The sequence below is a fragment of the Daucus carota genome, chromosome 6, assembly GCF_001625215.2.
Source record: "Daucus carota subsp. sativus chromosome 6, DH1 v3.0, whole genome shotgun sequence".
In the NCBI taxonomy this organism is placed as follows: domain Eukaryota; kingdom Viridiplantae; phylum Streptophyta; class Magnoliopsida; order Apiales; family Apiaceae; genus Daucus; species Daucus carota.
In genome coordinates this window covers 14336412-14407742 of record NC_030386.2, presented here as the reverse complement: position 1 = coordinate 14407742, position 71331 = coordinate 14336412, and the positions used below count along the sequence as shown (strand labels likewise).

Below are 71331 nucleotides of genomic sequence, written 5' to 3'. Positions count from 1 at the left end.
TCTGACCTTACAGCTTTGACTGGCACACCTTTATCCAATTCAACTAACTTTATATGATCAATCACTGTCAACGGGGTTTCATCCTTAGAAGCCAGGAAGTAAACCCAAGTAAATTTTGAGAAGTCATCCACAATAACCGAGGCATATCTTCCTCCATCAATGGATGCAACATTTACAGGGCCAAACAGATCCATATGCAACAAATGAAGTGGATCTGTAATGGTATTGATGGTTTTGCCTTTGTGAGATGCTCTCTTCGCTTTTCCTTTCTGACAAGCTTCACAAAGATCATCAGTTGAGAATTCCAGGGAAGGCAACCCTTTCACTAGATCTCTCTTGACTAGAGAGTTCATGGTTTTGAAGTTGAGATGTGAGAGCTTCTTATGCCATAACCAACTATCTTCAGCAGACGCTTTGGCGTAGAAACAGTGAACTTCGTTTCCTGGTCCTGAAGATAAATCAGCTACGAATATATTGCCTTTCCTTATGCCACATAGTGAAGGACGCTTATCCTTGATATGTTTAATGATACATATCTCCTTTTCAAAATGAACATAATATCCTTTGTCACAGAATTGATTGACACTTAGGAGATTATGTTGAAGTCCTTCAACTATTGCAATATCTTCTATGATGATCCTTCCAATTTTGTACTTGCCATATCCCACAGTACGACCTTTGCTATTATCAGCAAAACTGACTGTAGGGCCAGCTCCTTCTCTTATGTCTTCTAGCAGGGATTTATTGCCAGTCATGTGCATTGACGCTCCACTGTCAAGCACCCAGGTAACACGAACAACTCCACTGGCACCCTGCAAAAGACAACTTGATTAGATAGTCTTTGGGACCCACACTTGATTGGGTCCTGCAGTCTTAAAGAACTGATTTCTATTAGGTAATACAACAGAGCCTCTTGGACTGATACTTGGTTCAGATTTGACTGAACTTACTTCCTTAACAACAGCCTTATAAACCTTGGTTTTAGGCTTTGGAACATAAGTCTCCTTCCTAACACGAGGAGGACTAGCAGTCTTTGATCTAGCATGCTTGTGGTTTGTGTGTTGTCTTGGTGTCGTGTTTTCATTTTTAGCATGCAAATTATTAAAATAAGCAGACATAGTATTGAAAGCACAGAGCATACAGTTATCAACACCACAGAATTTATGACATGAATCAAATGTAGGAGCAACAGGAATATCAGTCATCACAGTAGGAACGTCAACAGATTCTAATCTAACTTTGTTAACAGTTTTAAAGTTCTCAGTAGAATGACATCTGTTATCTCTGTTCTTACTGTTCACAAAACTATTAGGCTTGTTGAATTTGGTTCTTTCAGAGTTGACACCTAAACCAGCTTTAGGCAACCTAACATTGCCTTTCACTTTGATTGGTTTCAGTGATGTCGGGATCTCATCTTTCTTCTCATTACTCTCTTTCATTTTAAGGTCTTCCTGTTTGAGTTCATATTTAATGACAACAGGAGTTTCTAACAGAGGTTCAGCTTCTGAGACCTTAAACAAAGGTTGAGGGGAATCTTTCAAAACAAAAGGAATTCCTCTCTCCTTTGCACTCTTCTTAAAGGGAGTAATGTTACTAGCCTTACCTACAGATTTGTTATAGTCAAAGCCTATTCCAACAGTTCTCTTGATCTCTTGTTTATCATTAAGTTCTTTGACTATCATGGAGGCATCCTTAAAGGCTTTACACTTAACTTTCTCTTCGTCTAGCTGAAGTCTTAAAGCAATCTCACCTTTCTCTAGAACTTTGACTTTAGCACTTTGAAATCCTAAATCCATAGTCAATTGTTCTATTTTAGGTTTTAAAACTTTCATCTCATTCATTTTATAAGCATGAATATCTAAGACTAAAGTATCAATTTTAAGATTGGCAGCTTTCAACTTTTTAATAGCATCATCTCTTTCAAGTCCTAATTGCATAAACAGTTTAGGGCATGTAGGATCTACCTGAAAGCTTCCAGCAGGAGGAGGTGAAGATGATCCAGCATCAGCCATGAGAGCAACATTCCCAATCTGCTCTTCTTCATCACTATCTGTATCATCCCAGCTTTTCCCTTCTGCTAGATATGATTTGCTCTTGAAGCTTTGACTTCCAGAAGTACCATGATGCTTTCTTACTAAGGCATCATACTTCTGCTTCAGCTCATCATACGAATCCTTTCTCTTTCCTTGAACCTTGGGCTGCTTGCACTCAGTTGCAAAGTGTCCAGGTTCACCACAGTTGAAACATTTAAATTTACTTCTGTCCACCATCCCAGTCTTGTATCCTCCTTTGCTTGTTGAAGATGAATAGCCTCCCTTCTGAAACTTATTAACAGTAGGTTTGTATTTATAGGAAGGGTTCTTCCGGAATCTCATGTTTCCAAACTTCTTGGCAAACAGGGATAGAGATTGATCTTCTAACAGTTCAAGTTCTTCCATTGTATAGAACTCTTCGTCACCACTGGAAGAAGCAGTCTGACCCATCTCAGGTACAACAAATTCCTGAGTAGTCTTAGAAGGAACAACAACATCCTTCTTTTTTTCTTCCAGTACAGGTGACTCAACAACTAGAGCTCTCGAATGGTTCTGTGTTTTACCCCAGCCATATCTCTGTTTACTCTGAACTTGCTCCAGTTCATAAGTTTTCAAAACTCCGTAGAGTCTTTCCAGAGAAATCTCATTCAGATCTCTGCTTTCCCTGATGGCAGTGATTCTGTGTTCCAGATGTTCAGGAAGGGTTAAGAGAAACTTCATGTTGACCTCTTTCTTGTCGTAGAATTTCCCATTCAGATTTAAATTATTTATCAAATTATTAAGTCTGATAAATACTTCTGAAATCCCTTCACCGGGATGAGAACCAAACTGTTCATACTGAGCCATCAGTATCTCTTTCTTGTTTTCCCTAACTTCCTCTGAGCCTTCATTGATAATCTCTAACGTATCCCAGATTTGCTTGGCGTTCGTACAATTAACAACAGCATTGTACATTACTGGATCTAGAGATTCCACCAATATTAGTTGGAGAGCGTCATCTAAGTTCATCTGTTCACTCTCTTCATCTGTGTACTCAGAAAGTTCTTTCGGAATGATCTGATGAGGTATTAACACACCATCCTCTTCGTGTGCTAATATGACATTCATCGGAGTAGTAACACCTTTGTCCAAGATCCCGATGTATTTTCGGTTCGCGGTGCGGAGGAATAGGAACATGTGCCTCTTCCATAGGCCAAAGTGTTCTTTGCTGAACGGTGGGATTTTAATGCTACTGATCTTTTGTGTACTCATATTTAAGGATTTGAAGTGAATAGTGTTTGGATGAGATTTGGATTTTTGAAAGAAAAATATTTTAAATCAGAATTAATTTTTGGAATAAAATTAATTCGAATAAAAAATATTTGGACGTTACAGAGTGTGTATAGGATCTGATACGGAAAAATGGTATCAACCGCTCTGATGCCAATTGTTAGGTCCTGAAACGATTGTAGAAGGGGGGGTTGAATACAATCGTCACAAAATAATCGCGGCGGAATAATCTGATTTGAATTAAACTTGTTAATCAGATTTTAATTAATTAATATAACAATGTTTTAAGTCGTTATATAATTAATAAGGTTCGTTTTAATGTCCACTAAAGTTCGTAGAATAAATTCGACAGGATGTATTCTAACTTAGTGATTAAAACAAACGAGTGATCAAAGCACAGAAAACTGTGGATATAACAATTGCAAGTTACAAACAACTTGAAAGCTTTTACAATGCAATGAACACTTGAAAATGAAGAAGTGAAGCCATATTTATAGGCAAGCACTTTGAACTAGGTATGACATTGAAAGGAATGACTTTTAAGCTTAGGAATGACATTACAAAGGAAGATATGACATTGTTACACAAAGCCATGCCCTAAAACAAGAAAGGAATGACATAAACAAGTAATGTCATACTGCATAGGCACGGTATGACATTCTATACTTGGCCACTAAGTCATTCGGTATGACTTTGAACACAAAAGACATTCGGTTGCCTTCAGTATGACTTTTTCAAGTCATACAAATGCAAGTCATACACACAACTGCCAAATGCCTGAGTGGATGACACGGTATGACTTTATTAAGTCATACCAGTGAATGTCTGATACCAACAAACGGTATGACATTCACAAGGTCATATCAGCTCAAGTCAGAATCAAGTACACGGTATGACTTTTAATTAGAAAGTCATACCGATTGATTAAGCCATGCAAAGTGTGTCAGAATGACATTATAAAACCATGCTGAGAAAGCCTACTCAACTGACACGGTATGACATTCTCTAAGAATGTCATACCGAGCCATTTAAGCATTAAATCAGTTGTTTTAATATCTATAAATATTAGATAATTACTCACTTAATTATATTAATTATATAAATTCATAAATTAAATTAATTCGAAGGTGAATCAATTTAATAAATAGATTATATAACCAATTTAATTATTTTGATTAGTGAGATAATTAAATAAATACTTATAATATTGTATATCTTCATCTGCAGAGACTTCGGGCTTGATTAAACTTTGTAGATCTTTGTCTTGATCAAACGGCCACTTGTAGTTGATGCAGAACACTTAATCTGAGTAGCTGACACACAAATGTACTGTCTGGTTCATCTGTATCTAGCTGAATTAAATATTCTTTATCAAATAAACATTCGAAACGAGGCTTGTTCGTCGATTCTTTGTCTTCGTAGTTCTTCTTCATTAGTAACAATAGTATGGAATCTTCTGAATAAATAAAGTATTAAAACTTTATACCTTCTGGACTTCTGGACGTGCTACAAAAGATTATTTGTACACTGAGGCTTGAACATATTAATGAACTTCTTCCAGTGGTGTGTAGCATCATCCTGAAATTCTTCAGACATATAATTTCAATAAATCACTTGACGTTCTTCGTATGGATTCCTTCAACAGTACTTGCTATTTAACTTGCTTTCTTATCAGAGTTGAGTTGGTACCTCTTAATTACAAATAGGCTAAACATATGCCTTTCAAAACTAATTATCAGATAAATATGTAAAATACTGGATGCACTTTGTAAATTCACAAATCCTGAAAATATGAACATTTTAAAACTTGTGAACTTACGAACAAATTGCAGTTATTTCTTGTCTAATTAATTAGACATATTTAACATCCCAAGTTCACCAACCAGTCTAGAGAAAGTGGATTCGTCTAGTGGTTTAGTGAAGATGTCTGCAATTTGTTGATCAGTAGGTACAAAGTGTAACTCTACTGTTCCATTCATGACATGCTCGCGAAGGAAATGATACCTGATATCAATATGCTTTGTCCTGGAGTGTTGAACAGGATTGTTGGCAATGGCAATGGCACTCGTGTTATCACACAGAATCGGAATTTTATCCAACATGAGTCCATAATCTTGTAGTTGATTCCTCATCCACAAGATTTGAGCACAGCAACTTCCAGCAGCTATGTATTCAGCTTCCGCTGTAGACGTAGACACGGAGTGTTGCTTCTTGCTATACCATGACACCAACCTTCGTCCAAGAAACTGACAGCTTCCTGAAGTACTTTTCCTATCAATCTTACATCCTGCAAAGTCAGAATCTGTATAGCCAATCAGATTAAAACCTGTATCTTTAGGGTACCAAATCCCTAGATTGGGGGTTCCCTTAAGTTACCTAAAAATACGCTTAACAGCTATAAGATGTGACTCTTTAGGATCAGCCTGGAATCTAGCACATAAACAAGTTGCGAACATGATATCTGGTCTACTAGCAGTTAAGTATAAGAGAGAGCCAATCATACCTCGATACTTCGTGATGTCAACTGACTTACCAGATTTGTCTTGATCAAGTTTGACAGCAGTTGGCATAGGAGTTTTGGCAGGAGATGCTTCTTCCATTCCATATTTCTTCAGAAGATCCTTGATGTATTTAGATTGGCAGATAAAAATACCGTCAGGCTTCTGAATGACTTGAAGTCCTAGGAAGAAGGACAATTCTCCCATCATGCTCATCTCATACTTGCTCTGCATTAACTTAGCAAATCTCTCGCACAAAAGATCATTAGTAGAACCAAATATAATGTCATCGACATATACTTGTACAAGAATTATATCATCCTTATGCTTTTTATGGAAAAGAGTTTTATCGATGATACCTCTGGTGAAACCATTTTCAAGTAAGAACTTGGAAAGAGTGTCATACCAGGTTCGAGGGGCTTGCTTCAGGCCATAGAGTGCTTTGAAGAGAAAGTATACGAAGTCTTCAAATTCTTTGTCTTCAAACCCAGGGGGTTGTTCAACATAGACTTTCTCTTCCAGATCACCATTCAGGAATGCACTTTTCACATCCATCTGATATACTTTGAAGTTGGAGTGTGCAGCAAATGCTAAGAACATCCTGATTGCTTCAATCCTAGCAACTGGAGCATAGGTTTCATCATAATAAATTCCTTCTTCTTGTGAATAACCCTTTGCAACCAGTCTTGCCTTATTCCTCGTAACAATACCATCTTCATCCAGTTTGTTTCTAAAAACCCATCTAGTGCCAACTATAGATTTTCCTTTAGGTCTTGGCACCAGCTTCCAAACTTTCTGCCTTTCGAATTGATTGAGTTCTTCCTGCATTGCAGATACCCAATATGGATCACTTAGAGCCTCTTCAACTTTCTTTGTTCTATCTGAGACAAGAATCCAGCAAAGTTGCATTCATTCTGAGTTGCTCTTCTAGTCTGCACTCCTGTGTCTGGATCACCAATGATTTGTTCAACAGGATGGTCTCTACTCCATACCCTTTGTCTTGGCAGATTCAATCTTGATGATTCACCAAAATCATAGTTGTGTTGAGTGTGATGACTAGTAGATCCACTTTGACTTACTCCCCCTGAGCTGATGTAGATTCTATTTGATGATCCTCCACTTTGACCACTGTGACCATGATGATCATTTGTATTGTTACCAATACTTCCTCCAGATGGTTCAGGATCAGCATTTCCTTCATTTGTATTAGGTTCCCTTATATCAGCTTCAGGTTGATCTTCTCCTAAATAGATATCTTCTAAATTCTCAAATTCCAGAGAATCAGATTCATTTTCTTTTTGGAGACTTGGGAGTTTGGTATCATCAAATCTTACATTGATGCTTTCAATCAGTTTGTCGTCATTGATCAGATAAACCCTGTAGGCCTTAGACTCCAAAGAATAACCCAGAAATATGCCTTCTTCAGCTTTGGCATCAAACTTTCCCAGATGCTCTTCTTTTAACACAAAGCATTTTGCACCAAACACATGAAAGTAACTCAGTGATGGTTTTCTGTTGGCCATTACTTCATAAGGAGTCTTATCCAAATCCTTGTTAATCAGGGTACGATTTTGAGTGTAGCAAGCAGTGCTTACAGCTTCAGCCCAGAAATAGATTGGAAGTCTTGATTGACTAATCATAGTCCTTGCTGCTTCAATCAAGGTTCTGTTCTTCCTTTCTACGACACCATTTTGCTGTGGAGTCCTTGGAGCTGAATACTGACGGGAGATGCCCTTATCAGTACAGAAGTCATTAAGAACAGCATTACGAAATTCTGTTCCATTATCTGATCTGATTGCCCTTACTGGCAGATTTGCTTCCTTTTCAATCTTCTTGATATGATCAATGATGACGAGTGCTGCTTCATCCTTGAATGTAAGAATAATACCCATGTGTATTTTGAGTAGTCATCGACGATCACAAGAGCATATCTTTTCCTTGATATAGAAGGAATGTTGACTGGTCCAAACAGATCCATATGAATCAGTTGAAGGGGTGAACCAATATCAGTCATGCCTTTGCTCCTGTGTGATGCTTTCTTTGACTTCCCTTTTTCACATGCATCACAGAGTCCTTCTTGACAGAATTCTTTCTGTGGCAATCCTCTCACAAGTTCCCTTTTGACTAAAGAGTTCATAGTCTTAAAGTTCAAGTGTGAGAGCTTCCGATGCCATAACCAACTATCATCAGCAGAGGCCTTGGTGTAGAAACACTTGACCTCCCCCTTACTTGCTGAGTCTATGTCGGCTATAAACAAACTTGATTTTCTTACACCACGGAGTGTAAGATCCTTGTTCTTCCAGTTCTGGATTAAGCAAACTTCCTTCTGAAAGATTACGTCGTATCCTTTGTCACAGAACTGACTGATACTCAGTAAGTTGTGCTTGAGTCCTTCTACCAGAGAGATATCTTCAATGATGACATTTCCAACTTTCAGCTTACCATATCCCGTTGTAAATCCTTTGCTGTCATCTCCAAAGATTATAATTGGGCCGGTTCTCATCACCACATCTGTGAGCAGGGACTTTTCTCCAGTCATGTGTCTTGAGCAACCACTATCAAGAACCCACACAACTTTACTTTTCCTTCCTGTGCCCTGCATTAAAAAATGGATTAAACTTTCTTTGGTACCCAGACGTTCTTGGGTCCAGGTGATTTAGTAGAGACAGGATTATCAACAGAAACTGGTTTAACATGTGCTTGTTCAGGGGTGACTGGACTCTTCTCCTTTTTAGTCTTAGCAGAAGTGCTTTTAGACTTGGAGTTGGGAGTTTCCTTCTTCTTAGAAGGACTAGCAGTCTTTGCCACAGGTGTGACATCCCTCAAATCCGGGGGTCTGGATTTGGAGCCACTAAAAGAAAAACAATTTAAAACCTGTATTTCTAAAAGAAGTTAAAAGCAATTATTTCGAAACCTGGAAATTTCTAAAATGATTTAAAGTAGAATTCAATTTCACCCCCTGAAAACAGGATCGCATACAGGCTATAGTATTGAAATCAGAAAATCGAAAATATAAATCTTATTACAACATATTCTACATTACCAGATAAACTTCGACAAGAAGAATAACTGATAACCAAAACTTAAATCTGCTTTACATCTGAATCAAAATTATACTATCTTAATCACAACTAGTTCCCTTGACATCTTCCAAAATACTTCACCTGACCATCGAGGTCTGACATACTCACTTGGAATCCTTGCCTAGCGTTATTCTTAAGCGCAGCCCAAACAGGCGAACCATCTTTGTATCTAGCTGAAAGGGTTAGATAAACAACAGAATGAGCTACAAAAGCTCAGCAAGTAACTATGGTAAATAAATAAGTCAACGGTTCAACGGAATAAGATAGGAGGTTCTGATTATAAGCAAAGATACAAAATTTTCAACATAGGTTCCAAAATTAAGGATCATTCCAAAGAAACCAATTTATAAACCATAAGTTCATAAAAACCATTCATTCCTCATAACTTTCATATAATTTCCCTTTTCATAATATATTCTTTCAAAACGCTCCATTCATTTAAGCTTCATTTTCAATCTCGAAAATCACCTCATTTTCAAAATAGTCCAATTACATGGATATTTATTTTCATAAAACATTTTACTCGATTGGAGTGTATAACGCTTTGGATTGCACGGGTGATCAGCCACGTACAATCCCCATACCGGACTTTACAGCCCCTCTGGACGTGAATAGGGTACCCGAAAGGCAACTATCATTTGGCCTTTCAAATGCCAGCCCTCACTAGTCTTCATAATGTGCCAGCCCTCACTGGTCTTCATAATCAAATAGTTGGACCGGCGTTACTCGGCCACTTACGCCTCCAATCAATAGAATTCCGTGGAAAACCATTAAATTGGAAAACTTTCTTCTTTTAAAAAAAACATCTTTTATTTTAAACTTACCAACCTTTCAAATCATTAGGACACTTGCAATCACTTGCAAGTCTAAAATCATTCTTAGTTTCATTTACCGAAACAAGTGTCATATTCTTGTGGGGTCAAGTACATGAAAAGAAAACATCATTCGATCAAGTGAAAGATATTTCAAGATAGCAATATACCGGATACAAGAGCATGATCATCATGAAAGAGCTTGTATTCAAAAGTGAGACATCATATTCAATGAGAAAGGAAATCAGGCTTTCATAATTCAAAAGGTAGTTCAGGTTGACAGAACTTATCATCAGTCATCAATAAGTTGCATGAGAGAGAGAGAGAGGAAAGTTACTTGCCTTATTCGCTTTCCTTCTTGTTCAAAGAACCTATTTTCCTGTCACCTAGTAGAGCCTTTCCTATACTGTTTATTCTCGCTTTGCTTTGAACAAGATTCCATCCACGACATAGCTTCGTCTTATCAGATCATTCCAGATTCGACTTGATTTGCAATTCGACTACTTATTAACGTCCTCGATACGCACGTCTAGGTCGGTTCATTCGGCTTTCCATGGTCTCGAACCACCACTGCTAACAGCGTCTCCATCCACAGACATGTACATACACACATATATATACGCAGACCCAGCCATCGCCGTGAACCCATTCCCCCTCGTGAAACTCAACACTGCCGCTTCCGATTGCTACCTTTCATGCCTCACTGACGCCGGAGCAAATGACCTCAATGACGGCAAGGCAACCGCCGCCTCCTTCTGGCCACACCAGACCCTCCGATTGCTCCTTTCCTCACTATCAATTGACAAACCCTAGCTTACCCCCTTTTTCCCCAATCTCTTTTCTCAGCTTCTCGTTCTTTTCCCCGACTCTCCACCCATGTACTTCATTTCATTTTTTTTATCGGTTTGTACTATCGATGTAAGTACAATTGTAGTACAGTCTATTTTCTAATAAAAATAATTGTATAATTAAATTGTTTATTTTTTTAAGGAAAATAAATCTATATTTATCGAAACTTCTAGCCTTGATCTCGTATGGAAGCCAGATCGACTTTAGATAATATATCATAGGCTCAGAAATATTTTCCAATATTAAAATAATATTTCCCAAATTTAAAATATACATTGAATACTAAAATCACACAAGGTACAAACACATAAAGTGTATTTAACAATTAATCACATTAATTTCACATAACTTGCACATAATTTTTATTACTCACATAATCACATAAATAGATTCATATTCGATATCCCACTGACCCAGAAAGTAATTAAATAAATAATTTTAGAACTCATCAAATTGGAATAAAATATAAACTTTTATTCCTCCTTTTCTTTAAAATCATGAATATAAAATATATTACATAATTTCTGAAATCCGGATCGTCACAACAGGGGCAACATAAGGTGCATGCATATTCATATTCATGGCAGATGGTGCAGAAAAAGATGCATTCAACATGGTAAAACATGCAGACATCATATTCATAGCACATAGCATGCAACCTACTCTACCACATGGCAAATGAACAGCATTCATGTTAACAGTATTAGGCATGCTATACACAGAATTATCTACTTTAATCACTTTACATGCATGAGTAAGATGATTAGTAGAATTGCAATTATTACAAACCTTTCTAGCATTAGAATTCCTAGAATTGGTGTTCTTAGGATCTAACTTGCCATTCTTGTTGTTCTTCTTTTTGTTGGAACTAGTACTTCCTAATCCAGTTTTATCTGAGTCATCTCTGACTTGGGAATTAGAAGGTACATCATGTGATTCCTGTTTTACTTGAGGCTTAACAACTTCCTCATTTTTCAACTCTTCCTTAATGACAAGGTCTTCTTCTATCAGAGGTTCTGTTTGTGCCTTTCTAAAGATAGGGGTCTTGGTGTTCTTCAGAATTTTAGGTACATTTGTTCCTTCAGGAGCATTCTCAGTTCCTGCTGAAACAAATATGCCTTCATTCTCTTTTCTCTTCTTTCTTTTAGACCTTTCCAAAGAACTATAGTCAAGGCCAATAGCAATCTTCTTATCAACCCTTTGACTATCCAAGATCTCTTTCTGTAGAAAAGCAGAATTCTGATAGGCCCTAAGCTTAGTTTCTAGGTCAGCAATCTGAGACCTAAGGGACTCTTCAATTTCTGCACTACACTTCTCCTTATTCTCTAGATATTCAATTCTATCTTTAAGGTTAGTGTTCATGAGTTTCTCTAAAGCTATTTCATCTACTCTTTCTTCAAGTTTAGCTATCTTTAGAGAAAGACTACAGTTATCTGATTCTGAAGCTAATAAACTAGTGTGCAAGTTATACATCTCTTGACCTAGTTCATTTATAGTCTTTTTATAATCAGCAGTAGTCATGTCATCAACAGAAATTTCAGGAGATACCTGAGATGGAGATTCCTCGACAGTGTCAGCCATTAATGCAAATGCATAATTGCTCTGAACAGGTTCATCATCAGAATCTGTGTCATCCCAGCTTTTTCCCTCAGCAATGTAAGCCCTTCCTTTGTGCTTGGCCACCATTGCTTCCAACTTAGCTTTTAGCTTCTCATTCTCTTTCTTCAGATCCTCATAAGAATTCTTCTTATCATATGAGTTGCTTCTGACAGGAGCCGATTTGGGTTTCCAGCACTCTGTTGCAAAGTGCCCTAAGTCATTGCAGTTGTAGCATCTGACCTTGCTCTTGTCATACATGTTTGGTTTGAAACTGCCAGTACTCTTTGACCCTGACCCTGAGTATCCTCCTTTACCCTAAAACTTGTTCCCTGAAGCTTTCTTGTACCGGGGGTTCTTCCTGAACTTGATATGCTTGAACCTTGCAGCCATATAAGCCATTGACTTATCTTCCAACTGCTCCAGCTCTTCCTGAGTGTAGAACTCATCCTCCGGTTCTCCAGAAACTTCATCAATTTCAGCTTCTACAATCTCAGTATTGGTAGAAGGATAGTCAGCTTTGATGGATGAACAATCACTCTGAGCAGCAGTGTGATCATTGATACCATATTCAACTAATTGTTGATAACCAAAGTATGGTTGATCAGCAATAAGTGCAGTGGTCTTCTGTAAGGCTATATTCTTGGATTCTGTTGATCCACCACCATATATAATCTTTCTTTGTTCAAGTTCCATCTCAAACGTCTTCAGTTTCCCAAACAGCTTTTTCAAAGTCATAGTTCTGAAGTCGCTTCTTTCCCGGATGGTCTCTGTCTTTACAACTAGATGGGGTGGCATCACAAATGAGAACTTTCTGTTAATCTCTATCTGTGGATAAGTCTTTCCATGCAGGGTGAGTTCATTCAACAACAGCATGGACCTTTCATAGATTTGAGAAATGTTCTCTCCAGGTATTGCCTGAAATGCTTCATATCTGGCAATTAGCATATCGTATCTATTTTCCCTGACTTCTTCAGATCCCTCCATCAATGCCTCAATAGTGTCCCACATCTGCTTTGAAGTTTTCAGACTTAGTATCAGATGTGTCATAGTCTTGGTCATTGATTCAACAATTATGAGTTGCAGATTATGGTCATGTGCAACATATTCCTTATCAGTGTCAGTGTATTCACTTTTCTCTTTGGGAACAGACTTCTGTGGAATACGAACACCATTTTCAACAGATTCAGGAATAATCTTCATAGGCACAAACGGACCATTTTCCAGAATCCCAATGAACATGGGATTAGCAACTCTGATGTACAGCAACATCTTCATCTTCCAGTTGTTGTAGTCATCCTTGTCAAATGGAGTTACTTTGATTCCTAACTTGTGTGTCGACATTGTTATCAGATAAAATTACGATTGTACGGACAGCTAGCTTTTCAGATTGGTTACGGATCTCAGATCTGTATATCGATCAACTAAGCTCTGATACCAATTGTTAGGTCCAATCAGACGTAGAAGGGGGGGTTGAATACGTCGTACCAATTTCTTCGATTTAATTTAATTGCGGATAATCTTTGTTTCAGTCCATGTTAAATCAATCGTAAATAAATAACTCCAGCAAGTCGGGGAATATTCTTGTATTAGAAATAATCCTCGGGTGCTACAAATTCCAACACAAGTGTCGGCTGCAGAGACTACAATCACTCTATTACAAACTCTCGATAAAGACGATCTTCTAATTTAACTCTCGAGAATGTGTATAGTGTGTGCACTTACAAAGTGTGTAGTTAGTTTCAAATGAAACTACAAAGCTCTATTTATAGGCTTTCCAACAACTAACCATGGTTAACGAGTTCGTCCTGGACGACTTGAGTTCGTCCTGGACGGATTCGATTTATCAGAAATAAATCTAACTCCAATGAGCATTGTAGATGGCGCCACTTTCATATACACATATATATATATAAGTATATGTATATGAAAGTTGCGCTCCACACACATATCCTTTCTCCACTGTGGTCAAACTTGGCGCTCCAGTCAACGTTGGCGCCTGTACAGTGTCCAACAGTGTGAGTGACTTGGTTTTTCAGTGGTGCAAAGTTGCGCCAAGGGAGAGTCGAGTAGAGGCGCAACATTTGACTGGGTCAAATGTTGCGCTTCTCCATTGTTGTCCTTCCACTGTGAATGAGTAAGGGACTTAGACATTTTTGAAGAGATTGACCCAAGTCAAAGTTGGCGCTTTGACTTGGAGTCAAACGTTGCGCCATTCCCTTCACTGTATGCACCCCTGTACACTGATGAGTACTTAGACAGAAAAACCGAAGTTGCGCCTTGGAACAAGTTTTGGGGTCGCAACCTTTGACTTGGTCAAAGGTTGCGCTCCATCAGTGGTAACATATGCATAGACTTAGATTTTCTACTTAGAGAAATCTTCGAGTCATTCCATTTTGCACAAATTAAATATATACATATATATATAATTAATTGTGATAAATTAATTACTTGAATTATTTAAATTCAAATAATTCACAATAAATATATGTATACATATATATTTAATTAATGTGTCTTTTGGCAATATATTCTGGAGTAGCTCGATTGACTTGATCAATTAATTCGTTGATCGAATCCACTGAATACTTTCGTATGTTCTGACGTCCTGTGCACTGGTCTGGTTCACGAACGACTCGAACTGAAATAATTCTTTGAATCCTTTGCTTGATAATATACTTGATCAGTCATCCGGGTTAGATGTTGCTTCGATAAATTTGATTATAAATAATCAAATTAAATATACTGGAATCTTCTGGTCTTTGATACTTGATCTTCAGGCAATCTTGATAGCAGACACATTGAACTTTATTCTTCACTGAGGCTTGAACATATTAATGAACTTCTTTCAGTGGACGGATGCTCGTCTCAGATATCTTGATTGTCTTTGTCTGTTCGTATCGAATCTCCAACCTATAGATTCCTGTATTATACTTACGTATTGTTTCCTGTCTTTTGTTGTGTTGAGTTATCGTAATTACACTTACGTTACATTATGCTTTACACAAGATCAAATTGACATGAAGATGGGAAAAGGATTTTCACATGTTGATATTCTTTAAAAGCTTCATGTAACATTATTTTCAAAATCTAGTATTTAAAGTAGTTTATTCCCTATTTTATCAAATTATTATTTTCCGGGATAAATTAACCTTAATTACTTAAAAATAAATCTTTCTATCCAAAAATCATTTTCTATCCAAAAGAAAGATTTACTCCTACATCTCATTAATATTTGGCCTTACAAATATTAATATTCATTTTTATAACCTTGCGAAATATTTTCTCTTCGGTCTCTCAAATTACCAATTTTTGGAGAAAAATATTTTAATACTTAGAATGCTTTCCAGAATTATCAAAATCATGATTTATCATGAATTTCAATATTCTAAGTATTTTGGTTTCAAAAATTAGTCAAGGGTCTACTCGTTTTGACCAAATACTAATTTTTCCGATTTTCATATATTTCCTTATTTTTCGAAGGAAATAAATTTAAATACTCAAATATACTTCCCAACACTCCTAACTATTTTATCTTTGAGGGAATATAATTATAGTATTTATTCAAGTCAAAACTCTTGTCAAAATCCGTTTACAAATCGTCAAAAGAATTTTCGTATTTTATCGTATCCCATAAAGCGGTTTTTATCGTTTTAATTCCGGATAAAATACTTCTACTTGCTAGAATGACTTGAAACTTTGGGGATGTCATTTTTATATGTATAAGCATGTTAGGTAAAAGTTTCGTAATTTTTAGAGAACTTTCGTTTCGTAGCGTTTTTCTATCTGTCGTCTCGAACTTCGAGTGAGCGTTTGACCAAGCTAGAGTTGACCAAAAATCACCAAACTTCACAGAATTTCATTTTCCAATATTTGGAGAATTATCATATTTTTGGTTGAATTTATTGAAGATTTTCGGAAATTCGTCATCTATACTATACTATAAAAAGCCAACATAGGTATAATTTGTAGTCGTACAAAATTTTGGTTTGGTACTCTCCTCTAAAACTAAAAGTCTACAACATGTAGATAGCTATTAAACAGTTTCATATACTAAAAACACTCCTTATGTATATTAATATCTTTTTTAATATAATTTATAATTAGTTGAAAAAGATGAAACTACTGTTAATAACATATATTAATATTAAAAAAAAATTATAGATAAATGTATAACTAATTATAAATATACAATTTTGAATATCTTTTGTCTAAAATACATATAAATAATTAGAGACGCTACTTTTTAATCATAACGTATTCTACTCGAAATTTAACTCTAACGTGTTCTATTTCATTACAAACACGAACCATTACGTAAAATATGAAGATATATGAAATATGAAAATTTTGATTTAAAATTAATTGAATAATAAACTATCACATATTAATATCAGAAAATAATTATAGATAGATAATAAATTGTGAAAGTTAAATTTCCGTTAGAAGATATAATCAGTGGTTAATATAATTTAACTAAAATCCAAATTATTAATACTAAAATACTAATAAAATGGTGTTAAGATTTAAATTATAATTAATAAATTACGAGTTATATAAGCGCCCGTGCTTTGCACGGGTTAAAGGCTAGTATTTATTAAACGATACGTGATACGCATTTAATTGCTAAACCGAAGCGTTTCTATTGTTTAATATATATTCAAATCTGATGAGAATTGTGGCACATGCTTGAAATCCCCACCAAACAAGAACTTGGCTCACAATTGGCCACATCACTCTCAATCTCACCATACACTTACATTTAATCCTAACCCTCTATTCAACCTAACCCCTCCTATAAATAAACCCCCACCCCCACCCATTTTTCTCAAGCTAAAAGCCATAGAAGTGCTGAGATTTTTGAAGTATACACTCTCTCTTTCATCTACAAACACTCTCTACAAATACTTCTTCTCTAAAACCTCCATTCTTATATATATATACATATATACACAAGGTTTTAGTTATACAAGCTTTTGTTTATCCAACCAAGCTTTGTCTCACCACTTTAGGTCTTTAACCACTACCATCTTACCTCCCGAAGGGCTGCCCAAATTCGTCCGTGTGCTTATAGTCCTACCGAACCTCCGGCGAATTTTTCCGGCGAACTTTCCGATCGTTCTCGTGAGTGGTCATATTTTTAGCTTCATTAATCCGTGTCTTAACCGACCATCTTATTTATACAAGAGCTCGTTATTATCATCGATCTACTCTCTACAAAATCTCTTCATCTCATATCTCTAATAAAAGAGATTTCTTGTTTCGAATAAATTAATTACACGAACTAAAGATTCGTGATATTTGAAATATACCAACACGAACTAACGTTTCGTGAAATATTCTAACGAACTAAAGATTCGTTATATTTGAGTTATATTATACAAGAATAACCTTTATATCATACGATCTAATACTCTCAAATATATATTATACAAACGAACATTGATTCGTATTATTTTGTATGCGAACTAAGAATCGTGTACATCTTGAAAAAGAGATTCATATTTGACCACGGTCAAATCTATTACATCAAGCTTGATCTAATTCCCTACTAGCACCTTGTGTTCCGTTGGGAAGAAAAAGATCTAAAAAGCTATTTATTTTCTTTAACGTTTATTTAGCACTTATCTCGCCAACTTATTTAATCTAACTTTCCGCAATTAACTTAACTTGTTATTGTTGCCTGGTTAACATCCTACTAGCCCCTTTAGCGCTCCGTGGGAACAATAACCGGATAGGCCTATTATACGTATTTATATACTTTAAGCACTTTATAGTTGTTATCATTATAAGTGTATAAATATTGTATTGTTGGTTTTGCGGAAATATTATTGGCTTGTGCTAAAGTTAAAGAAACTCTTGACTCTCTCTCTACGAACTCTAATTGATTTAATTTAGTCTCGAAAGACTACATAAAAGAGGAGAGTTATATTGAAAAGAAGCAAAGACTTCTCGATTATATTACTTCAAAAATAGACGTATTTTCATATAAAGAAGTAATTATATAAGTCTTGTGCCTTCGAGCCTAAATAGACTTAAAACTCCGAATATAGTTTATTCGATCTACACGGAGTTTATAAATACAAGTATTCTTTGAATCTTCAAGATAGCATATTTATCAAAGAAAAAATACTTTTACTCCACCCATATATTATTTATTTGGAGTAAGACATAACGTATACTTCGATTTAATATTTATCATTCGAAAAGTATACAAGTTATAAATATTCATTATTGAATACTACTACACTCGGCCTAGACATTTCTAGTCCAAAACCCTTTTTATAAAACCCAAGTTATTTGTCGTAGATATTGTTTTCTGAATTTTGTAGTGAGGAAAAGTGAAGTGAGGTGATCTTCGTTTCAAGACCCAAGTCCTAAACGGATAACGGGGAGTTATTCGTTTTCGCACCGTGAGGAAGAGGAAAGACCCAAGACCTAAGACCTTGTCCAAGACCCACAAAAGTTTAGAAGTTCAAAGACTACACCCGGGGTACAACGACTTTGAGGAGGTGACGGGGAGTTACGCTCCAAGACGAGTCTTGTAAGTTTACATTTATAGTGAGGAGGTAACACGAAGTTACGCTCCAAGATATATATTTGTAAAGGCTTCTCCGCCTGCTATAAAGGAGTTTCTTTATAGTAGAGAAAATCTCGAGTCCGGGGAGGAGCTCGGGGACTGGAGTAGGGGTGAGTGGACTCCAAAGGTTGAGTTAGCCACCGCGAACCAGGATAAAATCCTTGTGTGTGGATTTTTACTTTCTTTGCTCTTAGCTTCCGCACATATTAACTGCTCATACTCTCGATACAAGTTTTAAAAAGGGGATAAACTTTTTATTACATCACATCAATTTTTAAATTGGTGATTAAGCTATTCAACCCCCCCCCCCCTTCTAGCTTAATTAACCTCGTATCGGACCTAACACAACTAAATCAACCTAGAAACACGCATGAAAGTCAGCCTGCGAATTTCTTTTTAGAATCCAACTTATTTTAGAAAATGAGATGTGTTTTTCAAGAAAGCCATTAAAAACACTATTATTGTTGGGTTTTGTGATTAGATAGATACTGGGTCGGCTCCAACCAATAGAAGGCCTTATGCAAGTATAGAAAAAGGTGATTCATATACCGAAATGACTAAATTTAACAAAAATAATTTTTGATTATCTCCAATTACAAAAAACTCCTCTTTGCTGAAAAATAACAACATTAAACAACCGAAATTCAAGAGCAAAAGAGGGTCAGGAGGGGTGGTCGGTGTTTGATTTTTCAATTTAGCAAGTTTAGATTGTATATTATACTATCATATCCACAATTACTAATCTGAAAATGTGCCCCTTCCCAAGCAGGCCCCATGCCATTGCATGGCTGGATAGGATCAAAGCCGGGCTGTGATAGATCATATCGTGTGTATTGAGAGAGAGAAAAGAAAAATTTTGTGAGAGAAGTTGAGTAAGGATTGTAAAGATTCACTCCAAGTTTGGGAGATTTCTTCAAATTGTATTTTCTTAACTTTATACTCTCGTGACATGATTCCAGTTATATATATTATATGCGTTTTTTTAATTAAAGTAGATTTTTTTTAATAATTAATAAACGTGACCAGATAATATATTGTTGTTGGATGTATTATTTAAAATGTTGAATAAATTCTTGATAGTTAGATTCTCTATAAACAAAAAATCTATTAAAACATTATGAATTTAAGAACACCAAAGAACACCTACTAAAATATTTTTTTTTTTTTTTTTTTTTGAAAATACCTACTAAAATATTTAGTGTGTTTTAAAAGAAGGATTTTTTTTAAGACACATTAACACATACTTTTTATTTATTTAGACGAAGAATTTTGATTGATGAAAATTTTTGTGCATACAAAAGGTCATCATCATTAATAAAATTAGAAACAATAAATATCTATTATTTAATTAAAAAGTGGTTATTACACAGGAAAATCTGTTAAAAGAATACTACTCCCTCCATTCCAAAATAATAGTCGCTTTGACTTTTTGCACGTATTTTGAGGTGGATAAAAAATATATTTCTAAATATTATTTTTCAAACTTTCTTTTTTTAATAAAAATAAAGATGTTAAACTTTTATTCAGAAAAAGAAAAATTTAAAAATAATGTATGGAAGTATGTTTTTTTTACACCTCAAACTACGTGAACAAAGTCAAAACGACTATTATTTTGAAATGGAGGGAGTAGTAGAGATAACTTGTCTACTTAATTTAGACCAGCACGACTACACTGCTTTGGCATCTGAAACACAAAGTGCTTGACTATTTTGAACAAAATTACAGAGCACTTCTCTGAAAAGTCAACCATATCCCGCTTGACCACGGCCTTGCTCTTGCTCTTTCTTCGTGCATGGAGTATAATTTAGAATATATACCAGGTCAACATAAATTTATTTTTCTGAAATTACCGAGTCAAATGTTTGATAAAAAAGAGTTTTATTTTGAACTCTATTAATTTTCTCCGTAGGATCTACTACGCACATAATATGAGTTGAGATACTCCCTCCGTTCTTTTATATTAGTCGCTTTGACATTTTACACGTATTTTGATGTGCAAAAAGAAACATATTTCTACATATTATTTTTCAAAATTTTCTTTTCTAAATAAAAATATATATGTTAAACTTTCATTCAAAAAAAAAAAATTAAAAAATAATACATGAAATATGTTTTTTGTGCATCTCAAATTACGTGCACAAAATCAAAGCGACTCATAAAAATGAACGGAGAGAGTAGTAAACTTGCCAAGTACTTAAATACGAAGAGCGACTTTTTATCATAGAAGTCGCGTTTTTTACCTGGTCAATTAGCGAGGGAAGTAGTTACTCTAGTGTGTCTTTGGGAATAAATTATGAAAAATGTAAAGTATTTTCGGTTTTCACTCGCACTGAGGGCGTTTAGTTGGAGGTAATTAAGAAAACAAAGCAATAATTACCTTCTTTATAAATATTCCTTCCATCCCATTTTAAAGTGTCTTTTAATCAAATTTTGACTGAGATTTACACATATTATATAATTTTTAAAAGTAAAAAAATATGTCATTATAAAGTACATACAATATACTATAAAATGTAATTTTAGTTTTCTAAAATAATATCGAATTTTTTCTTTATACTCGATCAAAAATTGATCAATTGGATCACTGAAAGTCAAAACAAAACACTTAAAATGGAATGGAGGGAGTATATGTTTTATGATAATAGTAATTTCCTTCCTCTTTTTTAGGTTTAGTTTATCCAATCAGTCATCATTCATTCACCACTGACCACCCCACTTATTTGATTGATCTTTCCTTATTTATTCTTTTCATTTTCATTCCTAATTTAATTCAGAAATCATTAAAAAAACAAAAGTGATATTTCCTCCGTCCCATTTTATATGACCTCATTTCCTTCTTGGACGTCCCAAAAATAATGAACCTATAATAATTACTATTCTTGAACACTACTTTTCACTATTACACCAACTACCTTTATATTTTATACTCTTTTTTATGAAATTAACACTATTACACCCACTACTTTCCTCCACTATCTCAAACATATTATTAGATATTGATAGGTCCCACCACTTTGCCCACTTTTCAACCACATTTACTATCTTTTTCTTAATATCCGTGAAAGTCAAACCAGCTCGCATAAAATGGGACGGAGAGAGTATATAAATATTTTTTAAAAAATAAAAAATAAATTTTAATTTAGTTTTTATAAATGAAAATAATTTAATATAATTTACAAGTCAATTTATTTAATAATAATATTTTGAAATAATAAATTATATTTATTTTTAAAATAAAAATAAACTATATTACTATAAACATAAATATCATTTACTTTTTTGAAATTATATAATATTTGAAAAATCATATATATAAATAATCATAAAACTTTTGATTCCGTTTTCCGATTAAAACCAAACAGATAGTACAATTCAGCATTATTATTTTCTTTTCTCTTGATTTTCCTTTCAGGATTCTATTCCGTTCCCCCGAATCAAAACAAATGGCCCCTAATAATAATGGACATATATAAACATTCAATTAAAATATCTATCTATTTGAGTGTTTGTTATGATGGGGAAAAAATTGAGACAATATTTGGTTTAAAGCATTAATCATAATTATGATTAATTAAAAATATATATAAAAATATTTGCACTTGCACTCACATGAGAACCGCTGTTATTGTCATTATCAGATGTGAAAATCAATCTTAACCATTTAATTTATATCTTATAGCAATTTCTCACCACACATTAATTTTTAATATTTAAATATTTCATCATCATCTTTTTTCTAATTCCACCACCTGTCACCTCAAATCACCGAACTCCATTTTCGACCACAACCACTTCCGGCGGTCACTTGAAAAATCACCACCGACAAACATAAAATCACCACCGTCAAACCAAAAATCATCACAAGAAAATAAAAAAATACCATCAGAAAACGAAAATCACCATATCCAACCACTATTTTGCCCACAAGAAAATTACGTAACTTACAAGCTAAACTGCGAGTGATGAATATCAAAATCATCACTATTCGTCGACTCTAAAATCGGGTGTCAGTCTTCCTTAACATACCGGCGTATCATCACCATGATCAAGTCACCGGCCATTGAGTCTGGTGACATGATCACCATCCTACATTCCGTTGCACAATCACGTTTAACAACAGCTTCGTCAACTTCATCGGCTTCACCTCCAACGAAGATACTCCAACAACTCTTCATCTAGCGGGCGCGGGCCGATGGCTAATGATGGATGGATGTAGGGATGTGTAGTGAGGTGAACGAAAAAGATGAAACATTGAATAAAAATTTAAACGTGCAATTGTGATTTAGTTTAAGGATAAAAATGTGTGGTTGAGATTAGATCCCTTATCCTCACAATAATGTTGGTTCTCATTTGAGTAAGACCATATATTTGAAATCCGTCGGATTAGAATCCGTTATTCATATTTGGATATTTTCTACATTTGGATCGGGTTTGGATATGGATAAAGAATTCTGTTTTGAATATAGATTATGTCATATCCGACCCCGATCCAACCTAACTATCATCAAAAAATGTAAGAGGCGGACAAAATAAATCACATGATATACCAAATATTTATATAAACAAGTATAGTTCTTGTTTTTAGAATTGATGATTAATAACAAATTAACAATAAATTATTATTCACTAATTTATTGAATGATTTAACTATTTTTTTGATTAATTTCTAATTCAATCGATTATTTTTTTCGTATGCACATCTTAATTCATATATTTTATTATGTGTCTTCACCGATCTAGTCTGATTGATGTTTTGTATAATAATGCTCCCTTCATCCCATTTTAAGTGTCCACTTTGCCAAAAAAATAAATTCCCAAAATATGTGTCATATTTTTTAACCCATGCAATTTTTTACTGGTTCCAATATGGTATTAAATACAACCAACTAGTTCCAATATGAAGAAAGGTCAAATACAAAGTAGGAGTGGTGCTATACGTAATTAATATTTATACCAAGGTGAATAGGTGTGTGAAGATAATGATAAAAACATTAAATTAATTGTTTCTTAAGATGTGTGAAATTTGCAAAGTGGACACTTAAAATGGAATGGAGGGAGTATTAAACATGAAATTTAATCATAAAATACGAGGAGGGTTCGATTATAAGCTATATGCAAAAAATAAAAGATGGGATATATATTTGAAAAAGACCTTAAAAAAGTAGCTAAACAATAACATAATGACAATAAAATAAAGGCATGTGTCTGTGTTGATAATTACCCGCTGCGTTCACCTCCAACCCGAAAATGAGAGAGTATTTTTACCACCGCCTAGATAGATTGAGAAATCAGAAATGATTTGAGCAAATAGGAGCTTTCCGTACTCATATCCTTCTCCTCCTCCTCTTTATTACCATCGTATCAAATCAATCATAAATTAGGGCTTTTATTCGTAATAATTATAATTATTATTATTCTCCACCATCAATTCCATTCCATTCCTCCCTCCGATTCCTCCCAATTTAATTAACCGATTCCCCCGATTCCAGTCGTGATGAAATCAGTTCAACCACCGGTTCCCGCCGCCGCTAATCGACCACGCCCACGACGTCGTCCCGATCTAACGCTCCCGCTGCCTCAGCGCGATACATCAATCGCGGTGCCGCTCCCGCTGCCGCCTAACTCGGCGCCTTCCTCCACCACGTCAGCTTCCGCCGCCGCGGCCGCGCAGCCGATCAACTTCTCCGAGCTGGACCGCATCAACCGTATCGGCAGCGGCAGCGGCGGCACGGTCTACAAAGTGGCGCACCGGCCGACGGGGAGGATGTTCGCGCTGAAAGTGATCTACGGGAATCACGAGGAGTCGGTGCGGCGTCAGATCTGCCGCGAGATTGAGATTCTGAGAGATGTGGATAATTTGAATGTTGTGAAATGTCATGATATGTATGATCACGCTGGCGAGATCCAGGTGCTGCTTGAATACATGGATAGAGGCTCTCTGGAAGGGATTCATATCACGAATGAGGCGGCGTTGGCGGATCTGACTAGGCAGATCTTATCTGGAATTCATTACCTTCATCGAAAGCGGATTGTTCATCGGGATATTAAACCGTCTAATTTGCTGGTCAACTCCAGGAAGCAGGTCAAGATTGCCGACTTTGGAGTGTCTAGAGTCTTGGCACAGACTATGGATCCGTGTAATTCATCTGTTGGGACGATTGCGTATATGAGTCCCGAGAGGATTAATACGGATCTTAATCAGGGACGATATGATGGTTATGCTGGTGATATTTGGAGTCTCGGTGTCAGTATACTTGAGTTTTATATGGGGAGGTTTCCGTTTGCTGTTGGTAGAGGTGGCGATTGGGCGAGTTTGATGTGTGCAATTTGTATGTCTCAGCCTCCCGAGGCCCCGCCTACTGCTTCCAGGCATTTTAGGGAGTTTATATCTTGTTGTTTGCAGAGGGATCCTCATCGGAGATGGACTGCCAATCAGTTGTTGCGTCATCCGTTTGTTACACAGACTAACAATGGTACTCCGCCTAATGGAAATGGAGGAGGTAGTCAGGTTAATCAGGCTCACCAGTTATTACCACCTCCTCCGCGTCCTCATCCGTCTTCTGCTTGATATGATACAATAACTGTTGCATTTCTCGTTGTGGATGTTGTTACATTTCTTTCTCTGGCTATGTGTTTAGTTGTGTAATTTGAATTGTATGATGATGGTTCCAATGCTGGATGGATGCATGGATTTTCAGGATTGAATTGGAGAAATGGACTTCCGGATAGTAATCAAATGAATCTTGTTATTATTGTTGTCAACTGAATTTTCTTCAGGATAATGTTTACCAGTAAAGTGAATCTTATGTTCCAAATGTTAGTGTCTTGCTCTTTTTAGCAGTTTCGTATGCTAGTTTCATTAAAGCAGTCGGCACTATTCTGAGTTACCCTTATTATCAATCATCATCATTGGTGTCCTCCTTCGGTTTATTATGGTATGATCATGGTGCATTTAATTGTCCAGGTTGCTAATCTGGATATAGTAACAGCCCTTTTGCCATAATAGGGTTATAGCTTGGAATAACTATGAATCATTAGCATCATACTCAAGTGTAAACTTGTTTTTAGTAAAAGAAGTGTTTCAGTTGGTAGATACTAGATAGTACCATAGCATTTTCTCCCTTAGGACTTGTTGCTGCAAAGAGTAGGCACGGCTGTGATGATTCTATGGAAGAGTTTTGTATGATGTTTAGATGCGAAGTCCTTGCCTTGGAGGAAACTTTACTTGTTCATTTATATTATTGCCATAATGTTAATTATCATCTTGCTTTTAGAGCAAGTCCAACAGTGCCCTATAATGGTGTCCTAAGTTAAAATTTAAGGCATTTGACGTAAAGATGTAATCCAACAGTGTCCTAGTGGTGCCTTAAAACACTAGGACACACTACATGTGCCTTATTTATAAGGCACTACCACACTTGTCCTAAACCATTTTAATCCATAAAATATTCACTTTCTCTCTCTTTCCACACCTTTTCATACTTGACTTATATATAGTTGTATTCAAATATATTAATATTTTAATATTAAGACATGAAGATAAGGCATATTGTTGGAGTAGATGTATGTGTATAGTGTCCTAAATCACTAGGACATTATATTTTATTATATATATAGGGCTTCTACTAAGACACTGTTGGACTTGCTCTTAAGTCTTTAAGCTTTTATGCTGGAGGATGGGCATGATTATTATGTGATGAGGATCCTGTCCTGCATCATCCTGTTGTAAAGATGCTTCTTGCTACTCCATTATGAACTTGTGTATGTATGTTGTTTCCTTTCCTTTTTCCTTTTCTCATGGTTGTAGTCTATCATTATTTTGTGCTTTATTAGGCTTGCATAAAGTAAGAAACCCATTATTGATATCCTCTTAATCTGTTCCAATTATTAGTTCCTTGCAGTTTTTTTAACACTGGGGGACAGTTTGTTCTCCGGCTTAGAACTTGTACTGTACAAGTAGTGCATATTGCTATTTGCTAAGTTATTGTGCCAACTGTTATTGTTGTCTTGTTGGCGTATTCATATGTAAATGTAATGCAACTTTCCAAGCAAATGTTTGGAGTTTCTGTAAGTCAACTGGGGGGATCACAGGTTACCTCTTGAGGTGATCTAAGCAGTGACATTGGCTCCATATTTCCTATTATAAGTCTAAAGGATAGGGAGGAACGTTCATCCTATATATTTTACGTCTCGCCTTTTTGTTCGGCCGAATATCTGGTAAAGTATAACGCTTGTGGATGGGATTATGGCTGGGGAACGGATGAAAGTTACAATAGAGGTGCTTCTAGTATCTCTTTATCCATAATTACTGCTTTTGCCTTGTCTGTAATCTAAATAAGCCACACTTGTGAAGGGAATGGGTTTTGGGTCCCCTGCTTACAGACAACGTAGAGTGGAGGGAAGAGGGAGATTATGGTTCCAAGTTGAATTATGTTTTTGTCCCGCCCCTCTAATACTAACACTGCTCCATTTATAATGACAGAGAACCAGTCCTTCCCAAATAACTGTCAAACAAGAATTTTTTTTTATAAAAATAGGACTCCAAATTTCCTAAAACCGTGTTTTATATGCTTATATTCATATGATTCTTTTACCAGTAACGTGACCAAACTGTTGACAATTTAATATAGTCCCAAGTCCTTATGTCTTTCTTAAAGTTTCGACGTTATTTACATAAACGAATAGAAATGAAATTTACATAAACGAATAGAAATGAGAAGACTGTGAGAAAACTGTGCATACAGTCGTACCAGGACATTATCCCTTCGTCCTTTGATGCTCAACGATCATGATTCATGAATCAGAGGACGCGAGATAAGAACAAGGTTACACTACAAGATGTTCAACTCTGGTTTTTGTTTCATTTGAGAACTTCATGTGTACTCCCTGATACACCGATTTCTTTACGTTATTTTTTGACATGCATTTTGAGATTCCTGTAAAGTATAATTACATAATATTTTTTTAGAATCTCTTTTCCCGAATAAAAGTTTGACGTTTAAACTTGTATTAAAAAAATATGTTTAAACATATTGTGAAACTATATTTTATGGGAGTTTCAAAATACATGTAAACACTGAACTTAAACATCCGTAAACATCCTGAGACGGACAGAGTACAATTTAGGGGGTCGCAGAGAGTAGATGTCTGTCCTTGTACCCTTTTTTGCTAACTCTCCCCTTTGTTCTTGCTAATAAATTGCCTAGGCAAAATGAAGACTTTACCACAGGAAAGTGCAACATTCAAGAAACACAACTAACAATTGCAGAACCCTCGTAAGCGAGTGTTTACTAAAGAGGGAAGTATTGGAAATAATAAACTTCATGAAATCAAGTAGATGATGAAACCAAAGACTCAAATAAGCTCTGTATAATCTTGAGACACACATCAGACCTAATAAAAATTTGAGCTTCTTGCAAGTGTTCTCAATATTTCATATTTTCACACCTCGTTATCTAAGCCACCATCTTGATGTGGTTCCTCCTCGTCCACATGAATGTTTCTAAATGCTTTCACAAGATTGGCATTTGATTTATGGATATGGTCTATATACTCCGCAGCAAGAGGAATACTACTACTGCAAACAAATCAAGTGTTAAATAATTTTAATCTCAATAGAACAGACATTGCTATATATAGCGCTGCTACTTCTCAGTCATGAGCAGGTACAGATGATTCTGAAAATTCCACAGTAGGGCATATATAAAACTATGATTGCAACAGAGTATTCAGAAACTGAGAAGCGGCACATGAATACAATTAAATACAGGATAATAGAGGAGTCCAATAAGGGATAGAAAAGAGAGGCAGAAAGTTTGGTCTCTGCAACGTTTAATTTACACCAACTGCAAGTTGCCAATCCTCAAACAAATTTGGTTACTCAGCCAAAGATTTTGCAACCTCTGTGCCAACTCCATAAGTAACAATTGATATTCTTATCATCTTATTATAACAATTTTAGGTTCTAAAGTGAATTTCAATGGACTAATTAATGAAAAAACATCATGAAGAGGTAAAATACTGACACTTTCACCCAATCTTATATATTATAACCAACTTCTAATTAAAGCATACAGTATAAGGCTAAGCAAGATGTTAAAGAAAAGGACTAAGCAAGTAAACCAGTTATTTTAAAGATAAGGAAAAAGACTTCAGAGTACTGTAGCTGCAGAGGATCTAATTTTACAAGAAAATTGTAGAATAAAAATTTAAAGATTAATATTAACAATATCCTTTAATTAAAAAAGTTAAATATGCGTGGTAGTGTCATAAAATAGCACTATGTAAAACAGTGGAACTGTTAATCGTATCGATGAAATCATATAGTTTATCCGTAACGGGCATTATACTACAACTACCTTTACATGGATAAAACATGACAAAGCATTGAAAACTCTGCCACAGCCATTTATTCAAATTTCAAAAGATGACACTCATAATTCCTATTTTTTAAAAACATTATACATGGACATTTGGAAAGCCGGTCTGACCTCAAGAAAGAATTGAATAAACATAAACCTAGTGTCGTCACTGAATCTGGTGGCGCGGTGTAGGCACTGTCAGTTTAATGTGAAGGGAGAAACCAAAAGTTACACAAGATAATTAACAGCTTACAAGTTTCACACTAGCATCAGAATAAATAAAAACAAGAGGAATCAAATACTCAAAGAAATGTTTTTATCCTTTTGTTTCTTTGAATTGCGAAGAGGGGTCACCAGTAAAAAAGAGATTGGCACCACAATTTCTTTTAAGCTGACAGGTTTATATTCTGCTCTGTATCCTGACCAAACATTTTTATTATAAGAAAATAGTTCAACATGAAATTCGGAGTAACATGTATGATAAAGGAAAAAAAAATCAAAGATAAGTCTTTCCTTCTTCACACTTTTTTGGCCTAACTTTTCCTTGATACTTCCTGATAATTTTTTAAACAAAACCAGAGAATTTAATTACAGGAAAGCAAAAAAAAAAAAAAAACATGAATAAAAATTAAAGAATCTTGGCAACTGATTGAAAAAAAATCAAATCCATGAAATCAAGTAGATCTCTGAAACAAATAACAATGTACTCTATCTTAACGCTAAATAAGAGCTGCACAATCTCAAGCCACACACATCAGACCTGAATTGCACACTTATAATGATAATTTTATTCTACTACAAAACATTTTCGAAAATATTATATTTTCTGGGTCAGAAATAAGATATATCATATAAGCTATTACATTTACATACCTCATGATCTAAGTCACCATTTTGATGTGGTTCCTCTTCGTCCACATACATGTTTCTAAATGCTTCCAGACGATTGACATTTGATTTATGCATGTGATTTACATACTTCGCAGCAGGAGGAATAGTATTCCTGTAAAAAAATCAGAAAAAATTTAATCATGGGCATTAAACATTTTAATTGTGCTGCTAATTTTCAGTCATAAGAAAGTACTTGTGACTATGAAATTTCCACACTACAGCATATATACAAATAAAATTGCGACAGAGTTATCTGTCAGAAATTTGATATGGAAACTGAGAGATGCTGCATGAATACAACAAAAATACAGCGATACAGCAAGCATGATAAAGAAGAGAATGGGGAGGCAGGAAGTAGATAAAACCTTATTTCTGCAACTTTTGATTCAATACCAAGTGCAAGTTGCCAATCCTCAAACAAATTTGGATAATCTTCAGGATCAGCCAAAGGTTCAGCAGCTTTTTGGTTAATCTGCACTAATTTTAATAGAGGATTGTCAAATTTAAAAGGCATCCCTTTATACAAGGTAAGGTAAGAAATTCAAAGGTCAAGATGCAAACATATTCGATCATAAGTGTCTGCAAGTTGCAAAACATTATTCTGTGTGGTGAAAGAATGGGGAAAATGAGAGAATTTTGGATTTTAAACTTATAGTAAAACTTATGTAAACCAATGGAAACATGAAATGACTATGTTTCTAAGAAAATACTTTTCATATCATATTCGTAGACGCACTTTTGTTGTACGCATTTCACTAGTTTCCTTAATGTGTAGAACAACTTTTAGAAACGTCCCCACTCCAAGTAGACGCTTGTTTAAAGAGACTGGAGCAACCATCTTCTCCTTGATAATACTAGCACATGTTTAAGAGCTGGAAAGAGCAATATATAAAAATATATAAATTGAAAATAACCTTGACCGAAATTTTTCCAAAGAGCAATCATTTCTGAATTCTGAACCTTTCTTCAGGTATGCGGTTGCAGTTAAAATTATTTTCACAAGCAAGAGCAAAGTATGACCTATTAATTCTGCTATTTGAATTACTAACATGTCAATTTAGACTTGTAACCACTCTTCCACTTACCCGACATTAATAGGCAAAGAAATGAAACATTATTTTTCCCATGCTCTTTCGCAAGCAATGAAAGTTCCAAAAAGTTGGTATTTTCAGCCTGCCCCAACCACTTTCTTTTAGGCTGATGGGTTTCCTGAATTATTCATACTCCCGCCCTTCTTCAGCTTACTTATCATTGACAAATATCGCACCAACTGTAGAGTCTGTATCCACCACAACCCCCCCTGTGATGACTACCTGTTTTTGATCATCTAGCCCCGTCTCTTTATAATCATCTGGCCCTTCTAGCATCTCATTTCCATTCTGCTCTTAAATCATTTAAAAGTAGTTCAACATCAAATTCAGAATAATATGTATAATGGAAACCAAACAAACCAATTAAAACCAAGGACAAGAGAAATGAAACAGACAAGATTGATATTATTCCTTCTTCGTACTCCTTATTTTGGCTAACTTTTTCCATTCTACTTGCTAATACATTTCTTAGCAAAACCAGTAAATTCAACACTGGAACGCAACACATTTCTAGCTTGTTGTATACTACACCATGTGTAGAGTCTGCATCCTTATTCCTTTTTGATCATCTAGGCCCTACTCTTTCAGATCATCTCTTGGCATCTCATTTATATTTTGCACTGAATCCTGACCAAACAAAATTTTATTAAAAGAAAACAGTTTAGCATCTGAACATGTATGATAAATACCAAACATAAACAAATTAAATTAAGCGTATTTTACACACAAACCCTTCATGTTTGCATGGTTGTACACCTGGAACGTCAAAATTCCATGACGTCTGGTTCGGTCATCAAAGTATCCCGATGGAACACAATGATTATAGTGTACACAGAGTGATACTCACTCTGCTTATGAGAGTGTCCAAAACTCAAAGAAACATAAGGAATTGAATGTGGCTCATACAAGTGCTGTTAATCAACAAAACGAGAACATGTCAAATAAAATTACCTAAGCCAGACCCGGCATCTGAACTTGAAATGGGACGAAATCACAGCTGCTTCTCGGAGTGCTAATTAGAGAGGGATCATATTGTCAATAATGAATGAGGAGTTCTTGTCTGGTTCACCCCCACTAGTTGGGCAGCTTAAATGACCAGAATTTTGTAGTTCCAAAGTATTTCTTGCATCTCCTTGAGAAATCTTGCCCCTGATAAAAAGACCCGAAAGCTGGACAGAATTTTCACCAAAAGTTGAAGTAACAATCAGCCCCAAACCCCTCAAATCTTGCCTTCATAAAAAACCTTATAACACCCAAATACAAAACCAATAATATCATTATACTCCAAGAAGCTTCATTTCTCTCAGGCATTGCATCAAACAGGTAACACAGCCTCAAAATCAAAACTTTTGAGCTCATACTATCAACTTGTGACATGCAAATGGGTGTTCAAGATTAATAGCTTTATGGTTGGTTTGCGGTGCAGCTTACTTACCATAAATTGTAACTAACAGTATTATTAACCAAACCATAGTGGTAGTTCAATCAAGGTCAGAAATCAAATATATTTCAAAGCATATGCACTTCATCACCTGTACAAACTACACTCTTGACATATTCAACAAAAGCAATATGTATAATTTCAAGACATTCAAAAATTTCAGCTACTGCAAAAGACACAGTAATCACAACCAGATTTAAAAACACTACTTCATCAATATTCACAAAAAAGAAAAAACCTCGGCCACTTCTACAATTTTTTACTGCAATTTCACATTCATATGAATCACACATAACCTTCAATCAAAACTGACCTATCATTTTACGAATCAAACTTGAGAATGAATTCAAGAAAAGCTCACCCATTTCTGTACCGGTTCCGGAAGAGCGAATATAAACATAATTTCAATTATGTCACATATTTAGAAATCCAACAAAATTAAACAAAGTGATCATAACCAACACAATTCCGAAATGCACGACTTTATTCATTATTCACAAACAACATCTCTTACAAAGTTCCCCTACAAGTTCACAACTTTATATATAATTACATATATATCAAGCATAACCTTCAGTTAAACCCGGCTTATCGCTCTCCTTCGCACTGTCTTTCTTCTTCTTCTCTCCGATCCTCATTCCTTTCAATGCATCAACACAACACTCTCCTTCTGCCACATCAACGACTCCCACAACTTCATCACTCGCCACGTCAGCATCACTCACACCTCCCACGACCTTATCTCCAAGCCTATCAGGCACCTCGCCGCCTTTTCTGCCGGCGCAACTTCCCGGCGGCGAATTCTCCGGCGATATTCCGACAAGCGCGTCGGCCGAGTCTCCGGCGCTAGGCCAGGGATCGTGAACGCACGCGGACTCATCCTCTTCGTCGGATTGAGAGAGGAGGGAAGATCGGACTGCGGAGGCGGCTTTAAGAAAAGCTTCTTTGATCGAGTCCGGCGGGAGTGCACAGTCTTCGAGGCCAGCGTCTTCGAGGCGCGGCGCACGAATCTTTTGGAATATTCCGTCTGTTGCTTCTTCCATGTTTTATTGGTTTTTGAAGATTAAACCCTAACCCTAGTTTTCTCGAGACTATGCCATGGTCCAAAACATAACTGCGAACCCGTTTTATGTTACTGTATAAAAAAGGTAATTTCACTATTCTTTTATTAAATTTTATATTTTATATTATAAAATAAGAATATTGAGGACAAATTTTAATTTGTGTTTTGAACTCCAGGAAAACATACGTCACTAATTTATATATTTTTAAAATTTTAAATATTAAATTTGCATGATGCAATCGTATTTATAAAATTTGTCTTAAATTTGGATTTTTTTAGTGAAAAGAAAGTTTTTTTTTTTTTTTACATCATGTTGGGCCATTTCGTTTCAGAATACCAGACATATTATCTGTTTTAGCACCACTTCTGTGATATTTTCCTTATAATAATGACAGAATCATTCATTAAAGATAACTTATAATTCACAAGATATCTTTAAAAAGTAAATATTTTCATTTTATTAATTTGTGTGATTATGAATTTTAAGAAAATATATTTAGACGGTAGATCTCAAAAGTTTGTTAGATGGGAAATTTCTTACGAAGAAAGGGTTTTTGAAGAAACTAAGATTAGTCATCATTATTGAGACATTAAATCGACTTAGTGCTGCTAGAGCAACTCCAACAACCACCCTATACAAGCTCTTAAGTCATTTTTTGAAGAATCCAGAGCTTAAATGTACTCCAACAAGCTCCTTACTGCTCCTCAAAATCTTAGGAGCTTCACTTGCTTCCTCAATGGTGAGGAGGATATGTTCCCTCCTAACTCATTTTATATTCTTTTCTCTCTCTTCAATGTACTGAACATGAATGATAACATTTATATATGCATGCTTGAAGCAATAAATGATAGAGAAGGAGAATCAATTTGAAGAAGTCTGTTGGAGAAGAAACAAGATTTTAACTCCTAAATAGTTAAGAGTGTATTGTTTATAATTTATTTGAAGAAAAAGTTAGGTGATTCTTGGAGTTGCTCTAAGTTTGTTAAAAAGTTATATTTTGAAGAATATCAGTTCATATGTCAATCTTGTATGTGAATCTTATGAGGATGTTAAGTACCTCCGAACATTTTCAAATAAGTATTGCTGATGTTTCATTTCTTTATTGAAGTTGGGCAGATTATGCGACAGGCTAATCACTCGATACAACCGAGCCATGAAAGAATGATATTGACAGCTACAGGGGCAACTATGGGTGGGGCCAGTGCCCTGATTTTAGTCAGGTTGAGTAGTTGGATAACGTCTTCCTACAAGGAGTTCAGGGTTGAGGATTATGATAACACGTGCTTTGTGAACATGCGTGTTCTTATCATCTTATGGATTTGGCACTCCCATGCGTGTTCTTATGAATTTGGCACTCCCAAATGATGATGGTGACAATAACGATGATGGAAGAAATTTTATGAGAGATTTCATAAACATTTCGAATAGTGTTCGTTAGCAAATAGTTCTGAAGACTATTCTGAAGTTGATTCAAAAAGAAATTAAGACAAAAATAGATGAGAATGAAGCCGATTCCAAGGATTAGTTAGTTTGAGGATGAAGAATACAACCCGGTGTTAATGTCCAATAACGACAACACGATGATTTTTATATTTGATCCGAATTTATATTCTGTGACAAGAAAAACTAATAGTAGTCGGCAGACAAGCACATCAAATAAGTGATCGTAACTTTTATCGGGAGAAAAGAAATCCTATAAAAAGTCAAAGCAAGTGTGTTGTGTCAAATTGTAACTACTAGAAGTTGAGGACCGCCAAGAAGAAGGGCACTGAAAAATGGTTGTATAAACCTCTTTCATGTGGGGATTTTATTAGGCCAGTTCGAGTTTTATGAATCTGATATAGTGACTCAGATATCATGAATATTATAATTATTTTTTAAAAAAATAAAATTAATAAAAAAATATATTATATAAATCCAAATTAAACTATCAATCAAAATAAATAATATAAGAAAATAATATAAACAACAAGAGCTTCTACGCTAGTTTACATGTGTTTACATATATAATACCAAGTGATGCTATTAATATCACGGAAATTATCTTTTTTTCATGCCGCCTTGAGATAATACCAAGTGATGCTATTAATATAGCAATTTTTAGTATGCAACTATGCATATCATCACTATACAGCAAAAAACCCAGGCAAAATATTTATAAATGCTGATTAGTGGGAGCAAGCGCCTATTGTGAAAATTGTTCTGTAGGATACTCGGAGAAAATCAAACTGAAAAGTTGGCAAACAGAAAATGTTAACCTCCAAATTTACACAATGCTTGTTAGACTCCGAGATGGGACATTACACAAGGCCAATTTACATAATAGATTGTTTGTAGACTGTAGTAGTAAATAACAGTGGTGGTTGTAGTTCACACAGCATTGTGAAAAAATGCCGTAATCTCCTACTACCCGGCACCCGCTGTTGTGAAAAAGTGACTATGACTTTCTTGCAAGAAAATTTACTTCGCTTTGTCTGTTAAGGTCACCATAGATCTGACAACGTCTGGACTGATCTTGTCGGCAAGAGCACCTTTCTCACTTAAAAAAAACGATTTCTCCTTCACAAAACTTTGAAGCTTATTTGCATCATAGTCAAGTCTGCCTTGATCTACATTACATATTCAGATATCACCAATCATATTTCAAGTATTTAAACAAATTTATTAATTATAAACATTAAAGATATGTTCAATGTGCAAGGACATAAGTCAAACAAACATCAATCATGATTTAAAAGAGTATTCCCCACTTTCAGCTGTAAATTCTACAAAGCTAAGAGCTCTATAAATCTTCAATAATTAATCATTAATATAAAACACGGATCAAGTGCCAAATAGAGTGGGAGTGTATTAAAGCTGTCATATCCCCAGTGAAACAGATTAATGGCTGCTTTAGGAATCATCAGCGAAACCATAGACTGAAAATGAGGTAAATCTATCCCGCCATAATTTTCATTCATATTCACTTTTTGCTGGGCCACTCTGCATAACTAGTTTAATCAGCTAAAAGCAGCTTATTTTATTCCCTCTATCCTTATCTAAAAGCCAGAGAGTAAACTTATGGGGCCGTTTGGGTAAGCTTAAAGTAAGTGCTTCTTGCTTAAAGTAAAAAAAAGTGAAGTAGATGTTAGAAGCAAGTTAAGACTTATAAGTGGTTAAAGTGTTTGGGAAAGAAGTAGAAGTCATGAAACAAATATATCTATATTGAACTCAAAAGTGTCTTGCCAGCTTGTGACTAGAAAAGAGCAGATATGAGAAATAAATCATGAAATCATGGCAGACATTTATTTTCAAAGAGAACTGAGTGGTCTTTTCTCTGTTGCCATTCAACTGGGTAATGCCTAGTTTGATACAGAATACCTTTTCTTTTGTCAGGATGATCCAGAATACTGTAAATTAAATTAACAGAACTAGAGCAGCAACAGGGCTCATGTAAAAAAAATAAAGAGTAACAACAGGGCCTGAAGTTCAATTCTACCAAATTGGGTTCAACTATATTGAAATCTAAAGAGGGGATGGTTAAAAGTTTTAGAACATTAGATTATATTGAGCTATATCATTCACTACCTTAGGATGTTTGACCGTAGACCAATACGAACCATAAAAATAATACCCAACAATAAGAGCAAATCGCACAAATTGGTAATCACTAGGACTAACCAGTAACCACATAATTTAAAATCAGGCTAGCTTTAAACAGGCTATAAAGCAGGCTATTACCGACTCCCAGATAATAGTGCATATGTACAGGGAACAATCCATTAGATATTAATAATATTGTTGCAATAAAAGTAAGCACTTAACATATTCACATGAAACTTGATATCACTCAGTGTTGTGAAACGCGTAAAATAAAAAAAGAAACGCAAGCTCCAATTTTGAAGCGCAACTCGCAAAACGCGATTACTCGCGCGATTTTTGCCAAAAAGTAAAATATCTATATAGTTGCATAATTTTGAGATTGTTACTTCTAATATTAGTTTTCAACATAAATAATAGACTTAAACATAGTGGAAATATCACATGAAAATATCATACTATCAATCAATAACATTTAGTATGTTTGCAAAACGAACATTGAACTTTTGACTTGTCTTTCTCCACTTAATTTCCATATTTTCCATCCAGTGCCAACACTTTGAGTCATCTTTAACTATGGATCAAGTGATCAGTACCTTTTAAGAGAGTAATTTTTTAGGGGAATTTAATCAAACACCTAACAAACATTGAAATAGTTTTTAAAATTCAGCATGCTAAATATTTAAGACCAGGGCATCAAAGAAAAAGTGTTGACATAGAGAGAGATGAAGAGAGAAGGTTGAGAGAAAAAGAGTTTTTTTAATTTAGGAGAATTTTAGGGTTTTTTATACTTTTGCGAGTTTTTGCGCTTTTTAGTGCGAGTTTTTGCAAGTAATCGCGAGTTAAGCGCGATTTTTAGCCAATTTCATAATCGCGCTAAATCGCTCAAACGCAGCTCGCAGAGCCTTCGTTTACTCGCGAAGCGCGATTAATCGCGATTTTAACAACATTGATATCACTCTTGTATTCTTCTACAATTCACTAGCTGTAATTCAGACTTGGAGGTTACAATTTCAACTATAAGATCCCAAATCTTAGTGAAAGAAGCTAGTAGTGATAGATCCCCAGGAACTTCCAGTGACTTGAATATCTAGCACAATTATGAAAGAAATGCACAATGCCTATCATATTCTAAACTTTAAACTCAAATAACATGCTTTCAATATTCTTGTATAGCAATTTCCAACATATAATTAACTTCATACACTTTAATTTTTTATTCTTTTTTGCTGATCCTCAAAAATTACGAGAATTATGTCAATTTCCAATTACAGAGCCTATATTATAAATAAACATACATATGCATAAATATATAATTTGCGTTTGTCTGTGACCAGGTGTATAGCAAGGGTAAAAGAGTACCTTTCTCCAAGATTGTGTGAGAAGCATGAAACGGGATCCTGGCAAATATGTCAGTTCCAGGAAACATCATCCATGTCTTTTCTGTGGAGTCATGATTGCCACATGTAGCACAGACCTCTTTCACTAAAGGGTTGGATCCCATTCCGTCAATCTCCTTCATTATTGACTCAAAAGGTGAAGGTACACTTGTCTTTGTTGTTCGAGCCCTTTTCCTCAGTGCTGTCAATGCTTCTCTATTCCCATTTCTCACTCTGTCATTTTCAACCATCTATATGCAGTTGCCAAAATTTAGTCAATTAAAAACTATAGACAGGAGCAGACGGTGTAACATATTAAAATGTTAAATGACCTGGTGCCGTGCTAATAGGAGATTTTCTGCTTCAATCTCAATCTCAATTAAGTTTTCCTGTATCTTCTTCATAGTGTCGTCCATATTAGATCTTTAGTTTAGAAGATAAATATTACCTGAATGTTTATTAGAAAAATTGTTAAATATAACAGGCAAAATCATTACATACTATTAACGCTAATGCATATAGATCAAGAAACTCACAGCAGAAATTTTAAAGCTTATAGAAGAATAAAGACAAGTAGACTTTCCAACATGCTCTATTAGCAATATGAGATGCAGCATCGACTTCTGTCAGAATCATTCTAGAATGAACGTTTTGCTTCTTTCAGTGAGTGTCTCTTACTGTTCTCACCCTACTCACTCTTATAGTAGTTGCTTACTGATGTAAGTCTTCATATCATGTTGTTTACATTAAAGATTTGCATCAGAAAGCAACTACTAGAAGAGTGAGTAAGCTGAGAATAGTAAGAAACATTTGTTGGAAGAAGTTAATTGTGCATGCAAGAACGTATCAGAATTGATACTGCAACTTCATGATTGAGCATGTTGGAGAGTCTGCTTGTCTGTACTCTGCCCTGAACAGTAAAAATACTAAAATACGATCTTACTCTAATACACTGAATTTGCAATAGATATAATAAGATGCATTATAATTAAGATCTAAGTAAGACAGCTACATCCTTACATGGCAGTATATATCACATGGAACAATTGAGTATTTTTTATTTTCTCTTATGTGGTAAATAAATAACAGTTGAGTACTGCATGTCTCATCAATGCATGCATGAACCAACTGAGGAGAGGTAATTGCGAAAAAGGAAAGGAAATAAGATGTCATCAACGTAAAGCAAGTGACTGTGACTATATATTGAAAATAATAATAAACAATACTAATGATATACTTTTAATATCCGATATCTTGGAATTAGCAAGTAATCACAAGTCATGTATCACATACTAGAACCAGGAACCCCACTCTTTACACTCTCCAATCTGCCACTAACCTTAAACTTCCACACAACTGCACTCCCCTGTTTTCGTCAAGCAATCACAACCCATTCTGTTGTCACACCCCCGCACATACCAGCCTTCCTCACCTCCGATCATTTCCTTTAGCTAGCCCTTTCTTTTACTAGGCCTGCAACAACCTTGCAAACCACCAGTATTATCCAAACTCCAACCTTATACCCCCTGCTGAACTCTGCCCTACCCCTGCTAAACACACCATAGTGCACTTTGTTTCTCCCAAACACGCACACGCTGTTTAACACACACACCCGCTATTTACACACGCACGCCCAAACCACCTATACAAAACAATAGTCGTGTGCCCTCCGTAATCAACTGTACTCAACTCCGCAATCCCACATGAAGTTCTGCCTATGCTCGCGCACACACACACCAGTACAGTAACTTATGCTTAACTCTCCGTTTCTCTGGAACATTGCTGCAACCTCGGCTGTAACAGGGGGGCTCCCAATTTGAACACACCCTCACCTTATTACTCCCTCATCCCGCTACTACACCTCTACCCACCGCTGCCGGCAGCCAAACAAACCACCGCCTTCACAAGCCCCAAACCCTAATTCTACTGCTCTATCTATGAATACACACGGCTATGAAATCGCACACAAAGATATATGTACCAGAAGAAGTTTAAAAAGAATCGGAGAGTGATTACCTGTTTTCGCGTGTAATCGTCGCTGCACCCCCAATCCCTAATTCTACTGCTCGATTCTTTACAGACTGAAAACTCTACTGCTCGATTGTTTACGGACCGAAAAGAAAGAAAAGATTCTAATTCTTTTTTTTTGAAAAAAAAAAATTCTAATTCTTTGAATTTGTAACGGAAAAAAATTGCTAGTTTAAGCATTTTATTAAATTTAAGGGGCCTGAAAATATTTTCACAAATAAAATTAATTTTTTCAAAAAAAATCTTAAGAAATTCAACATACGCAGAAGGTGCAAAGTACTAATTTTTAGACACCCTCTAATTTGTTAAACCAAATTGACATATTTTGGTAATTTACATCGAATGAAATCTTGAGGATAAATAAATACAATTTGATTTAAAACTAAAAGGGCCTTGATTTATAAAATTAATAAATAAATCAAATTTCAAATCTGCCCGATCAGATAAAAAACCAAATAATCACACAATTTCAGCAAAGCACAAAATCATTTTTTTTAATCCAACAAATGAATAAATAATAAATAATTATTCCTCCTGTTTCACAAAATTCATTACAACCAATAAATAATTGCAAAAAAATTTGGATCATTACATCAACACAACAACAAACACAATATATTTCAGACACACTTGTGTCTGCTTTTCAATTTCTGCAGTTCATCTATGAGCACCATCTTTAAACGCTTTAATTTCATTTCACGTGCTGTGTCACAAATAAGGGGATCAAACCAATAGATGCAGTTACACCCAATCCTCCATTCACGCAACCAATGAACCTTCGCCCGACAATAAACTCTGTCAAAGAGATTTGTTGAATAACTCGTTCATCACAATTGTGTTTTTCAACCTATTTTCTCTTCATTACATTAAACTCAGTCTACATAATCTGCTGGATTTAGCTGTACAAGAGGATAAAATATCTGAAAATGTAACTGTTATATGGATCAGATCGTTCGGGTGGTGAAATAATTACTAACCTACCTTTATAGTGTTAAGTAGAAAGTTAACGATTGAACACAAGCTATAACATTTTTAAAAGTTAAGATACACAAGTTGCATTTTTCAAAGTGCAGATACATAATTTGCATTTCGGTGAAACTTGAGATACACATTTTACATTTCACTCTACGAGTCACATGATATATGCGTGTCTTGTTTAAGAGACTTTGCGCCTATTAGTCTTCTAAAAATAAAAGCTGCTTCTAACTTCTGTTTTTTTAACCCGTTTATGTAAATAAGTAAAAACATTTTTAAGAAGATTAGAATGCTAATTTTTTTTTTTAGGGTTTCTACTTCTTTTCCAAACATTTTATTAACTTATTACTTCTGACTTCATATCCACTTCGGGTTAAGTATCAAGTTGGTCACTGAATTGAAGACCATGTATCACTTCTTTCATTGATCTTTTAGAGGTATCATTTTGATCATTAAAGTCGTAGAAAATATCAAATAGATACCTCAAAAAATACGTCTTGAAAGTAAATATTTTTTTTCATTAATTTCTACACATTTTTCTTCAACGCTGCTATAATCAAATAAAAAATGGTGAATTCTGGTATCTTAGATAATATATCTAGATATTTTTAAAAATATTTATTATTTGTTTTAAATTTTATAGTTATTTATTCTTATTTAAATAAAATTAATTTAAAAGTTAAGACACACAAGTTGCATTTTTCAAACTACAGATACGTAATTTGCATTTCGGTGAAACTTGAGATTCACATTTTACATTTCACTCTACGAGTAACATGATATATGTGTTATGTGTGTCTGGTTTTAGATACTTTGCGCCTGTTTATTTACTAGAAGTAAAAGCTGCTTCTGAGTTCTGAGTTCTGCTTTTCTTTACTTGTTTTTGTAAATAACTAAAAACACTTTTAAGAAGATGAGAATGCTAACTTTTTTCTCAGAGTTTCTACTTCTTTTCCAAACACTTTATTAACTTATTTAGTTCTGACTTCTAATCCACTTCTTTACTTTAAGCAAGAAGTCACTTTTTTCAATAACATCCCGACTTTTCGAATAATACTAAATTCAAAATATAATTTATTAATCTAAAAATATGTTACAATGATATCCATTTCAAAAGACCCAGCAGCAATCTATAGTCCACGTGTCAAACTTCTCCAAATTTAATATCCTCAACTCCGATGCACATCAACTTGTTCTGAAACCAAACGTGAATATTGTAAAAGGATGAGCGACACAACAAGTAACAATTTAACTCACAATTAATCTCGAAATCGGCGGATGTTTTTATAAAACATTATTTCTCAAAATAAAACATATTTTTAAGACCCCTTCGGTCAATATGAGAATCGTAACATTTTCTTAACACTAACTGTCATTAAGTAGTAAATTTGGAAATTCCAACCTCTTCTCGACAGCTTTGCATGAAAAGGCCAAGTCAAAAGTCCTTTGTTTTGAAACCTAATTCCAGATTCCAAAAGAGACAGAGATAAATCCAGATATTTGTTTGTGTGGACATATATTATTGGCAATGACCTTACTCACTAATCCACTAGTAAAACCTGCGCTACCAGTCTTAACCAAATGGCTTACAATACAACCAAGCTTAGGAAAATCTCGAAAAAATAAATAATTAATACAAAACACTCATAATTTCGTGAAATCAGATCTGAGGAGAATAAACTTTAGTGTTGGGCATTAATTATGCAGTAGTAATAGGAAATGGTCTGCAGTACCGGTCATTAATTACTTAATTATTACAATCATAATTAAGCACTAAGCAAGACGCTAAGCGAGCTTCTCGGAAGCTTCCTCTTGAAGTCCATTACAAATCTCCACAACAGTATTTCTTTGTAACAGTCTTTCCATTCAAACTACTACACATATACTTACACACGATTGTATGTATATTTGTTAACTGTTTCAACTAACTTCATTGTTTCAGCTTCTACAGGTAATTAATTTATGCTTATTATGTACAGATCCGTAGCTTTTACTAATCCGTTTGTTAATTTGCTTGCTTGCTTGCTTTTATTTGAGTTATTGTTTGGTAGAGATGTCAAGTAGTTATGCTAATTAGAGAGCAGGTTTTTCGATATCGAATCGTAGTGTGAATGGAATAAGATTTGGAGGAGTTCTGAGATAAATTTAATACAAGCAGGTTTTTCGATTTTGGATTGTAGTGAGAATGGAATATGATTTGAAGGAGTTCTGAGATGAGTTAATACGAGCAGGTTTTTCGATATCGAATCGGAGTGAGAATGGAGTAAGATTGGAAGGAGTTCAGGTTTTTTTTTTTTTTTTTTGAAGAATTTTAATGATTAGCTTCAACTATCTTGCGGTCATGTATTCGAATCTGACAACATATATCTGGAGCATTCGGTTTTTATGTACTTGATAAGCCGCCTAGCTGGAGTCCGAGACATCGAGAGATCAAATTAGTGTAGATGTGAATGTCTGTACTGACATGGTGCATGACAGGAATCCTAACTCGCTTGCAGTCGGATAACAACTAATCTGTAGTCATTACTATAATCCTGAGTTATTATCCTATCAATAATCCAAAAGGTTTGATTTGCCGCAAATATTTAAGGATTAATCCTGTGAGGACAACTATATCATTCCTTCCCTTTTAAACTCTGCATACAGTGTATAAAGGCGGTGTTTTTTGTTAGCAAGGTGGTACATATTATTAACAATCAAAATTAGGGTGGCTGGCATTTGATTCCTTTACCATGTTTTTTGTTCCTTCACAATTTGGTTTACAATATTCTGGGATTTAAATAAAAAATATTAGTTATTTCTAGAAAAAACTTTGTCTTATTTATATTTTCCCATTACTAGCAATGCTTTTAATTGTTTAAATATAACTATGTCACCACTAGTATTATTTCCTTGTAACAAAAATTATAACTTGAATCATATTGATATATAAATTATGAGTCATGAAATAGGATACAGATTCATTAAAAAATAAAATAACTTGTATTTACTATCTTTATTCTGAACAATATAATCCGCCAATATATTGGTCTTTGGCCTGCTTATAGTGAGAAATTCGATGCAATACAAATCCTTCTGATGATAGAATGGATTTTTTAAGTAGTACTATTAAGTATAAATAATGGCTTAAACTAGCCACATTATATATGCATATTCATGTTTCATAAAATGTAGGACCTACAAGATCAGCAATAATTGTTTTCTGGTAGGAAATGCTTTCTACACTTATCTATTCATGTATTTTTGGCATGATTTCTGTCATCAACCTAATGTATAAGCAAATACTTGCAGGATTATTTAAACATGATTCGACTTAATGTATTTTTTTCAGTCATAGTCTATAATGTTTGTGAAAAGTAACAGTAAGAACACTTAGATATTTACTTGAAGAAATTATAATGAGAGATTAGAGAAGGTAACTTTTGTTGCAGTAATTCATTAATTTTACTTGCTCACTAATTCATTGCAGCATCATTACCATTAAACAGCTAGTCAAGAATCGCTTGTCTTTCCATCCATGATACAGAATTTAATTAGCCACTTACGTGATTCTGACAGTTTTCTATGCCTTTCTAGGATTGGACTGCCAAATTGCTTTCTTTATCTGCTATGTAGGGATAACTTCTTACTGAAAGCTAAAAATAATGATAATTTCCTACTGCTGGTTTTATTAATCATTTTTGTCTTATGATTTGTTTTGTAAAACTTTCTTCAATTTCATTATTAGCATGAAGCTTTCGGATAGATCTATGACTGTGACTTAAGGTTCATTGCCTAATTTGTCAAAATTTTAAATGCCAAGTTATCATTGTTTCGTTGCAGTGGTTCTATCTTGTAGATGCTCAACCATCTTTGATTTGAAATTAATGCGACTCCATCACCAGAGGTGAGTCAGTTTTCTTTTCAGTTGATTAAAACTTAGTGTGTTTTCTACCTTGTTCTTGAATTATAGAAGGGTGACTCATGCAATCTGAATTAAATTACTCTTGGGTTCATTGGTGGGCTTTTCTTGCCTGTGCAGATGGGATCTATAGAAGAGAATATTGACCTCGAATCTGATGAGGAAATTCCATTCAGCTCTTCTCAAGCGACCGATAAATTGCAAAATTTTCATTTTGAAACACCTCGCAGTATATTAGAACCAAATATATCCAGTTCATGGGCCTCAAATAATTTGGGAAACAGCCTCATTCGGAGTATTTATATTGTCTTAATTAAAGCTAAAATCAATGTCTTGCTACCTTTTGGCCCACTAGCTATACTGCTGCACTACCTTACCGGAAAGCATGTAAGATATACAGTTCTTATGATAAAACATTTATTGTTATTAGTGAAGATGTATGTTGAGAAGAGATCAAGCATTTTTTACCACAACCATCTTATTAATGCTAACCTTTTTATGCCAGGGATGGGTCTTCTTTTTCACTTTACTGGGTATTACACCTTTAGCTGAGCGTCTGGGTTATGCAACAGAGTAAGTTTTTGTCTATTCATGTATGGAAGCAATATTCCACTGTGATTTCCATTTCACCACCCAATTTCCTCCCTATAATATTATATTAATGCTTGTTTTTCTTGCTACTTTGGTGCAGGCAACTAGCCTTTTTTACAGGACCGACAGGTACATATATTGTTATGCTGTCACAACTAAGTCAAAACTATATGTATTGTTGAGTATAACAATCCTAGTCCAAATCTAGTCTGTATCAAGGCTCCATCCAAATCTCAGGAAGTAACCTGATCATCTTGCTCCACCACAAGTTCCAGATGTCACAACATAGTTTAAAAAAAAAAAGTTTACTGAAAATAGTCAAGAAATTTTATTTTAATATTCAACTGAAAAGTTTTACAATCATAACCATCTATTAACTCTGTAAAATATTCATTTCATTTATCTTCGGGTGCGTTCAGTTGGTCAAGCAGGCCCTATCTAGCTCTCAGCTTCTAGATTATGTCTCCACAAAATGTGATGTGATTGAATACAATATGTACCCTTGTAGGTGAGAAATATAAGAAAAATTCAGATGTACCATATTATGCTAGGTCCGAATTTTGTACAAATAGTAGTTGCTGTTTGGTGGGTCTTTAACTCTGTGTTTTCGAACAGATTAAGATTGAGTGTTTTCAGTTTGTTGTATAGTCTGTATGGGTTTTAGAAAGAAAAAAACTAAACCAATAACGTTTGGTCATGTATAAAAATGGTCCAGACAAAAAACAAACAATAGTTACCCTACAAACTTCTGTATTGTGAGTTTAATGCTTCTCTTTGGTGCACACATGCAAACAGTTTTAGGAATCTTGGAGGACATGTTTGATTTCTTTAGACCTTTACTGAAATCAATGTATGTTAATATATGCGCCTGTAGTACACGGGTAATGAAAAAAAATGAAGCACTCCAAATTATATTCTGGACTTCTATTATAATTTATAAGCCTGATTATTCTGTATCATGGGAGCAGTTTTTTGTTGGACCTGCAGTTGGAGGCCTTCTTAATGCTACATTTGGTAACGCAACTGAAATGATAATTTCAATATATGCACTGAAGCATGGGATGATTAGAGTTGTTCAACAATCATTATTGGGGTCCATCTTATCGAATATGCTCTTAGTGCTTGGGTGTGCCTTCTTCACCGGAGGGATCATTCATTACAAAAAAGTTCAATATTTTAATAAAGTAGGTACCCACTCCCTTACGGCATACCCTCTTTTTGAAATCTAATCATCATTATAATATTGTATAGCCCTCTAATTAAGCTTTTAACCCCCCCGTTTTGTTTTGCATGGATCGATGACTGATCTTTGTCTAATGTTTCAGGCAGCTGCCTTGGTGAACTCAGGTTTGTTGTTGATGGCTGTCATGGGTTTACTCTTCCCCGCCGTGCTTCACTTCACAGGTACAGAGGTGCATTTTGGGAAGTCAGAGCTAGCCCTGTCAAGATTTAGCAGTTGTATAATGTTAGTAGCATATGCAAGCTATCTCTTCTTTCAGCTAAAGAGTCAACCAAATCTCTATAATGCGATCGATGATGTGAGTTATTTTCTTCTTGGTTAAAATTATCTTAATAGAGATATATGGTAACTACAGAAATGTGCAGGGAAAACAACATACAGTAAATGTCATTATATTACCATTGTAACAAAGGTTCTTATTGTTGTTTGAATTAAATGGACTTTAAATTTTCTGCAGGACAGAGAGTGTGTTGTCGAAGATTCCGAGGATGAAGAAGCCCCTGAGATTACTATGTGGGAGGCGATTGGGTGGCTTTTTATTTTGACTTTATGGGTGTCCTTATTGTCTGGGTATCTTGTTGATACCATACAGGTAACTTCTATATTACTACTATGTTGACAAGGCATTGTGAAAAGATAATCATGCTGGTTATCTATCTTGATTCAAGTTTGATAGATGGATTACTTATTTTAGGAACGAGTTGGTTTAGTATATATCTTCATTTCTTTTGGAAGGGAATGTATTGAGAAATATGAGTGAATGGATCGATATTAAGAGATTAGTGGAAGCTGAAACAGAATTATAACACATGACTCGATGCTTAATATTATCAACTTTGATTCGAATGCGTTAACCACTGTATATAGCCGGTTTCTGTGCCTGGGGTGCTACCATTTTCTCACAAGCTTGCATTTAGTTGGCTGGTGGAAAATCCAAAGTAGTAACTTAATGGAGCACAATGCTTTCTGATCGTCTTCATAGACTCCTGGATTTCCAAAAAAAACTTAAATACAAAGATTGTCTTGTGTTCTCTTGCTACATGTCCCTCTACCCTCGTCGGACTTTCAGAATTAAAAGCCAGGATAGGTATGGGGGTCCATAAGCTTAACATGAATGACTCTTTCTTGACAATATAAAGATGAATGTGTGGCTGCTGGGATTCAAGCCTAGGTCTCCACAGCCACGACATAGAATACTTGCCACATAAACTACAGCCGCATCACAAATTTTTCATTGTTTTCTAAATTTCTCTTTTCTTCCTATATAGAAATTTATAAAGGATACGCTATCATAATGATTGATTTTTTAATTTACTTATTGACTGGGAGCTGTCTCAATTAATAGCCATTTCTTTTAGCTGAAAGATTTATAAGACATGCAGAGTTTCTACTAATTAGGAGAATGAACTTATATCTCATCCTAAATTAACTGGGTCCGGGTTCGCTAAATTTCTGGATAAAATTATCCTTTAATACTTCAAAGCTAAATCTTGGCTTTGTTCTTTATGTTTTGGCTTTGAGTGCTTAATGCTTGTTTTTATCGAGTAATTGTTAATTGGACTAATGCAGCTGAAAAGTTCATGTAAACCTTTAGTGACATAATTCTTAAGCAAGTCATATTTGATTGGTTGAGAATAGTTCATGATGGCTTAACTTTGTAATAACTCGATAGTCTGATGCGTTCTTTGTCTCTTCAGGGAGCATCTGACTCATGGAATATGCCTGTATCTTTTATTAGTGTCATCCTGCTTCCTATTGTGGGAAATGCTGCAGAACACGCAAGTGCAATCATGTTTGCTATGAAGGACAAACTTGTGAGTGTCTAACAATTGTGAAAGATGTCTTATCTGTTTAATGGATAATGTTGTATATTTACCTATTAACCTCTTTTAGGACATAACACTTGGAGTTGCAATCGGGTCATCTACTCAGATTTCAATGTTTGTGGTAAGAGCTGTACCTTATACTTGATATTGATATCAATTTCGACATATTAAGGTCACTACCAATTCCTATACGGCTATACCTATATTTTAAATGCAAGAGGCTTTAAACTTTTTCTCTTGTGATTTATATTAGCAATTAATTTAGTGATAAAAAATAATATTTTTGTTGCCAGAGTAGTTATATTAAATATTGTTCTGTTGACGGATGCAGATTCCATTTTGTGTGGTTATTGGTTGGTTTATGGGACAGCCCATGGACTTGAATTTTCAACTTTTTGAGACTGCTACACTCTTCATCACGGTGCTAGTTGTGGCATTTATGCTTCAGGTTCTCTCTCTCTCTCTCTCTGCACACACACACACATATAACTTTTTTCATCCCAATTCTTGATTGGTTTCCAACGATTATTGGATTCAAAAGGCTTAAACATAGTAAATTCTTAAGTTTCGTTGTAGCCAGTAGACGAAATTAGAGTATTCCTCTGCTAGTTGTGACATAATTATTTTCTATGTTATCTCTTTATCCACTCCAATTCTCAATTGGTTTCCAATGCTTAGGGGATTCGAAAAGGCTTAAACATAAAAAATTCTCAAGTTTTGTTTGTAGCCAGTCTCCAAGCTGTCGAAATACAGTATTTAACATATGTACTGCTATACTTGCACTAGATTATTCATTTGATTGTATGTACCTGAGGATGTGGCAAATGACATCTTAGTATTTCTTTACCCTCATTGGCTATTTGCACGATATAGGTTCATTGCCATTTGTGATGCATAGATGTGCGCTTGGTCTGTATATACTACTGTGCATAAAATATAGACAACTTGATGATTGTTCATTTGTTAATGCAGGATGGGACGTCGAACTATTTTAAAGGTTTGATGCTTATTCTGAGCTATCTAATTGTCGCAGCAAGTTTCTTTGTGCATGTTGACAAGATAAACGGTGAGTCCTGGTAAACCTGTTTTTCAATCATTTAACATCAATTGAAAAGTCTTGTATGTTATGGACAGTACGAATGGAATATAGTTTTTTTTTAATTTGGGGGGGGGGGGGGGGGGGGGTGCGCGCTGGGTGGGTGGTGGTTAAGATAAAACAAACAGTGTGTGAAAACCTTGGCCAAATCCCGATGCTTATCCAAATATCGATTCGTCCTGTTTTGGATTGGAAAGCCGAAGTCAACGGTCCAAATGCAACATGGGTAATTCACAAACCCATCACAGGCATGGTGCATTGAGTCTGGGTATTACAAACTCCCCCACTTAAATGTAAACCATCCCTGTTTCCAAATCTGAAATAAGCCATGAACTACTTGTCTCTGTTATCATATGACCTACGTTACCCCGACTCTTCATTTTGCCTCGAGTACCCGTGCCGGACACTCGACACTCGGTCATGGGTATGGACACTCCGACACTTATTTTAGGCCAAAAACATGTAAAATTTTCAAAATATTGCCGAGTCCGACACTCGGACACATATCCAGTTGGACACTTTCAACCGAGTCCGGGTAACATAGCATATGACAATCTGTCATCCAGAAACTTGAAAATCTAGTCAAAACTACTTGTCTCTGTTATCATACGTGACAATCTGTGTCATCCCGAGACTTGGAAATCTAAGTCTTGTATGTTATGGACCCAACACGCTGCAAAATGGAATATAGTTGTTTTTTTTATTTATTTTTTTGGTTTTGGGGGGGGGGGGGGGGGGGGGGGTTCGGTGGGTGGGTGGTGGTTTGTTACTAAGATAAAACAGATGGTGTGTGAAACCTGGGCCAAATCCCGATACTTATCCAAAAATCGATTCGTCCTGTTTCGAATTCCGAATAAAGCCGAAGTCAACTGTCCAAATGCAACATGGGTAATTCACAAACCCATCACAGGCATGGTGCATTGAGTCTGGGGTGTTACAAACTCCCCATTTTAGTGTAAACCATTCCTGTTTCCATCTGAAATAAGCCGTGAACTACTTTTCTCTGTTATCATATGTGACAATCTGTGTCATCCCGAGACTTGGAAATTTAGTCAAATTACTTGTCTCTGTTATCATATGTGACAATTTGTGTCATCCTGAGACTTTGAAATCTGTGTCATCCCTTTTTAAATTTGAAATAAGACTTGGAAATCTAGTCAAATCCCGTTTTTAAATTTGAAATAGCGGAAGTAAACTGTCCAAATGCAACAATCTGAATAACACAGAAGCCCACCACATGCCCCCAAAGATCATTTTTCGTTGGGGCACTTGGTAATACTACTGGTGCTTATAAACTTAAAATTTAAAAAACAATCCCACTCTACGATGTGGGACTGGGGATTTACATGATGCCTGTCTAACATACTTTCAACAGGACAATGGGAATGGTTATAGGTCATAACACACTTAACATGTTATATATGAAAGCACCATGTGAGTGGGCTGTGAAGCTGGCATGTGTGTTAGATTCGCAACAATATTATCTACATGCTTCCGTTACAGCTCTCCATTAATTTTCTTCGTCGTAATAAATTATCCCTCTTACACGGCTCGTTCTATTATCTTTTAGCCATCTTAGAAAAAATTGTGTATGCTTGTGCTTTTGTGCAGAAGATGACTAATACTTAGAGAAGGGTGTGATGTTCCACTACTAATTGGAAAGCACAAGTCAGCAAAATATGATGTTGTTCAAAAGTTCAGCCACTGCTTCTTCCGCGGTCACAGTAAGACTGGATAATTTTATTCTTTGGTCAACTGAAGAATGGTTTTCATTGTGTCAGAGAAGAAATGCGAAGTGTGTATTCATTTGTCACGGATCATCATCTTGTATACAACTCACACATACGATGTTATTTATACAGGCAATACTGCTCTTTTACCAGACTCGCGGTGTTCATATATGTCAGACTCTGAATCTCTAGTCTCCCAGTGTAGAAAATAGATTGGATCACCACATCATCATATCTTTTGTCCATTATCACAGTTTACAAGTTTCGTGAACCAACAAATATCAAGTCCTATTAGTGAACTCGTCAGATGTGTGCTCGGTAGATTACAGAATAGCTTTCTATTCTTTTTCTTGCAGTTGCAAAATATCAAATATATAAGTTATCAAGTCACTAAACAAATTAAGCTTTTAAATTCATATTCTGACTCACAAGTTTTTTACGCAAAAGATATGAATAAACTGTTTCTCTTCCCCTGTAATTGTGATTGCCATATCTAGAAGTAGAGATTCTGTGTCTCCCTTCTGCATTACATTCCTTTAGGAAAATCGTGAGTGTATTTACAAACTGCTGTTTCTTCATTTTATTTAATCCATCCTGCTCTTTGTGATCTTTTACCAGTCTAATCCTTCACATAGAAGACAATGATAATAATCAATTCCCTAAAATATTTCAGAGTACAAGTTTATCAATTTCTTTTCACGTCCTGGAAACACACTTCTTAAACTAGAGAGTAACGAGATTTCACATAGTAAAAAAAATTCGTAGATCACAGGAATTCGTCCTAGAGTTTCTCGATTCAAAATAATCTAGAACCTTTGAAAAATCGAATAATTTCTTTTCAAGTCTCCAAAACACTCTCTTCTTAAACAAATCTAGGAAGGAAAGTACAAAGACCTTCTGGTCCCTGGTTAATTCTTAGATGTTCTTAAAATGAAACCTCGAGTTTTGTTTGTTCAATTACCTTAATTAGAGTATAGAAGGTTCCTTTTTAAGTTAAAATCTGTCCCCCTTGTTTGTCTAAACGCAAACAGCTGATCTGGAAATTTTATTTTCCCAGATGCAAATCAGCTGTTTGCATGATCTTTCTCGTCCTGGTGCACATGGTCCTGCTTCTATGGGTGGTGGCTAAGACCGCCCATCCGATTCGCGGAGCTTTGCTCCAGGCTACTTGCATTAGCATTGCAAATCTGCAGTTCAATTTTCATATACTAACGATAGAATTATTGGTTCACTACAAGACATGTATTCTTAAGTGTCGACAGAGAATCTAGTTACCTTGCGAGTTATAACTGTAATTGCCCCATATCTAAACTAGATATTCCATGTCTCTCCTCTGCATTACATTTTTTACAGATGGAAGATCATGAGTGTCTTTACTTACACTTACAGCTGTTTCGCCATTTTGTACAGCCATTCCTGTTACTTATCACTTTAAATTATGTCGAATGCACATGCGTTATGAACTAGATGCCTAGCACATCAAAACTAGCTATCCTCGAACCCTTCTCATAACAAATCAAGTACTAAACGGTTCAAAGAACATAAATGACGCGAATATACAACAATTAAACCAGAAGTAACATTTATTTGATAATCTGATGTGCTGTATAATACATGTTCTTGTTCGTAACCAATTTATCTGGCTCACTACAAGGAACTTATTTAGTAGCATTACATAAACTCATAAAGTACGTAGTTTAGCAGGACGGGTACAGTGGTTCTATAGATATGAGCATCTTATATATGTAAATAAGGGCGTTGCATCGAGACAGAGGACTTCTTGATCAGGCTAGACCTATACAGGAGGCGCGCCTTAGGTATATTTGGAAACAAGTGAAGTTGAAGTAGATCAGAATCGCGATCAGTTGATGTTGCTATAGCATATATGTGATAGTTGAAGAGACAGACATATATGTTCCGGGATATTTTGAAAAAGAGTAGGCGAAAATGCACTTGGTACTACACTCTAAGGCTAATCTCTGCTCAGTAATATATGTGCCCAAAAAACCTAGTGATTGATTCTCACCAATCAGCTAGATAAAAAAAGGAATATGACAAACGGGCACGTATATGATAAGTAGATGATCATCAGAAGAGGCAAGCATCGTCGTCGTTAAGTGAAGTTCAAATCCGGAGAGGGAAGAGAGAAGGAGCTGATGAGAGACTGGTGAAGAAAGACTAATGCCGAGAGAAAAGAGACCTAGTAATATATGTATTTGTCATTGATTATGGTTTTCAAGTACTTAATCATCTCCTTGGAAGTACCAGCACACAAGCATGGTAGCACAGCGACGAAGAATGTAAATCCGAGCACGCTGCTGTTTAACAAGCGAAGCACACTTTCTGGAGAACCCGTGACCCTTTTTCTTGTTAAGTTGTCGCTTCATCATAATTTCAGCCATTGTGAAAGCTGGTATGTAAGTGTCGTAGTGATATACCAGGATTGGAGAATGATCAACCAGTCGCGGAAAAAGTGAATGTCTGTAGATAGATTGAGAGAGAGAGAGGGGTAAAGAAATGGGAAAAAAAGCCTCACCTGAGTGGAGCTGGACCCTGAGGAACAAGGGAAGAGATGTGATGGTATTTATAGACAACTTATAGCTAGTTTACTCAACGAAAGATCAAGATGGAGGGGTTGGTACGTTCTGAACTAGAGTTGACTAGTTGTGTAGTTTAATGAAGTGAACATGGTCAGCCTTGGTAAATGAGATACCGAGGGATTTTGCGTGGAAAGATATGTGGCTTTCTAGGATCTCTGTTCTTGGCTTTTCCTCGAGGGGATGAACGTGGCATCGAATTGCATAAGATCCTTTAAATTTACTATACTTATTTCCTGATTTTAGTTTAAGTTGTAGTAACAGGTGACAGAATGCTCAAATACGAAAATCTGATGGTATTTATCTTTGGGGATCGGTCCCTGACATACGAATGTCAAGGCAAATTATCAGCAGGTTTTTTCCGTCGAATGACTTAAACCCAAGTTTTTGATGCGTATGCAAGTGGAGCTTCTCTCTTTGGTGCTTTTTAAACTGGATATATGCTACTAACATTCGACTGTTGTAGAATCAATTGCCTAGTCTCACTCAAGAGTGGCTTTTATGCAGTTTTTCAATCACTATCAAATTTTCGGCCTCTTGTTACCAAGAAAGGGGGATCGGTTAGGTTATTATACTATACTGGTGATTAATGTTCATATTTCATATCCGTAAATCTCCTTTATTTATCTTTTTAATTGCTAGAGGGTGGGTTTTTGGCAATTTTTCCATCAGCGATCAAATTTTCAGCCTTTTGTTACCAGATGAGGAGTATCCTTTAGGCTATTATACAGTCATAAATTATTATAAAACAGAACACACGAACTTTGAATCACCTCAGTTTTCTTTTAGTACGTTGATCGGAGAGATGATATAAAATAGATATATAGCTGAGAAATACGCGGAAGTAGAGAAAGATGGAATGAAAAGAGGAGAAATGCTGAAGCGGGACAAGGCAAAGGGAGTGGGATATGGGAACACCATGTCGGCAAAGCGCTCATCTCAACCTCTCACAATTCCTTCTTTAATCGCATCCTATGGACGCTCTAAGTTCTGCAAATATTCACGCACATTATACTAAACCGGTATTCATCTCAAAGTAGGTGCTGCCCAAGATTATCGATTTCTGACTGTTGGATGAATATTCTGTAGCCAGATTACAACATTCTTTTCAATATGTACAGTGCTTAAAAAGCGTCGGACGAGACTCGTCCAGCGTTTTTTAATCGTTGGACGGGGTCATTTTTCCTGTCCAACGGCTAAAAAATATTCGACATATTGAATATTTTTTTATAATCCTAGCCGCCGAATATTCGTCAAAAATCAAGATTATATAAGGCGGCCTGGAAAGCGACTGCCAGGACCACGACCCTTCTATCAAACACATTACAAAAATTAGATAATGCATAACATGTTGACTAGTACCAAAAGATCCTAACCATCTGTTCCGCGACTTTGCACTGGTCACGTAATTGTATCGTCTAAAAAATGGCGGTAAACGAAGGTCCAAGGCCATGTAATCTGGTGGAAAATGAGTTGGAACTGAGGATCTGTGATATCCGCGCACTATTTTTTGACTTATGAGTAATATGCAATCATCTCTTGAAATTTGACAGAATCTGAAATACGATAAGATGCTTGAGCTCAGTGGCGTATGCAGGATTTAAGTCCAGAGGGGGCTGGATTTTAGTCCCACCGGGAAAAAATTTTTTGGGTACATAATATATAATTAAATTTGACATATTATTGTTACAACTTACAAATTCACAATAACACTCTCCTAGGTGCCATATTTTGAAACCTCACTATAATGTCTTCAACATCAATTGAATTCATTACATCCTTTTCAATATACGCCACCAAGCAGTCATTCATCAACTCATCACCAATCCTGTTCCGCAATTCTGTTTTAACATGTTTCATCGCAGAAAATACCCTTTCCACAGTTGCAGTTGCTACGGGTAAAATCAAAGCTAATTTCACAAGCAAATAAATCAATGGATAGACCTTGTGCTTCTTTACTTGAACTAACTTTTTTGATAACTCAACAAGACCGTGAAGATTTTGAAATTGATCATTTGTACTCATATCCATGATATAACAATCAAGTTGAGGTGCCAAATCCATCAAATCATACATAGAAAAGTCATTTGGATAAAACTCAGCAAATCGAATCAAGCTTCCCTTGTTGAATGATGAGAATGAATTACTTGGATCAAGGCATGACATGCATAACAACAATTCAGTATTTACCTCATTGAAGCGATTATTCAACTCTTGAAGTTGCATATCTATCACCTCGCAAAACACTTCAACATGATAAAAGTGGAAATTAGTTGCCTTTTCAATATTTCTCCTTGATCTGCCTTGAATCATATAGAAGTCATCCATATTAGTTGACGATGATACATCAAATCCTCACAAGCACGCATACACTTATTATGATTACTATCATGTTCACCAACATGTATGGTAAATTTATCTTTTTTTTTCCAGTTTCTAAACCCCTCCCCACTAAAAACATCAGCACCTCCTTGTCTACCGTGAACAGATTTGAAAAGATAACAAGGCAAGCAAAATGCAGCATCTTTTGCAATACTATACTCAAGCCAAGGTTTATAATCATTAAACCACGTTGAAATAAATCTACGTTTCTGAACTCCAAGTTGAGACCAAGGAAAATCATGATTTTTAGGTTGAAAAGGCCCTCTTTGAAGATAAGTTCGTCTAACTTTCTCCCTTATATTAACATCATACTCATAAATAGCTCTTCTCAATCCGGGATCAGCAGGAAATTCTTCCAAATTAGGCCCATTATTAGTAACACTAGGGGCAGAAATATTAGGATTAAAACTTGAGCCCACATCCTCAGTTCTAGGTTTAGTTTTAACCCTCTGGAAAAATTTCTCCATTTTAATTCTGAAATATTAGATTATTATATATTAGGGTAAAATGGCAAACCAATTCAACAAAATACACAATAACAAACTACAAGTCTACAAAAAAAATTACAATTTATGAATCAATTAAGTGAAATAATAGATTCAATACACAAGAAAAAGATTTAAAATCAAACCTCAAGGACTCAAGGTGATATTAAAGCTGAGAGAGGCAGAGAGGCAGAGCCGCAGAAAGCAAGTGAGAGAGGCAGAGAGCAAGCAGAGACCAGAGACTATGCGAGAGAATCAGAGAACAGAGACTATGCGAATGTGAGAGAACAGAGACTATATATGCTTTTTTCCTTTCCTATGCTTTTTTTTCTTTCTAGTTGACTAGTTCTTAGGTTGTGTGTAAACTGTAATGTATACGTATTGTGTCTAACTATTAATTTAACTATTAGTCTATTACAAATGTAATATTAAAGTATAAAATAAAATATAAAACTAAAATGTTATTAAAAAAGTTTGATAAAAATATTTTTTATGTATTCATTTGACTTTTTGAAAATAATTTTCATTTTTTAAAAATAAATTAGTATGTACTAAAATATTTAGAGGGGTCTAATTTTTTTTTTTTAATCTTGTACACCAAAAAAAAAAAAATAATAATTTTTTTTCAGAATCCAGGGGGGGCTATAGACCACCCTCGTCCCGTGCTAACTCCGCCACTGCTTGAGCTGATTAAACAAACATCGATAATGCAGTATTCCTCGCCTCGTTTCTGTTAGCAAAGGTTTAGTTAAGGCGATGAATCTGCATTCCGAGGATCTCATGAGCCTGGAAGTGAATAGATGGGATTTGTCAACCAACAGTTAGGAGTTGCATGTGAATAAGCAGATACGGCATCATCCTGTTTCGATCTTTTTCTTTTTTTGTAACCAGTCGGCTTCACGTAGCTGGTGTCTTGTCTCTCCAGAAGCATCAGTCGTTAGACAAACACAATCGTCGTAGATTCATTGCTTCCGTCTCTCTGTCTATCTCTCTCTGCCATCCTAGAGTGAATCTTTGGACGGAAGAAAAAGATAAGTGTTACAGCTGGTACAGGACAAATCATTATCGGTTAGAGCTTCTTAGATAAATATCTTAATAGCCAAGATTAAGCAAGACTAATATTTCTTGCATCCATTTTCAACTCCAGTTTTCTTAATTCTATTTTATTCAAGTCAAGGGTTCATGTGCAAAATGTGTTTTCGTAGATGTAAGATCTGCGTGCATCTTACTCTTACTCTTTCCGGATGTCGAAAATTAGGAGTAGTTAGGAATATTACCATATGGGTTATATTTGATTTGTTATCAGCTCCGATCCCTCTCAAGCATCCCATGTGTGAATATTTCCTCGAATCAATTTTGAACTCCAATTTTTCTATTTGAAACACAAAATGTGTGTATGTAAACTAAACGTAAAATCTACGTTTATCTTACTCTTCTCGCATCAATCTATATTTCCTTGCATTAATTTTGAACTTCAAGTTTTCTATTTGAAAAAAAAAAATGTTTTATGTAAACTAGAAGTAAAATCTACGTTTATCTTACTCTTCTCGCATCAATCTTGATTCTAATTTCTTATATTTGTTCTATTTTATTCAAATCAAGAATTTCAACAAATTTTTTTATCTTAGATAAGATTTACGTTCATCTTAACCTCCTCGGACATAAGAATTCAGGAGAATACGCAAAGTTCCGTATATTTATTTGATTGGGTTCCTTCATCTTAAGCTGCCATCCACTAAAAAATAACAAACTGAACGTAACATTTGCACTGATATAGGTCGTTTGATGATGCATAATTAGTTGGGTACTCCTAGCATACTGTCGGGACCTTTTAATCCGCGTATTATTTTGTGACCGTTGTATTAATATCCGACGACAAGAATTATAACATTTTTTTTTTTTTTACGTCAAGTCCTTTTAACCAGTGGATGAGCCTGTACAGTGCTTAAAATTTACTAAATGCATTAAATTTTTGTTATAATCCCGACTGTTAGATATTTCAGAAATAGTTCAAAGATCCCTAACATAGATTGTCGGGACACGACCCTGGTTAGTTTACAAAATTTACTTCTACATAATATACTTCCTCGTCTACAAAAAACTGGCATCTCAAAGAAGAAAAGTGGCTATGATCTGACTTCACAACTCAAAAAAGAATTCTGATTTTTTCTAAGAGAAATAAAACTGTTTCTGATTTTAAAGATATAAATATAGTTTCCAGAAAAAAAAAACAGAAACATGAAAATAGTAGTTGCCGAAAACAGAGAAAATTGGATCCAAGTGAACTAGATTAATGATACAGGTAGCAGGGACGAAGCTACATAGGGGCCAGAAGGGGACATGGCCCCCCCTAGGGTTTCCATAGTATTGTAGTTTTTATTATATAATTTTGAAAAAAATTATATTTTATCTATATATTTATATAAATATAAAAATTTGGCCCCCCTCAAAAAATATTTGTTTGCTTCTAAGAAATATTTAACATTGTAAAATAAAGTTTTAATTCTTAGATTTTTCTAATTTATTGTATTAGACCAAATTTAAAAATAAAAATAAACAAAAATATAGATATATATACTGTTATACTATTTTAAAAAAAAAGATCGTAAAATATGATATGTGATAAATATAAATGTCAATATGGTTCTTCTTTAAAAATAAAAATCTTTGGTGGAGGTCTTATCCAAGAAACTTATACCTCACTTCACTTCTTCATTTTCATAGAATAGTTAGTCGTCGTGCATTATCAATTTATTATTTAATATTAATATTGATCTACTCATCTTCAATTTAAATTTCATCATCCAGGTAATATTTTTACTTATTTAAATTATAACTTGTCATCTTCTAAATAAGCATAATATTTTTTTTTGTAAGTATAATAAACAATTTTTTTTGAAAAGGAGTAAGTATAATAAACATAATATTTAGTTTTTGAGATATTGTCAAAATACAATTTCGTTTAATGTGTGTTACTTGCTAATTAAAGATTACTGTATAACTTAGAGTTATTATGATGAGTTTCCTGACCATTTTATACTTAAATATATTTAAAGAGAAATAGCTAAATATTTTTGTTGACACAATTATAAATTTGATTTCCTGATTTAAAAGAACGCAAAGCTCTACTATAATTTTTTTACTAGTATTTTTGTATTTATTTTATAATGAATATTTTACAGTGCTGATGAAAAATTTTACGAAGAAATTTTTTTTGGCCCCCCTTAAAGATGTTTGCTGGCTTCGTCCCTGACAGGTAGAATGCAAGATTGTTTGGCACTGGCCCTTGTTGTGGGATTATATTAATATAAATTAACTGCACAGACAAACAGGGAGTTATCTTAACCAAAGGGGTGCATGTGTGCCTAAAACACGCATTGCAAAGCTGAAACTTCCATGAAAGCAGAGCACTGATAGAAATTAGAATAACAAAAGAGGAATCACGGGCAAAGTGGTGAATGTGGAACACCGTGCTAAATATTCAATTAATTATATGTGTGTGCTGTGTGCGGGGGGATTTAGCAATAGTTTCTTATGGGACACCAAGCAAATTTTCCAAAAATATCTGTAAATTTTCAGATTTTCAGGAGGACGCTTATATAATCTTATAAAATTTAGAATGATGAAAAAACGTCAAATTTTTTGTTTAGGAGGGGCACGTGTCTCTCATGTCTCTTACTCGATCTGCTCTCACTGTGAGTGCGGGGTGGCGCGGTTTGCACGATATGTAGCTTAATTTATACTCCCTCCGTCCCAAAAAGAGTGAGCTGGTTTGACTTTCACGGAGATTAAGAAAAATGTAGTAAGTTTAGTTGAAAAGTGGGTAAAGTGGTGGGACCTACCAATATTTAATAATAGATTTGAGATAGTGGAGGAGGATAGTGGCTGTAATAGTGTTTATATTATTATAGAAAAGAGATAGTGGTAGAAAGTAGTGGGTGTAATAGTGAAAAATAGTGTTCAAAAATAGTAAGTATTGTAGGTTCATTCTTTTGGGACGTCCCAAAATAAAATGGGACGGAGGGAGTAATTATTATCATCGTATTCTTGCCAACAGTGAAGTTGAAGCAATTAGAGATCCCGAGGCGTAGGAACACTGAATGATGTGACATAGAATATACACAAAGCCATTGAATGCCACCAAGAAGAAGCAACACGTACCACTGTACTAGTCGTGTGTACGAAGAAGAGGCTTGCTAGTTGCTACGAACATTCCTTTCGTTGCCTGAATTACGCTTCCTCATGCACTGTATTCGTCTCGGATTCATTGGATAACATTAACTAAGTTCCAGATTTGCTTCAAATCGATTAAGAAGCAAGCGATAATACTCTGGACAGCTGCCGTTCTGCTCAGAATTTTCTTTCATTTTCTGGTATGCAAGTCAGTCGATATATCTGGGACTTAATCGACCTTGGCTGTGACCGACTCCAATAATAAATCCAAATTAAAGGATCAACTTACTTGGCAGTTGGCTACAGTTGGATACTAAAGAAAAGTCGCCGACTTTCGAAAACCTGCTACTATCCTTCATTATTTTACTCGAGACATTATTATTTTTTATTTTGTTCAACTTCTTATGAGTTACTACCTCCATCTCAAATCATAATCTCAAATTAGATGAGTTAGTTGACTTTGAGCACGTAACTTTAAGTGCATTGACCGTCTACTTCCGAAATTTATTTTTTTATTTTTTCTTTTATAAATAAAAATTTCATATTTTAATTTTTATTTGCAAAAATAAAATTTTAAAAATAAGTCATGTAGCTATGCGGTTGGTTAATGAATCTTAAATTGTGTGCCCAAACTCAAAGTCAACTAGGTCATCTAATTTGAGATGGAGGGAATATTATAACTATAATCCTATTCACAGTATCTCACTCCATTGCAACATCAGGTCGTTCATTATGTAATCAAGCAAGTATTTTTGTTTTGCAACGCCATCATTAAACTAGTACATTGCACAAAGAGTTATAGGGAGAATATTGACCCGATTCGTAGAAGTATCCAATATGAAAATTACAGCTGCAGTCAGTAGATTAAGTTTAAACTTGCATCCCAATTACTCCAGCTGATGCTCATAGCACACTACATGATCACTGTGAATATTTTGCAAGGACAAAATATCCCAAAGGGCTACATTGGCAAATGAAAAAAACAAATCTGGTGCAAATGTTCGAGAGGCTGAAGAGAGAATAACGATCTTCCAAGCTTATGCCACACAAGAAGTAAGCACCTCTGACAAAGTTCTCCCTCAATTGTACACCATATACTTGGGGGTGGCACTAAACTTTTGATACCCTTTAATGACTTTGTTCACAGCATCAAGGAAATCCTTCTCTGTTACAGTTTTCCTTCTTGCTCGAATGGCATACATACCAGCCTCTGTGCAGACACTTCTTATATCCGCTCCTAAACAAAAAGGTGTAAAATTCAGTGGGGGAATACATATATGCAAAGAGACCGAACCAGCTACCTCTCAAGTCTCAAGAGTTTTTTTTTTTTTTTGAAAACTTCGATATGACCTGGGCAGCACATAACAACACTACACAAGTCTTCCTAGATTAGATAACAGTACCATCATGCATACACATCTAATGGCAAATCGTGAAAGTTAAGCTGACCAATTCCCCAGTCACTAAAAAGTTAAAAGTTAGTCTGATCACTGATGTCGAACATCTCAACAATAAATCAATGATGGTCAAGGGAGGTCGAAAAATAGATATTCCTTGCTCCTGCAAGCAGCTTTTAATCTTTTATTGAAATAATCTTTCAAAACATACTATGCAAGCCAACCCTTTTAAGCTAATGTTCCAATGATTGGTTTTATCTTTGGGTAGAATTCAGATACATCGTAAAAAACCTCCATTTTTTTTTTTTTGTTATACATGTAGAAACCGGTTCATGGACAATAACTTTGTTTCATCTTAGCAATGGAACATAATGAGCTGCCATCCAAGGCCATATCTATCTTGTAATGGGTCCAATATTTGTTGATTTTTATCCTGTTATATAACTATATAAGAACTTGGTCTAGGCCAATGACTTTGATGTTGCATCTCAACAATGTGGTAAACTACAACCTGCAATTCAGGGCCGTGTCAAGGCATAAGCAGATCAAAACCATGCCTAGGGCCCCCAATTCCAAAAATGCTATATATGTTTAATAGTTCAGTTTTCTATTTGTATTTTTTTTCTCCCTCTTCGGCTGAAAAGGGCTTTCGCTGTTTTTTGTACACCAACCATCCTACATCTCATTGGAAATTTTTTGTGCTTCCAATTTCTAATTATATCAGGGGTCTCATTAATTAATTTGCTTGGGCAACCCGAATCACCTACACAGAGTCATGCTGGCATTTATACATTTGATATACAGGGAACTCCGACTGATGTCTATAAATTAGAACTCTTTCCAGAAAAAAGCCACCTAATACTCTGTACTACTGTACTGCATCTTATAATTTTAGATGGATCTGATTCCTGAACAGCCTATACTACAAACCCACTACCTTTTGTGGAATTTACACACAGCACCATTTGCAATCTTCATATGTAAGTAGAAAGTATAACATGGTAAGAAAAGGCACATTTGCATATCCATACCTGTCGAATTCGGACAGAGACGAGCTAGGAGTTCAAATCGAATATCCCTTTCACAGTTCATAGTGCGGGTATGGATCTTAAAAATCTGCGTCCTGCTTTCTAGATCAGGCAGGCCAAACTCAACTTTACGATCTAACCTCCCAGGACGAAGCAATGCTGGATCAAGTGTGTCAGGCCTGAAACAAACAAATTATTAGATGTTAGCAAGTTAAAAAACATGCCATTTGCAAAGTCCAGATAGCCAAAAAAATAAAACCACAATGCCGAGAAAAACTGTGCATACATCTTCCATTAATCCATTCCATATAGATTGATGGTACTGATTGATGCAACAAAGAAAAGGTAATATGAGATTTGGAAGGACGACTGGGGCCTTCAGTAAGATTTAAAAGAACATTTTTTACATGGAAGATTTTACAAATAATATTTTGGCCTCAAGCTAATTGCTTTAAGAAAGATACTAAAATTAATAAGAAGATGGAGAAGTCCAAAAAACCAATTAATATAGATGTATACAGTAGTCTCTTGCACCTTGTATCCACTTATATTCTTAATTATATTTTGTCCTGTACCATTTTCTTATTCTATTCTACTTTAAATCTATGATGCTCAGACTCTTCTAAAAGGATCCGACACAGACACAAATCAATGTAATATATTTCGAACTACAAAATCAAAGACAGGGGAAGCGTTATATAAGGATCTGACACTTGGCTTTGGACACCGCAATTATTATATTATTATACTGCATAACAAACAATTGCACAAATCAAGGCAAGAGTTGCTTCTTTTCTCCTTTTACATCAATCTCACCTCTGTTTCTTCATATATCTTCTTATTCTTCTCTTTATCTTAGAGATAGGTTACCGAATTAACGATGGGTCATTGAAATCAAAGATAGGTTGTCTGAGATGAAGAGTCCGATATCTAAATGGCGTTCTGATCTGGATCCCAGTGTCCTTGTCAGTGTTGTGTCCTGTGGATACGGGTGCGGCTGGGTTTTCCAGTGTCCGTGAATCACAGCTTTAATTTTTATTCTACTTAATATCTAGTATCATTCCAATAAACTACGTGTTAGATCCGGTCTCTTCTATTTTTGGTGCCATTTTTATTTCTTTAATTTGAACTAAAGTCTCGCCCCCGATGAAAGACAATTCCAAGGCCCACACCTGTATTATGAGCAATATAGATGTGAGCACTATTTATCGGCTATATAAAAAGCTGTGATCTTAACCTGTTTGTTGCCATTAGAACTTTAATATTTCCTCGAGCATCAAATCCATCAAGCTGATTTACAATCTCAAGCATTGTGCGCTGAACCTCATTATCTCCACCCACACCATCGTCAAATCGTGCACCTCCAATTGCATCTATCTCGTCAAAAAAAACTATGCAAGCCTTCTTTGAACGTGCCATCTGCCACAAAAAAGACATTGGTAAGATTCTAAACGTCAAGTCGACAATAAGTACGAATGATCATAAACAATAAACAGCTACTAACCTGAAACAGTTCGCGAACCATGCGAGCACCCTCACCGACATACTTCTGAACAAGCTCACTTCCAATTACGCGAATAAAGCATGCATCAGTTCTGTTGGCCACAGCTCTAGCTAAAAGAGTTTTACCCGTTCCAGGAGGACCATAACAGAGAACTCCCTTTGGAGGGTCAATTCCAAGCTTAACAAACTTCTCAGGGTGAAGCATAGGTAACTCAACAACCTTCAATCGAACAAGCAGAGACAAAAATAGGTAAAAACAAATGTAGGTAACTAAAATTTATATTGTAATATGTAATTGATATTAATTTCGACATAAGATAAGATAGTATTACACACCTCTCGCATTTTCTCAATCTGTTCCTTGCATCCACCTACGTCATTGTATGTAACATCAGGCTTCTCCTCAACAGTCATCATAGTGACACTTGGATCAATTTTTGGAGGCAAGGGGATCTGAATTTGATATTTATTGCGATCGACGCTGACAAAGTAATATACATTGAGTTACTAAAACTACAACACAAGGTTAGAACTCTGGTGCAAATACATGCCCATTCTGAAATCCAATTTAACCTGTAAAAGTATCTGCATTTGACTTTACAGTAGTGTGTATATGTATAAAGTTCTTTTTTGTATTACAGTGAATCAATAAAATGCTATTGCATAATTAATGATGCGAACATATAAAATCAGTTTGAATTTAATAAACATCAAACTGAATTTCCAAAGCCATAATTGATCAGATCAACTTTGGATATAATACCAAAACAATAACAAAACCATCAATAGATAATACAAAGATCAATTGTAAATGTAATCTACTTCTCAAAACGTATGATACACAAATCAACTACAAAATTTGTAGATGATCATAGAGTATGTTATTGCGCGTCTTGACTGATTTTATGAAAGCAAATACAGAAGATAATTAGAATACATGTTAATAGGCTCTCGTTTGAAATATCATTGCCAAATGAAAAACGAAGGTATCTTGTTTAATACAAAATCACCCCCCCCCCCCTCTAATAAGACATACACGCACACACGCACACACAGAGGGGGAGAGAGATAATTAATAAGCTGTTTAGGTAGTTTAAGACATGCTGGGTGATGAGGTAAATGTGAATACTTTTAGATTTCAATATGTAACCTGCTTAGAAAGGAGTGTGCAAATCAGTACTAGCAATATGTTAGTCTCAGTAAAGTTTTAGTTGCTCTCAGCTCAGCATATTATCATCATTATTTTACTTGGCTTTGTCATACCATTATCCCCGTCCAATAAATACGCAGACGCACTATGCAGTAGAGCATAACATAAAATTCCCTCATGCAATATCTAAATAAAAGAAGAAATCCATATGAAATAGAGTAGGGAAGTACCCAACACGCATGCCCTCTTCGATATCAGTTGGTGAAACTTTATCTCCCAATCCGACAACAAACTGCAATCAAATGAAGGTCAAAAGATAAAGTGCTAATGGCCTAAAAAATAAAGTTGAAATTGATGATATTCTTTATACACAGATTCAGAGAGCAAGGACTAGAAATGTTGTATATACTGGATGAAACATATCCATGACCTTAGGAATATAAAATTTCAAACAGATAACCGAGTTTGAAAAGATTAAGTAAAAGGGAATCATACAGCATGGAAATCTCTAAGAAAACTGCATGAATTGTGAGCTCAATGACCATAATTCACAACAAAAAAAAAAAGGAAGAAGAAGAAGAAGAAAAGACTCGCAGGGAAAAAAAATGCTAATTAGTAATTATAGTTACTAACCTACACTCAGTAATATGCTCATGACAGTAGATACTAGCTTTACATAGCATAGGATATAAGCTGTAAACCGCTGTAAACCGTGCTTTACATCGGATCAGGATTCAGGTCATGCTTGATATTGTCCCTTCCAGGTCCGAATAAAACTTATTAATTTTGATAGAGGGAAAATTTTATGTTTCTATAAAAATACTTCTTATTCGACAAGTAGGTTTAAATTTTTATTAGCACACAAATGACATCATCCCTATAGTTATGTCCTTACAAAACCACTTCCTGATGAAATACATCAAAGCAATGGACAAGTCGGAAATGGCTTTTTCTAGGCTGAGTATGTCTTTTAAGGATTAACAATATTTTCATTAATCACACTTAAGCTGAATAACTTGCCACAAAAAAAAATAAAAATAAATCCCACCTATAACCCATTCTATGAGACACTTGATTCCCAAATACAAAACAGAAATAAAAGAAGCAGGGGTCTTGATTGGTAGAAGTGTTTAAAAAGAAAATCTTAATGCAAGCAGATTATAATTTTCACCATCCCCATTTATATGTGCCTCTTCCATTTGTAATCAGACTCAAAAAGAACGAACATTCTCAATTCTCAAGATGTATATTCTTCAAATGATAAATCTCCGATCTAGAAGAGATGTAGCTTTCCACCTCCCACATACCATTAGCTATCCAAGTGGTGAACCGATAATGGGAAGGAACATTTGGCCGGAAAAAAACTTGCATCGTAGATGATGCATGCCTAGCTTATATATACATCGTGTGCAACTAAAAAAAGGAAAGAAAAATATTGACAGATATGCATACTTACCTTTGCAATTTGCTTAACGTTTATGACATATTTTGCATCTTCAGTGTTTGGGTTGATTATCTTTGTGCATCTCGCCACCTGCATGCAAAAAATGAACACTGCTATAATAACAGAATATCTTTGTTTGAATCATAAAAGCAGATAGGAAGAAACTCATACCTGAAGTGGTTGCTCTTCCTGCATCATTTGCTTATCGGAAACAAGATCCCACTGGCTCGGTGCAGCCAACCCAGTATCAGACTCCTTAATACCTGACATGGCATTATAAATTAACCACGAGAACTACATATTACTCGAGAAATATAAAGAGAAAGCCAAGCTGACATTGAGGAATAAAACAGTTTAGCAGATTTGAAATTTGTATCAAACAGTTCTGATAAAGACACACTAATAGATATGAGATGCAAAACTACAAAGCAAATAAATATTATAAATAATAAGGTTAGGCTTGTAAGCATCTCATAGATCTTGTGTGGCAAAAGCATTGAACAAAATTGCCACACTTTTATTTATCACAACTAAAAACATGTAAGAATAGAAGCATACCACACAGATCATTAATTTTCTTAGCCATTTCTTTGATCTCTTTTTCCGCATTCTTTATAGTGTTGGAATAAGGCCCCAATCCCTGCAGAGATAGATATAATTTCATGTAATTAAAGATGGATAATCGACAAGTTTAAAAGCACCCAAATTAAATGATATATCGATCATTTTCTTATCCACAAGCAGTGAAATGTCGATGACCTCCTAATTACATTGATAATCATATGAACCTAGTGCTGCATTGAAATATAATAGAATAGAAACATTTAATCAGCATATTGATTTTAGTTTACCGACCTAAACAGTTCAAAGAACACATTTCTGTTAGTTTTGACTTAAAAGCTAGCAGATAGCAAAGCTAAATTGAAGATGAATTTTAGTTTACCGACCTAAACAGTTCAAAGAACACATTTCTGTTAGTTTTGACTTAAAAGCTAGCAGATAGCAAAGCTAAATTGAAGATGAAAGGAGCAAATTAGGATTTACAGCATAACAGATCTTGATACACAGACACTCAGAGCTCACAATTATCACAATAGTGTGTGTGTTGAGAAATTGAAGGGAATAGAGTTAGGAATAATATACATAAGTCTTGAGCAGAGCGATATCGTCCTCATCGAGAGGCTTAGGGTTCTTCTCGTCCTTAATCTCGTCTTCGATGCTTCCTCCCATCTCTCTCTCTCTCTCTCTCTCTCTCTCTCTCTCTCTCTCTCTCTGCTTGAATAAAAGGTCTGCTAAATCTTGTCTTGCGCAACAAAATACCGGCACTCGCCTCCTGCCTATATAATGCTAAGGGATAAATATCAATTATGTCACTCGTTTCGTCCAAATGTATCAATTGAGTCACTGATTTCCAAATTAACTCAAATGAGACACTCATTAGAAAAATTTGTATCAAAACTATCACTCTATCATTAGTCGAAAAATTGAAAGTATTATAAAGTATTATATATTGAGTTTCGCACATTTTTTTATGAATGTTATTACATCCAAACGAAAGATTTCGAGTTCTACTATTTTCGATAATATTTTTAGATTTTTAAAAATTTATCAACTATTTATTTTTAATTTTTTGATTGTTTTATTTGATTTAAATAAAAATAAATATGAGATAAATTTTTAAAAATCTAAACATATTAGCGAAAATAGTAGACTTCGGAATCTTTCATTTGGATGTAATATCATTCATAAAAAATGTGCGAAACTCAATATATAATAGTTTCAAATTTTCGACTAACGATAAAGTGATATTTTTGATACAAATTTTTCTAATGAGTGTCTCATTTGAGTCAATTTGGGAATCAGTGACTCAATTGATACATTTGGATGAAACGAGTGACCTATTTGATATATATCCCTATAATCATAATTCCTCTTTCACAACACGATTACATTGTAAAGTAAATTATTATTTTTTAAATTATTTAGTAGTTTTGGTCAATTTAATTTATATTTCATCAATGGTTAAAATTTTAGAGGCGTATCCCACGGAATTTTAATGAATTTTATATGATTTATGAATTGTATCTGATTTTAATTTTACACGGATTTTTGATAAAATTTTGCAGAGTTGATGAGGTGTTTAGAATTTACATATAATACTTTAAAATCTATGAATTTTGATGGGATTTGAATATCTTAAAATACAACTGAACAATCATCATTTTATGAATTCGACAAAAAATCTATCCGCATTCGAATACTATTAAATTTTTATGTATTGAATACTGCCAGATTTTGTAGCACAATTTAAAATTTTAATTGAATACCTTAAGATTCTGATACATTTTTTAAAATCCGAGTTAAATATCCTCACATTTCATCTCAAATTTTATGAATGAAGAAAATAAAATCCTAATTGAATACACCCCTGATTAAGGATTTTGAAGTGTTCGAGATGATCTTAGTAAATTGACAAAATACTCTTAGTGATTTAACATATGGTCAATATCACAAGATTAGCTATATTTTGGCTTTTTATATATGATATGATTTATTGAATTTTAGTTTGAAATGCTATTAGAAATTAATATTCCGATGCTAGCTAAATTTTAGATAAAAGAAATGTGTAGTTGGAGATATTTTCTGTGTTTTTGTTTTAGTTGTTTACCGTATCATTTATCCGATTTTAGAACTATTTTATCCTAGATATCTTGCGACAATTTTAGAACTATTTAAGTCGATAGATTCCAGAGAGTTGGACACTATTTTGGACAACTATTTTTCCGATGATTTTGAAAATTTTCTGGACTTCTGTATAGCGTTAGTTTTGAAAAGATAAGCTAAATAACAGGTAAGCGGACATGATACAAACTTGGTTTTGAAAATGCAACCTAAAGACAATTCTTTAAAGGGTCCTGTTCCCTGACATGTGGTTGTCAGGGAACAATTATTTAACAACCAGTGTCACAGCCGTTGGATTGATGATCCAACGGCTGGGACAAAAGATAGGATTTTTAGTGTCCGCGGTAAATAACCACGAACACTCTGTCTCTCCGCGGTTTGTTACGCGGACAGAAGGGGTATCCGCGGTTATTTACCGCGGACACTCCAATGTGTTTTTTAGGTGTTTCCGCGCTTATTAACCGCGAACAATACAGACGATTTTAAAGCGCTGGAACCAAACCTATATTATCAGTTACAGACTTGTTTCAAAACACATTCAACACAGACTTGTTTCAAAACACAATCACCATTATTC

The 71331-nt window shown here is 35.0% G+C and overlaps 7 protein-coding genes and 1 long non-coding RNA gene across 12 annotated transcripts; 2 read left to right on the top strand and 6 right to left on the bottom strand.

Annotated features, from left to right (window-relative positions):
• The first annotated feature begins 23940 nt into the window (after positions 1-23940).
• LOC108192911 (mitogen-activated protein kinase kinase 5) lies at positions 23941-25482 on the top strand. Its single transcript, XM_017359446.2, has one exon. The coding sequence runs from the start codon at positions 24215-24217 to the stop codon at positions 25286-25288; it is 1074 nt and encodes a 357-aa protein (XP_017214935.1). The 5' UTR covers positions 23941-24214; the 3' UTR covers positions 25289-25482.
• A 2295-nt stretch (positions 25483-27777) lies between these two features.
• On the bottom strand, positions 27778-32820 carry LOC108224779 (coatomer subunit beta'-2). Of its 2 annotated transcripts, XM_017399500.2 has the most exons (6): positions 32015-32820; positions 31058-31690; positions 30709-30844; positions 30338-30444; positions 29955-30084; positions 27778-28297 (listed from the first exon to the last, which is right to left on the bottom strand). In XM_017399500.2, the coding sequence occupies exons 3-6, from the start codon at positions 30808-30810 to the stop codon at positions 28295-28297; spliced, it is 342 nt and encodes a 113-aa protein (XP_017254989.1). In that variant the 5' UTR covers positions 30811-30844; positions 31058-31690; positions 32015-32820; the 3' UTR covers positions 27778-28294. The 2 variants fall into 2 exon arrangements, with proteins under 2 accessions (XP_017254989.1, XP_063936459.1); XM_064080389.1 differs by lacking the exon at positions 30709-30844 and having other exon boundaries at positions 30338-30449.
• A 150-nt stretch (positions 32821-32970) lies between these two features.
• LOC108224777 (uncharacterized) lies at positions 32971-33636 on the bottom strand. The gene has a single exon (XM_017399498.2). It carries the CDS (start codon positions 33545-33547, stop codon positions 33065-33067), a length of 483 nt encoding a protein of 160 aa, XP_017254987.1. The 5' UTR covers positions 33548-33636; the 3' UTR covers positions 32971-33064.
• Positions 33637-35713: 2077 nt separating this feature from the next.
• Positions 35714-40664, bottom strand: LOC108224822 (uncharacterized). Of its 2 annotated transcripts, none has more exons than XM_017399553.2 (4): positions 40543-40664; positions 38859-38974; positions 38510-38777; positions 35714-36177 (listed from the first exon to the last, which is right to left on the bottom strand). In XM_017399553.2, exons 2-4 carry the CDS (start codon positions 38940-38942, stop codon positions 36029-36031), a joined length of 501 nt encoding a protein of 166 aa, XP_017255042.1. In that variant the 5' UTR covers positions 38943-38974; positions 40543-40664; the 3' UTR covers positions 35714-36028. The 2 variants fall into 2 exon arrangements, with proteins under 2 accessions (XP_017255042.1, XP_063936668.1); XM_064080598.1 differs by lacking the exon at positions 40543-40664 and adding an exon at positions 39866-40069.
• Positions 40665-43194: 2530 nt separating this feature from the next.
• LOC108227676 (vacuolar cation/proton exchanger 3) lies at positions 43195-52067 on the top strand. 2 transcript variants are annotated; one of them, XM_017402954.2, is made up of 13 exons: positions 43195-43480; positions 45352-45415; positions 45551-45817; positions 45936-46003; positions 46122-46150; positions 47009-47205; positions 47347-47559; positions 47719-47853; positions 48959-49075; positions 49155-49208; positions 49419-49535; positions 50060-50153; positions 51795-52067. In XM_017402954.2, exons 3-13 carry the CDS (start codon positions 45551-45553, stop codon positions 51803-51805), a joined length of 1302 nt encoding a protein of 433 aa, XP_017258443.1. In that variant the 5' UTR covers positions 43195-43480; positions 45352-45415; the 3' UTR covers positions 51806-52067. The 2 variants fall into 2 exon arrangements, with proteins under 2 accessions (XP_017258443.1, XP_063936666.1); XM_064080596.1 differs by lacking the exon at positions 43195-43480 and adding an exon at positions 43789-43813.
• A 1950-nt stretch (positions 52068-54017) lies between these two features.
• LOC108226928 (small polypeptide DEVIL 22) lies at positions 54018-54488 on the bottom strand. The gene has a single exon (XM_017401921.2). It carries the CDS (start codon positions 54313-54315, stop codon positions 54157-54159), a length of 159 nt encoding a protein of 52 aa, XP_017257410.1. The 5' UTR covers positions 54316-54488; the 3' UTR covers positions 54018-54156.
• Positions 54489-56145: 1657 nt separating this feature from the next.
• LOC135147102 (uncharacterized) lies at positions 56146-58498 on the bottom strand. 2 transcript variants are annotated; one of them, XR_010284587.1, is made up of 2 exons: positions 57524-58498; positions 56146-57366 (listed from the first exon to the last, which is right to left on the bottom strand). It is a non-coding gene; the product is annotated as an uncharacterized LOC135147102 (long non-coding RNA). The 2 variants fall into 2 exon arrangements; XR_010284588.1 differs by having other exon boundaries at positions 56146-56813.
• Positions 58499-62320: 3822 nt separating this feature from the next.
• On the bottom strand, positions 62321-69397 carry LOC108227959 (26S proteasome regulatory subunit 7 homolog A). The gene is made up of 10 exons (XM_017403370.2): positions 69216-69397; positions 68631-68712; positions 68244-68335; positions 68085-68162; positions 66859-66920; positions 65815-65959; positions 65480-65698; positions 65213-65394; positions 63979-64154; positions 62321-62787 (listed from the first exon to the last, which is right to left on the bottom strand). Exons 1-10 carry the CDS (start codon positions 69300-69302, stop codon positions 62630-62632), a joined length of 1281 nt encoding a protein of 426 aa, XP_017258859.2. The 5' UTR covers positions 69303-69397; the 3' UTR covers positions 62321-62629.
• Positions 69398-71331: the final 1934 nt, after the last annotated feature.

Bases quoted from the DNA above. Each gene is read 5' to 3' on its own strand.
- LOC108224777 (XM_017399498.2), bottom strand. From the start codon at position 33,547: ATGGAAGAAGCAACAGACGGAATATTCCAAAAGATTCGTGCGCCGCGC.
- LOC108227959 (XM_017403370.2), bottom strand. From the start codon at position 69,302: ATGGGAGGAAGCATCGAAGACGAGATTAAGGACGAGAAGAACCCTAAG. The intron at 68,336-68,630 runs GTATGCTTCTAT...ATGCCATGTCAG, and splicing joins GAAAATTAATGATCTGTGTG to GTATTAAGGAGTCTGATACT. The intron at 66,921-68,084 runs GTAAGTATGCAT...ATTTGATTGCAG, and splicing joins ACGTTAAGCAAATTGCAAAG to TTTGTTGTCGGATTGGGAGA.
- LOC108227676 (XM_017402954.2), top strand. From the start codon at position 45,551: ATGGGATCTATAGAAGAGAATATTGACCTCGAATCTGATGAGGAAATT. The intron at 45,818-45,935 runs GTAAGATATACA...TTTTTATGCCAG, and splicing joins ACTACCTTACCGGAAAGCAT to GGATGGGTCTTCTTTTTCAC. The intron at 47,854-48,958 runs GTAACTTCTATA...TTGTCTCTTCAG, and splicing joins ATCTTGTTGATACCATACAG to GGAGCATCTGACTCATGGAA.
- LOC108192911 (XM_017359446.2), top strand. From the start codon at position 24,215: ATGAAATCAGTTCAACCACCGGTTCCCGCCGCCGCTAATCGACCACGC.
- LOC108224779 (XM_017399500.2), bottom strand. From the start codon at position 30,810: ATGGTTGCTCCAGTCTCTTTAAACAAGCGTCTACTTGGAGTGGGGACG. The intron at 30,445-30,708 runs GTGCGTCTACGA...AAATTAGTGCAG, and splicing joins GTGAAATGCGTACAACAAAA to ATTAACCAAAAAGCTGCTGA. The intron at 30,085-30,337 runs GTTTTATCTACT...ATTTTTTTACAG, and splicing joins TCAAAAGTTGCAGAAATAAG to GAATACTATTCCTCCTGCTG.
- LOC108226928 (XM_017401921.2), bottom strand. From the start codon at position 54,315: ATGGCTGAAATTATGATGAAGCGACAACTTAACAAGAAAAAGGGTCAC.
- LOC108224822 (XM_017399553.2), bottom strand. From the start codon at position 38,942: ATGGACGACACTATGAAGAAGATACAGGAAAACTTAATTGAGATTGAG. The intron at 38,778-38,858 runs GTCATTTAACAT...AACTGCATATAG, and splicing joins TCCTATTAGCACGGCACCAG to ATGGTTGAAAATGACAGAGT. The intron at 36,178-38,509 runs GTACTCTTTTAC...TATGTAATGTAG, and splicing joins TCACACAATCTTGGAGAAAG to ATCAAGGCAGACTTGACTAT.